Raw genomic sequence first — 72089 nt, 5'->3', positions numbered from 1 at the left:
CTACAACTATCTATTTTGCAATAGTATGTACCTACAAAAAGATTAAAACATTGGCATGATTGTCTAGGGAATGAGAGAAGAATGGGAGTGAGATATGGAGATAAATGAATTTTTAAATGTCCAGCCATTTAAAAATTTAAAGAGTAATTTGAAAAAAATGAAAGGAAAAGGGAGCTACAGCTCCTGATAACCTGTTTGGTGCTTTTTCTTCCATACCCCATTGATTCTTGTATTAGTCATACTCCCAGAATAATGATAATGCCTTATATAATAAATTGCTTCATATGTATTAACTACAATATTTCCTCTGATCACCAGAAAAACCCTGTAAAATAAGGAGGACAGATGTCATAATTCTCATTTAACACATTTTTAAACAGGGCTGGGGTGTCCACTGGTTTTGCTGGTAAGTGATTAGTAGTGGCTTACCTTGACAGAGAATGTAATATGTGACAGGTCCTATTCTGAGTATTTTATAGGTTTAACGCATTGAAATTTCTCAGTCCCAAGGGTATGTCCTATTATTGTCATCTTCTCCATTTTACAGCAGAGGAAACTGAGGCACGATGGAGTGACTTGCCATGAAAATAGTATGTAGTGGGTCTAGGATTTGAGTCTAGACATTCTGACTCTAGAGTTAGGGTGACCACATATTTTAAAGCCCCAATTGGGACAGTTTTAAGAATAAAAAAGGGTGCTAATAAGAATTAGTCTGGGGCTACACCCATAAACTAAGATGTCCTGGGAAAAACAGGACATGTGGCACGAGGTCAAATCCAAGCTTCCAGACACTCTGTTGTGCTGCCTCTCAGAAGGAAACCCAGGCCCCTGAGTCCATAAGTCAGTGTCCGTTTCATCACAGCAGGACTTAAACAGTCCCAACTTAAAATTAGATCTTGCCAGTTCCCTGCAAAAATAACACAGGAATTGGCTCCATGAGTATTTAGAAAACGGAAATGGGAAAAGTGAGCTGGTTTCAGAGCTGAAAAGCAGTTGAGTTGGGCCCTCGGGGCCTTGGGTGGGGGCTTTCATTAGCAGGAGGATAAAGCCCCAGTCAAGTTTTGGCTCCACATCAAAGAGAAAAGGATAAAGAATCTGGAGATGTGAGCTCTCACTCCTGATCTGGGGCTAAATTGGCTGGTCGACAGAAATCACGTTCCTCTAACACAGGGCACTCCACCCCTGTAAAATGGAGATGCTTCTGCTCCTTTCCCACCCAACCACCTCAGGAAGAATGAATGATTACACTGTAATAGCTATGCTAAACTGGTGCTTACAAAGTGGCAGCATTCACTCACTGCCTTATATCCATGATCTCATTTATCACAATAACCCTGGAAGCAAGTATTATTATTTTGTTGCTGTTATTATGATATCCATTTTGCAGATGAGGAAACTGAGGCTAAAAGATGTTCAGTTGCTTGCTGAAAGTTACACGTTTTGTAACAAATCCAGGTCTATCTGCCTTAGAGCCCATGCTCTAGGACATATATTTGCTCCCTATGAGAATTTAGTTTAGCAATTCTCCCCTATTGCTTGGAATAATGTCTGGTAGACAAAATGGGGACAACGTTCTTCACTCTAACTCATCCATGGATAGAGATTAGTGGTGGTTCCAAAGATTAGCTTCATTTCCCCCTCAGTTTTAGGAGAATCTATATACTCCAGACTTGAAAAGAAATGTGTGTTGATTTGGAATGGAAACAAATATCAAGAGAACCTCTTGGACTAATTTTTTAACACAGAAAGAATTGGGGATGAATAAGGCTTACAGAAAAGGAAAGTCTCCTCTTAGAAGGGAAGAAAAGAAGGTACCATGATGTAGAGAAATTGAGTCACCATAACTGGCATAACATCAATGCTCCATGCTGGTGTGAAAACTTCCCCTGCACAACACTTGAAGCTATTGACTCCAGCATCTCAGAGCCCCTTGGGCATGCTCATCTAATCATCCAAATTAAGAACAGCTTCTCATTGGCAGGTCCAAGGACTCCCACACAACTCCAGCTGACCTCTGAAGCTCAATAGTCTTTATTAACCTGCTTTAGCTTTCGAAGAAGGATAAAAATTAAAGGACTTGGTGTTGGTGGTTAAAGCACCTCAGGGCAAATTATCCTAAAATTTATGTGGAACTACAAAAGACTCTGAATTGCCAAAGCAATCTTGAGAAAAAAGAGCAAAGCTGGAAGTATAACCCTCCCAGACTTCAGACTATACTACAAAGCTATAGTCATCAAAAGAGCATGGTACTGGCACAAAAACAGACACATAGATCAATAGAACATAATAGAGAGCCCAGAAATAAGCCCACACACCTATGGTCAATTAATCTATGACAAAGAAGGCAAGAATATAAAATGGAGAAAAGACAGTGTCTTCAATAAGTGGTGCTGGGACAACTGGACACCTATGTGTAAAAAAAATGGGGTTAGGAATTTTCCTCACACCATGTATAATAATAAACTCAAAATGGATTAAAGACCTAAATGTAAGATCTGAATCCTTAAAACTCCTAGAAGAGAACATAGGCAGAAGGCTCTCTGACATAAATCGTAGTAATATTTTTTGGATCAGTCTCCAAAGGCAAATGAAATTAAAGCAAAAATAAACAATAGGACCTAATTAAAAGCTTTTGCATAGCAGAGGAAATCACTGACAATATGAAAAGACAACCTACAGAATGGGAGAAAATATTTGCAAATGATGTGACAGATAAGGGGTTAATATCCAAAATATACAAACAGCTCATACAACTCAATAACAAAAAAACACACAACCCAATCAAAAAATGGGCAGAAGACCTGATTAGACATTTTTCTAAAGAAGATATACAGATGGCCAACAGGCACATGAAAAGATGCTTCGCATTGCTAATTATTAGAGAAATGCAAATCAAAACAATGAGATATCACCTCACACCTGTCAGACAGGCTATCATCAAAATGTTTAAAAACCAGACAAAGATGTCACAAAATAAACTACAGGCCAATATCACTGATGACCATAGATGCAAAAATCCTCAACAAAATACTAGCAAACAGAATCCAACAGCATATTAAAAGGATCATACACCATGATCAAGTGGGGTTTATCCCAGGAATGCAACAATTCTTCAATATATGCAAATCAATCAATGTGATACACCATATTAACAAACCAAAGGATAAAAACCATATGATAATCTCAATAGATGCAGAAAAAGCTGTCAACAAAATTCAACACCTATTTATTATAAAAACTCTCCAGAAGGTAGGCATAGAGGGAACCTACCTCAACATTATAAAGGCTATATATGACAAACCGACAGCCAACATCATTCTCAATGGTGAAAAACTGAAACCATTTTCTCTGAGATCAGGAACAAGACAAGGTTGCCCACTCTCACTACTATTATTCAACATAGTTTTGGAAGTTTCAGCCACAGCAATCAGAGAAGAAAAAGAAATAAAAGTTATCCAAATAGGAAAAGAAGTAAAGTTGTCACTGTTTGCAGATGACATAATATTATACATAGAGAATCCTAAAGATGTTACCAGAAAACTACAAGAGCTAATCAATGAATCTGGTAGAGTAGAAGGACACAAAATTAATGCACAGAAATCTCTTGCATTCCTATACACTAATGATGAAAAGTCTGAAAGAGAAATTAAGGAAACACTCCCATTTACCATTGCAACAAAAGAATAAAATGTCTAGGAATAAACCTACCTAAGGAGACAAAAGACCTGTATGCAGAAAACTATAAGACACTGATGAAAGAAATTAAAGATGATACAAACAGATGGAGATGGATTGGAAGAATCAACATTGTGGAAATGACAAAAATAAACAAATGGGACCTAATGAAACTTAAAAGCTTTTGTACAGCAAAGGAAACCATAAACAAGACGAAAATACAACACTCAGAATGGGAGAAAATATTTGCAAATGAAGCAACTGACCAAGGAATAATCTCCAAACTATACAAGCAGCTCATGCAGCTCAATATCAAAAAAACAAAGAACCCAGCCCAAAAATGGGCAGAAGACCTAAACAGACATTTTCTCAAAAGAAGATATACAGATTGCCAATAAACACATGAAAGGATGCTCAACATCATTAATCATTAGAGAAATGCAAATCAAAACTACAATGAGGTATCACCTCACACCAGTCAGAATGGCCATCGTCAACAAATCTACAAACAATAAATGCTGGAGAGGGTGTGGAGAAAAGGGAGCCCACTTGCACTGTTGGTGGGAACGTAAATTGATACAGCCACTATGGAGAACAGTATGGAGGGTCCTTAAAAAACTAAAAATAGAACTACCATATGACCCAGCAATCCCATTACTGGGCAAATACCCTGTGGAAATAATAATTCAAAAAGAGACAGGGCTTCCTTGGTGGCGCAGTGGTTGAGAGTCCACCTGCCGATGCAGGGGACATGGGTTCGTGCCCCAGTCCGGGAAGATCCCACATGCCGCGGAGCGGCTGGGCCCGTGAGCCATGGCTGCTGAGCCTGCGCGTCCGGAGCCTGTGCTCCGCAATGGCAAAGGCCACAACAGTGAGAGGCCCGTGTACCGCAAAAAAAAAAAAAAAGAGACATGTACCACTATGTTCACTGCAGCACTATTTACAATAGCCAGGACATCGAAGCAACTTAAGTGCCCATCAACAGATGAATGGATAAAGAAGATGTGGCACATATATACAATGGAATATTACTCAGCCACAAAAAGAAATGAAATTGAACTATTTGCAGTGAGGTGGATGGATCTAGAGAGAGAGTGAAGTAAGTCAGAGAGAGAAAAACAAATACCGTATGCTAACACATATATATGGAATCTAAAAAGAAAAATGTGGTTCTGATGAACCAGGGGCAGGACAGGAATAAAGACACAGCGGTAGAGAATGGACTTGAGGACATGGGGAGGGGGAAGGGTAAGCTGGGACTAAGTGAGAGAGTGGCATGGACATATATACACGGCCAAATGTAAAACAGATAGCTAGTGGGAAGCAGCCGCATAGCACCGGGAGATAGCTTGGTGCTTTGTGACCACCTAGAGGGGTGGGATAGGGAGGGTGGGAGGGAGACGCAAGAGGGAGGGGATATGGGGATATATGTATACATATAGCTGATTCACTTTGTTATACAGCAGAAACTAACACAACATTGTAAAGCCATTATACTCCAATAAAGATGTTTAAAAAAAAAAAGTCTACCAATAACAAATGTTGGAGAGGATGTGGAGAAACATGTACCCTCGTGCACTCTTGGTGGGATGTAAATTGGTTCAGCCATTATGAAAAACAGTATGGAGGTTCCTTAAAAAACTAATAATAGAATTACCGTATGATCCAGAAATTCCACTCTTGGGTATATATCTGGAAAAAACAAAAACACTAATTCAAAAAGGTACATTAACCCTGCTGTTCAGAGCAGCACTATTTATAATAGCCAAGTAGACAAGACATGGAAGCAACCCACATGCTCATCAACAGACAATATGATTAAGATGTACATATATATGTACATATCTTCTTAATCGTGAAGATATATGATATATATGAAGATATATATGTCATAGAATATTACTCAGCTATAAAAATGAATGAAATTCTTCCACTTGCAGCAATATGGATGAACCTAGAAAGTATCATGCTTAGTGAAATCAGTTAGAGAAAGACAAATATCTATATCATTTTTATGTGGAATCTAAAAAAAAAAATTAAAAATAAAAATACACCACCAAATGAATGTATACACAAAGCAGAAACAAACTCACGGATATGGAAAACAAACTTGTGATTAACAAATGGAAGAGGTAAGGGCGAGAGGAACAAATTAGCCGTATGGGATTAACAGATACATACTCCTATGTATGAAATAGATAAGCAACAAGGATATACTGTAAAGCACAGGGAATTATAGCCGTTATCTTGTAATAACCTATAATGGAGTATAATTTGCACAAATACTGAATCACTATGTTGTATACCTGAAACTAGTATAAATTGTAAATCAACTCTACTTCAATTAAAAAAATATTTTTAAATTTAAAAGCACCTTAGGGTTAATTTTTCCAGTGTCAGGCAGTGATGGTCTCCTTCATTCATCCAGGCTGCATCTAGGGTAATGCAAAGGGACCCTGTGCTCCCTTGCCTGTATATGACATATGGCAGCATCAGAAAATATTTACTCCTGTATGCTTTGCAACTGAGATAGACCTTCCAATCTCAACTCTTCATTTACCTCATTATTTTTTTTTAACTTAAATTCAGGTCTTAAAGTCTGAGACATGGAGAGAGCTACAGTGGATTCAGTTCTGTCCCCCTCATCAACTATAACTGAGTGATGTAACCTCTTTGGAATTTGTTTCCTTGTCTTGCTTCATAGGAGAAGGAAAAAAGAGATTTTTTTTTAATTAAAAAAAATTCAGAGAAAATCACTTTGAGAATACTTTAGCTGCTTTGGGGTAAAAAAGATTAGCTTCCTAATAGCAATTTTTGGCACAGTTCCTCAGCCAACTTAACTAAACTGAATAAATAGCTCAATGATGTGGTAACGTAGGGATAAAGTCATGGTGGCTAGGAAAACTATTCGGCAGCTGCCAAGAAAAACACACAAATTTCTAAAGGCAGTACTGACCCTAAACCTTATAGGTAGAGCAAAATTATTATTCCTTTTCATGCAGTTTAACTTCCATAACACTCTTCAATGTTGGGAGATTAGGTTGGCAAATGTCCAAGAGAACAGAAGAACAGAGCTAGCTTTTAAGACATTAATATCCCCAAAAGGCAGAGCAAACAAAGGATTAGATCCCAGGGGCAGAAATACCCCAGCAGAAATACTGCATCACTGATGCATTTACACCAAGACAAGAGAGTTTCTTCTCTCTGAATCACCTACTTAATGCCATCCTTCTGAAGAAACCGCTCAAAAGCAATTGGGATTCAATTGGCTAGGGCTTTACTGACTGGAAGAACTTCCCTCAAGGCACAAGCATCCTATCTTCTATTTTCTTCTCCATTTGAATATTAATAAATCCAAAGCACGAGGAGTAAGAGGACTCTAAAAATCAAGTCTCAAATTCTATGGATGTAGCAAGATGATATTTTAAAATATACTGTGATATCTTATTTCTACTTGCTCAAGCAAAATTCATCCACTGTCTGAAGAGGATTGGGCAAAAATGGCAGAAACAGCAACAACTTATATTTACTGAGTCTTTCTTAAGGGCCTGGCATTATTCTGACCACTTTATACCTACTATCTCATTTAATCTCCCTAGTAACCTTATGAGAAGAGCACTATTATCTCCATTTTACTGATGAGGGAACTGAGGTACATAAAGTTTTAATAAGTTATCCAAGATCAAAGAGCTAGGAAATTCAACGTTCAGCTTTTGCCTTCCAAACTAGGATTTTTATAGAGAGAACATGCTTATGAGAACAAAAACTTTTGATTTGCAAGTGCTTGGCTTAAGAAAAACAAAAAAACGTTTGTTGCATTATAACATTCATATATACTAAAAAGTGTGCAAATCAATGAAGTTTCACAAAGTGAACAGTTTCGTTGTAATCAGTACCCAGATCAAGAAACAACATTGCCAGCACTCACAAAATCCTCCTTAAGCTTTCTTTCTATTTCTACCATGACTTCAAGAGTATTTTGACTTTTAAAAACAATTGATTTATTTTTGCACGTTTTTGAACTTCTTATATTTGGAATCATAACCTATGTACTTCTTGTGTGTGTTGGCTTCTTTCATTCAAATTTTAATTGTGAGATTCACTCATATTGTTGTGTTGTCTCAAAGATGTGTGCTAATCTATATGCATATGCCAAAATGTGTTTATCCATTTTACTCTTGATTGACACTTGGATTGTTTCCAGTTTGGGTCTATGATGCCTAGAGTGTCACTATGATTATTCTTGGATATATCTTTTGTTGAACATAAACACACATTTTGGGGGGTACACATCTAGGAATGGAAGTGCTGGGTTATACGTTATACCTGTGTTCACTTTTTTAAATTTTTTAAAAAAAATTTTAACATCTTTATTGGAGTATAATGGCTTTACAATGGTGTGTTAGTTTCTGCTTTATAACAAAGTGAATCAGTTATACATATACATGTGTTCCCATATCTCTTTCCTCTTGCGTCTCCCTCCCTCCCACCCTCCCTATCCCACCCCTCCAGGCGGTCACAAAGCACCGAGCTGATATCCCTGTGCTATGCGGCTGCTTCCCACTAGCTATCTATTCTACGTTTGGTAGCGTATATATGTCCATGCCACTCCCTCATTTTGTCACAGCTTACCCTTCCCCCTCCTCATATCCTCAAGTCCATTCTCTAGTAGGTCTGTGTCTTTATTCCCGTCTTATCCCTAGGTTCTTCATGACCTCTTTTTTTTTTCTCTTAGATTCCATATATATGTGTTAGCATACGGTATTTGTTTTTCTCTTTCTGACTTACTTCACTCTGTATGACAGACACTAGGTCCATCCACCTCACTACAAAGTATAACTCAATTTCGTTTCTTTTTATGGCTGAGTAATATTCCATTGTATATATGTGCCACACCTTCTTTATCCATTCATCTGTTGATGGACACTTAGGTTGCTTCCATGTCCTGGCTATTGTAAATAGAGCTGCAATGAACATTGTGGTACGTGTCTCTTTCTGAATTATGGTTTTCTCAGGGTATATGCCCAGTAGTGGGATTGCTGGGTCATATGGTAGTTCTATTTGTAGTTTTTTAAGGAACCTCCATACTGTTCTCCATAGTGGCTGTATCAATTTACGTTCCCACCAACAGTGCAAGAGGGTTCCCTTTTCTCCACACCCTCTCCAGCATTTATTGTTTCTAGATTTTTTGATGATGGCCATTCTGACCGGTGTGAGATGATATCTCATTGTAGTTTTGAGTTGCATTTCTCTAATGATTAATGATGTTGAGCATTCTTTCATGTGTTTGTTGGCAGTCTGTATATCTTCTTTGGAGAAATGTCTATTTATGTCTTCTGCCCATTTTTGGATTGGGTTGTTTGTTTTATTGTTATTGAGCTGCATGAGCTGCTTATAAATTTTGGTGATTAATCCTTTGTCAGTTGCTTCATTTGCAAATATTTTTTCCCATTCTGAGGGTTGTCTTTTGGTCTTGTTTATGGTTTCCTTTGCTGTGCAAAAGCTTTAAAGTTTCATTAGGTCTCATTTGTTTATTTTTGTTTTTATTTCCATTTCTCTAGGAGGTGGGTAAAAAAGGATCTTGCTGTGATTTATGTCTGCGTTCACTTTTTTTTTTTTTTTTTTTTGGCGGTACGCGGGCCTTTCACTGATGTGGCCCCTCCCGTTGCAGAGCACAGGCTCCGGACGCGCAGGCCCAGCAGCCATGGCTCACGGGCCCAGCCTCTCTGCGGCATGTGGGATCTTCCCGGACGGGGGCACGAACCCGTGTCCCCTGCATCGGCAGGCGGACTCTCAACCACTGTGCCACCAGGGAAGCCCTGCGGTCACTTTTATAGATATTGCTCAACTGTTTTCCAAAGTCGTTGAAGCACTTTATACACCTATTAGGAGTATATGAGCTTTCTAGTTACTCTACATTCTCCCCAACATTTTCTGTTGTCTGTCTTCATTTTAGCCATTAGAGAGGGCAAGACTGGCTATATAATTTGTAGAAACCAGTGAGAAATGGAAACGTGGAGCTCCTTATTTAAAATTATTAAGAATTTCAAGACAGTGACAGCAAAGCTTTAGGCCAAGTGCAAGATCCTTTCAAGAGTGAGCCCTGTGTGACTGCACAGTCCACATGCTCATGAAGACATCCCCAGAGGTGAGGATGTAGTCTTGTCACATTGTGATTTTAGTTACGTTTCTTTAATAAAATTGAATATATTTTTGTGTTTATTAGCCATCTTGATATCTTCTTTTAAAAAATAACCTATTGGGGCTTCCCTGGTGGCGCAGTGGTTGAGAGTCCGCCTGCCGATGCAGGGGACACGGGTTCGTGCCCCGGTCCGGGAAGATCCCACATGCCACGGAGCGGCTGGGCCTGTGAGCCATGGCCGCTGGGCCTGCGCGTCCGAAGCCTGTGCTCCGCAACGGGAGAGGCCACAACGGTGAGGGGCCTGTGTACCGCAAAAAAAAACCCAAAAACCTATTCACTTACCTATTTGATTTTTTTTAAATTTGCCTTTTGAAAATTAATTTGTAGAAATCTATCTTATTTCTGGATATCAGGTCTTCATTAGACCCAGGTATAAGGACTTGGCTATTTCCCAGATATGAGGTCTTGCTGTATACATAAACATATGTATTTGTGTATGTGTGTGTATTAAATCCCTTCTCCCACTCTGCGGCTCCCAGTCTCTCCGTGGTGTCTTTTTTTGAACAAGTTATTAGTTTTAAGATATTTTAACTTGTGAAATTTTTATGATTAGCGGTTTTGTATCTTACTTGAGAAATCTTCGCTTACCCCAAAACCACGAAAATATTATCTTCTGTTCTCTTCTGAAAGCTTTATTATTTTACCTTTACACACTTTGATCTAAAAATTCATCTGGAACTGATTCTTGTGTATGGTTGAGGAAGGAGGATCAAGATTTATTTTTATCCATATACCTGGCGTCTAATTGACCCAGGACAATATTTTTTTAAAAGACCATCTTTTCCCTCTCTGCAGAGAAGTATCACCTCTGTCGTATTTGGGCACTGAGTGGGCAATAAGTGGGTCTATTTCTAGAGTCTCTACTCTCTTGCCTTGGTCTCTTTGCTATCCTACTAATGCTAATCTATCTTAACAACAGTTCTTAATATTTGGTAGGGTAAATCTTCCATCTTTATTCTGCTTTAAGACTGCCTTGTCTATTCTTGGCTCATTGTATTTCTACATAAATTTCAGAAGCAGTTTGGTGTTTGATTTGGAATTATATTCAATCTATAGATCAATTTGAGGAGAACTGACATCTCTATAATATTGCCTTTTCAGTTCATGAATAAGTTGTATTCCTTCATTTATTTATGTTTTCTGTGATTTCTCTCAATAATGTTTTATAAGTTTTAGTGTAGAAGTCTTAGTACATCTGCCATTTGATTTACTTGAAGGTACTTAATTTTTTATGCTATTTAAGTGGTAATTTTATTTTTTTCTTCCAGTGTTATTAAGATATAATTGACATACAGCTCTGTATGAATTTAAGGTGTTCAGGGAACTCCCTGGTGGTCCAGTGGCTAGGACTTGGTGCTTTCACTGCTGGGGCCCAGTTTGATTCCTGGTGGGGGAACTAAGATCCCACAGGCCTCCTGGCACTGCCAAAAAAATAAAATAAAAGTTTAAGGTGTACAGCAAAATTATTTAACTTACATACATCATGAAACAATCACCAACATAAGTTTAGTGAACACCTGTCATTTCATATAGATACAAAATAAAAGAAAATTTTTTCTTGTGATGACAACCCTTAGGATTTACTCACAACAATTTTCATATATAACATAAAGCAGTGTTAATTATATTCATCACGTCGTACCTTGCAGCCCTTGTACTTATTTATCTTATAATTGGCAGTTTGTACCTTTTGTCCATCTTCATCCAATTCCCCCGTCCCCTCTACCCCTACCTTATATAGGAGATGTCCTATGTTGCTCAGAAGTCCAATCGCTCCAGGCCACCAGAACCAGGTGTTCAAGGAGTGTCCCCTGTGTGAGCTGCGTGAGCCCATTTTGTAGAGGGTCCACTGGCTACAGCTGTCCTGCTCTGGTGCGCGGGGCTAGCCCCCAGGCTGCTTCTCAGTGGCTGCTGCATAATGCTGGTGGGCAGCCTTGTCGCTTAGCAGGCTGAGGCTCAGTGGAGGTGCTGGAGTGCGCCGGGCTTTCAGCAGGGCATGCGCACTGGTGCTAACCTGTAGAGAATTCCAAAATGGCGCCCGCTATCCCCTGTCTTATGAAGGTAGCCTGAGTCTGCAAAAATGGCTCCTGCCATTTGGAATTGACACTGACTGTGTCAGTCCGCCCAGCGTCCCAGCTGGTCCCTGTCTCTCTGGCAGATGCTTCGAGATTAGTAAATGGATCCTCTTCACCTATGGTCCAGGCACTTTTTTCAATCTGCTGTTTTGAGCCAGATTTTGTGGCAAGTGAGTCTGCGCACAAGCACTGTAAGAGTGGGTTTTCCACTCCCTGCAGTTATATAATTTTCCTTGGGTGTATTCCTTGTTCGTTTTCAAAGGCAGGTGTATGGGGGACTTGTCTCTCCTGTACAGGATCTAGGGGTTGAAGTGCCTGACAGGGAGCTTAAATTCCTCACTTCTTAGGGAATAGATCCGTACCTTTGTGATAACTCCTGGTTGTGGATCACTGCAGCTGGGTGTGTTCTTTTTCTTTGGTGAAATTATATCTTTGCCTCTCCTACCCATCTCGATGCTGTCCTTTTACCCTTTGTTGTGGAGGTTCTATTTATCCAGTTTTCAGGTCCCTTTCCAAAGGAATTATTCCATATGTAGGTGTAGATTTGTTGTATCCATGGGAGGGGGTGAGTTCAGGATCTTCCGAAGTTGTAATCTTGAACCAAGTCTAAGAAAAAAATATTTTAAAATATCATATCCACAACAATACTATGAGGGAGTTACTATTAGTATCCCTATTTAATAGAGGAGGAAATATGACTCAGAGTTTAAGTGGTCTGCCCAAGTTCGCACAGGTGGTAAGTGAAGGAACTGGGTTTGTGGTCTGGGTTCAAACCCCGCTCCACCACTTACTAAGGGTCTTTGGGTTCTCCCAGAAGCAGACACTGAGACATGAATTTGAATGCAAGTAGTTCATTTAGGAAATGCAGGGAACATGGGTAGAGAGAGGGGGTGGTGATAAAGGGAAGGGTCAGTAGCCAACACAGGGCTATTCAGGTGATATGCAAACATATTCTATTCCTTTTGGATTTTCCCACAATGATTAACATGCTGCTTTGCACTCATATGGAGTCCAGGAAATGGGCAGACACATTAGTGCAAGGGAAGTTTCTGACACCGCAAGAATGTCAGTTGATCTATTGATAACAAACAAATGAGTTCCCTATGGCTCTCTACTTTCTAACATCCATTCTGTTGGCTTGTTTGTTTTTTCTAACTTCTCTTAGATGTTCTTTTCTCTGTAATTTTCCTCCTTGTGGGTGAGGATTATCATGGCTCCTATCTGTTGAAATATTTGCTCTACCTAGGAAAATAGCCAGTTAAATAGCAGTGATCAGCAGTAATAAGAAAGACAGAAGAGGGCTTCCCTGGTGGCGCAGTGGTTAAGAATCCGCCTGCAAATGCAGGAGACACGGGTTCGAGCCCTGGTCTGGGAAGATTCCCGCATGCCGTGGAGCAACTAAGCCCGTGTGCCACAACTTCTTACTTTCTTGATATTTAAAATTCCACTGATAGAGTTAGAAATAAGTCTTAAAATACAATTATCTTTAAGGGAAAGGGGAGCCTTCGATATTACACCTTCCAAAGCTGACTTGGCTTGGGCAGGGCAGTGAGGTGGTTTTGGAGGGGTGGGTAGCTGAGAGGCTTGGGGAAGGCATCTGGAAGAACTTGGAAAACAACAGCCTAGGTTTAAGCTGGACAGAATGGTAGAAGCAAAGTCATGACTGGGTCACAGATTCAGGGGCTGAGACTCCCCATAATCCTTGGAAGGCCTGGTCCATTTGTTCTTTGTTCACACACGGAGGGTCTGAGTATTAGCATCCAGCTCAATTCTGTCAATAAGAAATTCCATTACTGGGGAATCGGGCAATGAAAAAAAAAAGGGAAAGGACTTCCCTGGTGGTGCAGTGGTTAAGAATCTGCCTGCCAGTGCAGGGGACATAGGTTCAAGCCCTGGTCCAGGAAGATCCCACATGCCACGGAGCAACTAAGCCCGTGCACCACAACTACTGAGCCTGCGCTCTAGAGCCCATGAGCCGCAACTACTGAGCCTGTGTGCCACAGCTACCGAAGCCCTCTCACCTAGAGCCCATGCTCCGCAACAAGAGAAGACACCACAATGAGAAGCCTGCGCACTGCAATGAAAAGTAGCCCCTGCTTGCCGCAACTAGAAAAAGCTTGCCCGCAACAACGAAGACCCAATGCAGCCAAATAAATAAATACATTTATTGAAAAAAAAAAAAGGAAAAGCATATTATGATCCATCTGGGGAAGAATGGTCTAGAGAAGACCCCTCCAGATGCCCATGATACCAACGTGCCCTCAGAAGCACACCTCTAGTTCCTCCAAGTAACATGGAAAATCAACAGCACTTAGATCCACCACAAAATGAGACCAGGGACTATGTGGGTGACTTCATGCTTGGCTCGCTTGGTACCTGACCTTGGCTCAGTCATTTACAAAATGTAGAGTTTCATACAGATTTACTGGGGGCTTAGAGTGTTGGTCCAAGGTTTAGTAAACAAACAAACAAACAAAAACACCCAAAAGCAACACTGTTAAATGTGAGATTATTAAATCTGAGATTGCCTTCCAGTCTTTGGCCAAATGACAGCTTCTCAGTGAGGCATCCACTAAATGCCTGATTGAAAATTGCAGTACCCCATACCCAACTCTCTCTACCCCTCTGCCTAGCTTTATTTTTTTCAGTAGCAGTGATTTCTGCCTTGTATCATACTATATAATCTGCATATTTATTTGCATATTGATTTCCCCAGGGAGTGTAAGGTCCATGAAGGCATGAATTTTTGAAGGCTTTGCTTGTTGCTATATGCCCAGAACCTAGAACAGTGCCCGGCCCCTAATCCATGGTCAAGAAGTATTTAATGAGTGAATGAAATTAATTTATTCATATAACGGATTTAGAAAAATATCCAGCACACAGCACTCAAGAATGTTAGCTTTTACTATTTTCTTTATAATGTTTAAATTTCAACAAAGTAGAAATAGTTGTTATAAGTCCCTAATATTAAAATAACAGAAAATGGGGGCTTCCCTGGTGGCGCAGTGGTTGAGAATCCGCCTGCCGATGCAGGGGACACGGGTTCGTGCCCCGGTCCGGGAGGATCCCACATGCCGCGGAGTGGTTGGGCCCGTGAGCCATGGCCGCTGAGCCTGCGCGTCCGGAGCCTGTGCTCCGCAACGGGAGAGGCCACAACAGTGAGAGGCCCGCGTACCACAAAAAACAAAAAAACAGAAAATGGGGAGTCTTTTTCATGATTTAAAAAAAATAAGGTCAATGCTCTGTCCCTCATGCTCTCTGATGCATATAGCTTTAGTTCTTCTGGGTCCAGATCACTTTAATCTTACATTGCCTTGATCTGTGCTGTATATTGTCATCAGGGAAGGCACGTTTCTATGTACATAACTGAACAAAGAAACTCCATAAAGGCAATAATTGCGTTTTTTGGTTATGAGGATTAAGAACGTCAATCAATGAAGCAATAATAGATTTCAATAAGGGGAATGGCTTCAGATTTTGTTTGAAGCAAGCCCTGAGATGCTTGCTAACCTTAGGCATATTAGGAACCAGTTGTTAAAATGGAGCCATGAACTCTATGCTAAATGAACTTGACCCCTTCCTGCTTCTAAGCTTTCTCTTCACTCAGTGTCTTCCTGGTTGCTTAGCGGTTCTCAGGCTCTATGTGAATCCTGCTTCATATACCAAGGGGCTCTTTAGAGGCTTAAAGTGATGCTTTCTTTCACTGTGAACTCCTCCCTCAAAAGCAAACACAGTGAGAAATCAGGTTGTCAAAGCTTCGCCCTCACCCACCCCTTTTAAGAGTTAGCAAACTGATTCACAGATGTGGTCTTTGCCAGGTCGCTCAGAAGTAGGTGGGGACAGGAGGTGAGGTACTTAGGGAGGAGTCCAAAGGCTTTTAACATTGATCGAAAGAAGTTGCCTAACAGGCAATGGGACTATCTGGGAGAGGTTCCTAGTGTGGAGGAAGTGCCCAAGACTCAGGAATGGGGTGGAGAGTGTTTTGGCAGGTGACAGCCATTAAGAAGAAAGAACTACTTCTCTGAAGCAGAACTGGGGAAGATGGTCCAGAATTGAGCTGATGAACAGCATCATGGGTCTCCTTGGGACAGGAACCTCGCTGCCTCCCCACATGATCATTTCATATCAGGCTAATAGGAGTCTCAAGGGTGGAAATGAGGTCAGCCTCTATTTGTCTTGCACTTATTTGTCCTGTTTGGACCCCTGTCAATTTCCTGTAGGCATAGAAGACCTCCTCTGTGGAAACTAAGGCTTCGTCCAGGAATAAGAAGAGACTGTTTTCATCCTAGTGAGGATTACTTTGTAGAGCCAGTGTCCCATTGTGGAGGTAAGGAAGGTGAGAGAAGATGACTCAATTACTCATTCATCTATTTGCATATATTTGCAGGGCACTGGGCTAAGTGCTGGAGATAACAACAACAACAAAATAATGAGTATATGTGCTAGGACTATATAAAGTGCCTTCCTTGATTCGTTATTTAATTGTCACAACAATCCTACAAGGTAGGTACATTGTTCATATTACACAATAGAGAAAATTGAGGCTAGGAGAGGTAAAGTAACTAGCCCAAAGACACGTGTCTAGTGAAGGTAGAAAGAGGATTGAAATCCAAGTCTGTCTGACTTCAGATGCTCTGCTTTAACTACCATAAGGACTTGGGTGGATCTCAACACTCATGTGGTTCACAGCCTAGGGAGAAAGACAGACAAATACACATGTGAGAGATGTGGTAACTGCTAAAGTGTTGATCAATTTCAGCCACAGTGCAGTAATTCCCATAGCACAGAAATTACTATCTGAAGCTTTGCATTATAACTAAATACCCTTTATGCCCTCTATAACAGAGCTTCTAAACCTCAGCACTACTGACATTTTGGGCCAGATAATTCTTTGTTGTAGGGGAGTGTCCTGTACACTGTAAGGTGTTTAGCAGAATCCCTGGCTTCTACCCACTAGACGCCAGTAGCACATGCCCCCAGTTGTGACAACCAAAAATGTCTCCAAACATTGCCAAATGTCCCTTGGGGACAAAATTGCCCAAAGCTGAGAATGACTGCTCAGTCAGATCTAAACTTTTAGAGGGCAATATTATGTCTTATTCATCCTTTTATTCCACCCCAACATATAGACATTTATAAAACACTCCACCCAATAGCAGTGGAATACACATTCTTTTTAAGCACCCATGGGACATTCTGTAGGATAGACCATATTCTAAACTATTAAAAGAAGTCTCAGTAAATGTAAAAAATTTGAAATAACCACATGTATGTTTTCTGACCACAATGGAACTAAATTAAAAATCAACAACAGAAAGAAATATTGGAAATTTTCAACTATCTGAAAATTAACACATTCATAAATATCCCATGGTACAAGAAGAAATCACAAAGGAAATTAGGAAATTTCTTGAACTGAAAGAAAATGTAAACAACATATCAAAATTTGTAGTATGCAGCTAAAGCAGTGCTGAAAGGAAAGTTTGTAAACTTAAATGCTTATATTCTAAAGAAAAAAAAATTAAAAATCAATAACCTGACCTTCTATCCCAAGAAACAAAGGAAGGAGAGTAAATAAAATTTACAATAAATAGAAGGAAGAAAAAACAGAGATCAGATTGGAAATCAAAACAAAAAACAAAAGAATTTAATCACACCAAAAGTTAATAATTTGTAAAGATCAACAAAATTAATAAACCTTAAGCTAGGTTAATCAAGAAAAAAGGGACAACAGAAAGGAATAAAATCACGAATAAAATCACTATACTACAATCACTATTAAACCTACAGAAATTAAAATATTATAAGGAAGATTATGAAGAACTTTATGCCAATAAATTGAATAACTTAGAAGAAGTGGACAAATTCTTAGACATATATTATCAAAACTGCCTCAAGAAGCAATACTAAAGTGAAATACTAGCAATGAACAATCCAGAAATGAGATTAAGAAAATAATTCAATACATATAGCTTCAAAAGGGGTAAAATACTTAGGAATAATTTAACATAAGCAGTGAAAGATACTCAAGCCAAAAAATATTTCTGAGAGAAATTAGAGATCTAAATAAACGAAAAGCCATACACTTTTCATAGATTGGAGGATTCAGTATTGTTAGAATAGTAATTCTTCTCAAATTAATTTATTGATTCAAAACAAATCCTACAAAAATCCCAGCAGGCTTGTATGTATAAATTGAGAAACACATCCAAAATTAATATGAAAATGCAAAGAACATAGCATAGCCAAAAGAATTTTGAAAAAAAAGGACTACGTTAGGGGATTTATATTACTTGACTTGAAGACTTACTATAAACCTACAACAATCAAGACATTGCAGTATTGGCATAAGAGCAGACATATAAAACAGTGGAACAGAAATAAATTCATATATTTTTGTTCCATTGATTTTCAACAAAGATTCCAAAGTAATTCAATGGGGGAAAATATAGTCTTTTCAAAAAAAATGAAGCTGAAATAATTGGATATCCATATGAAAAAAATGAACTTAGATTCTGCCTCACTTTACACATAAAATATTAATTAAAAATAGATCGTAGACCTAAACTTTAGAGCTAAAAGCATAAAATTTCTAGAAGAAAACATAGGAAAAGATCTTTCTGACCTTGGGTTAGGCAAATAGTTCTTAGATGTGACATCAAAACCACAATCTATAAAAAGTAAAAACATTTACTAACTGAACTACATCAAAATAAAAAACTTTTGCATTTCAGAAAGCACCATTAAGAAAATAAAAAGACAATCCACAGACTGGAATAAAATTTTGCAAATGATGTATCTTATAATGCAGATATGATCAAAATATATAAAGAACTTTTACACTCAATAATAAGATGACAAACAACCCAATTAAAAATGGCCGATGTACTTGAAAGAGACACTTCATCGAAGAAGATATATGGACTACAATAAGCACAGGAAAAGGTGCTGAACATCATATATCATTAGGGAAAAACAATACCACAAGAAGATATTATTACTTATAGACTGGAATGATAAAAAATTTAAAAGACCAACAATACCAAGACCTGATGAGGAAATGGATCAACTGAAACTCTCATACGTCACTGGTGACAATGCAAAATGGTGTAGTCACTTTGGAAAGCAGTTTAACAATTTCTTAAAAAATTAAACATACTGGGGAGGGTGGGAGGGAGGGAGACGCAAGAGGGAAGAGATATGGGAATGTATGTATATGTATAACTGATTCACTTTGTTATAAAGCAGAAACTAACACACCATTGTAAAGCAATTGTACCCCAATAAAGTTGTTAAAAAAAAAGAAAAATTAAACATACGACCCAGCAATTACACTCCTAGGAATTGACCCAAGAGAAATGAAAAAAGAATGTTCACACAATGACTTGCACACAGATGTTTATAGCAGTATTTTTCTTTTCTTAACAAAAATTGTATACATTTAAGGTGTACAACATGATGATTTGATAGACGTGCATAGTGAAATGTTTACTACAGTCAAGCTAATTAATGTATCATCTCCTCAGAGTTAATCTTTTTGCACAGTTAATCCTCATGTGTGTGTGATGAGAGAGCTTGAAATCTACTCTCTTATAAAATTTCCAGTATTTAAACAGTATTCTTAACTGTAGTCATCATGTACGTTAGACCTCTAGAGTTATTCATTCAACACAACTGCAATTTTGCACCCTTTGACCACATCTCCCCGTTTCCCCCACCTCTCCACTCCTGGTAACCACTGCTCTACTCTCTGCTTCTATGTTTTTGGCTTTTTTAGATTCCACATATAAGTGAGATCAAGCAGCATTTTATTGTAAGAGCAAAAAACTGGAAACATTTCAGTGCTCATCAACTGGTGCATTGATAAACAAATTGTGTTGTCTTCATACAGTGGAATCCTACTCAGCAATAAAAAAAAGCGTGATACATGCAACAACATGGATATATCTCAAAAATATTATGCTAAGTGAAAGAAGCCAGATACAAAGACTACATATTATGAGTCCACTAATAGGAAATTTCTAGAAAAGGAAAAGTTATAGAGACAGAAAGTCAGTGGTTGCCTGGAGCTGGGGTTGGGAGCAGGGATTAAATGCAAGTAAGTACAAGAGAACTTTTGGTCAATTGAAATATTTTAAACTGGATGTTGGTAGACAATTCTATAAATTTACTAAAATTCATTGGAACATCCACTTACAAAAAATACATTTTACAGTATGTAAATTCTATCTCAGTAAAGGTGTAAAAATGATTCAAATAAGTTCTAAATTAAACAAATTATAATATTTGAGTTTGGGGTTATTATTTTCTCTTTGCCCCCCTTCTGAAAATAAATGTTTTCCCTATTACACTAATTCTATGAGAGAACAGATAGGTCAGAGAACAAGTCTTTGACATGTGTGTTCATGATTTCTGTCTCACCTTTTTACTGCTTATCATTAAGTGGCAAAAACTAAGGGACGTTTCCTTGAAGTTCAATAGCTTGTGTTCTGAGTTTACTTTTAAATCATAAACATGGAAAAACTAATTAAATAATGATATGCTAACCAAATTATACATAATATAGGTGATGTTCCAAGACTACCGAAGTGGCTTTGGACCTGTAAAAACGTGTTTAAAATGTAACCTCTAATGCAAACAGACTCTGGTGCGAGGTTGCAGGGACCTGCCACTGAGTAGGTATGAGGCTTGAACAAAGGCCTTCATCTCTAGGTTGGTCTATTTCTAGGTGTATTTCAAAGTGTGATCCCTGGACCACCTGCATCAGAGTCACCTAAAGACCAACTCCAGTCTTTAAATCTGTCAATACAAGACAGATTCCAGAGCTTCATGCCGGAAGTCATGAGTCAGCTATTAACTGATTTGTCATCTCCGTTAGGGGTTTAGGAGTAATATCCAGCATCTGCATTTGTAACAAGCTCCTTGGGTATTTTTAATGAACATTAAATTTTAACAACTCTTGACCTAGGTCTTACTTTCATCATTTGTGAAATGAGGGAATTAAACTAGAATTATTTCTGAAATTGTCTTTAACTCTATGAATTTGCATCTTTTCCTTTTACCCATATCTTTTACCTGTTTTTTTTTTCTTAAGCTCCTAATTTTCCTCTAATCAGATTTTTTAAGTTTCATACATTTACTTGTAAAGGACTATAAGTTCCACACAATGCATTCATCCTTTATTCTGAGAAGCCCATTTTCTAATCATTGTCAATGCATCAGTCAATCAGTATGTGCTTTCAACCTTTCTAGATGTCTCTCCTCTTATCCACCATTTGGGCGGAAGGATGAGCTTTGTACTTAGCAATCGGTACTTCACCATCCAGCTCCCTCAGCCACCACTTGACGGCAATTCAAGGGGGCCCAGTGTAGGGGTAAAGACTGTGTTTGCTAGGGTGCCGAGCCCGGGTTCAAATCCTGGCTCCCCAAGTACTGGCTCAGACAAGCTCCTTGACTTTTCTATTGATGTTCCTCATCTCAGAAATGGAGATAAGAGTATCCTTACCTCATAGGATTGGATTAATACTTGTAAAACACTTAGAATTGTACCTGGCATACAGGAAGGACTATGTAATTGTTTGTTAAATAAACATGCTAGTTTGAATTGGTTTCAGACATAAATTTCCCATGGGACAGTTCTGAGGTGTCAGGTACAGGTATTTGCTTTTGGGTTTCAGTATTTGGGGGTCTTAACCCAGCCAAATAGGAGTCTCAAAGATACGTTCCAAGGAGATCCAGAATTCCATAGTGTGTGTACACGTGTGTGTGCATGTGTGTGTTTGGACGGGGAGGACAGATAGTAAACATGTAAGGTGCAATGAACAACACCTCTCAGACAGTGGTGTCAAGAAGCAAACAAAATGGAGTAATATGATGACCAGGACAATTCTGGTCTTGCTGAGTTGTTCCCTTGTGACTGCCGCTGTCCCATCCTTCCCTGGTCCTACCTTAGGACTAAGGTCCTACCTTAGTTGTTCCTAAGGTCCTACCTTAGTTGTTCCCTTGTGACTGCCGCTGTCCCATCCTTCCCTGGTCCTACCAGCCTCCTACCCCACCCATCCCAAGTTTGGACAGCCAGGGCCAAACAACTGACACGTGGAGTCCACATCAGCACACTGGATTTAGTCTACTCCTAAGGGTCAAATGGGTCAATTTCCCACATCCTGTGCTTCTCTTTATTTAAAAGCCCAAAATGACTATACCAGTGACAACCTTGTGAAAAATTTTCCGTGAGCTTTGGGCTAAAACCTTCCTTTATTTAATTTCACCTTAATTGCATCAGTTAGGCTGCTTTCATGTTTGCTCAACAAACTCTTTTGTTTATTTCACTCAGCTCTGAGCAACAGCTGCCAGATGGAGCCTTTGTTCTGAGGCCCTTTTCTAATAGTTTTCACACCAATCCTATTTGTTTTCCTCAGTGGCAGCTCCTACCCAACCTGAAAAATGTGTGGCCATTAAGCCTCTAAGGGCAAGCTCAGTTGCCAGCTGCCATTTACGCCCCATTCAGTTCCTGGAATGGAAAACTATGTCTTTCTTCTCTCATTTTGAAGGGAGCTATTTTTAGTTGTGTGGGGAAGGATGTCAGAAGCCCTCAGATAAGTTGAATTTTCGTCATAGTCTCACTGTATGACACCCATGCCCAAACACCCAGCCTTTAGCCCTCCCACCCCCAAATCACTTTTGCTCTTTTTTTTTTTTTTTTTTTGCGGTACGCGGGCCTCTCCCTGTTGTGGCCTCTCCCGTTGCGGAGCACAGGCTCCGGACGCGCAGGCTCAGCGGCCATGGCTCACGGGCCCAGCCGCTCCGCGGCATGTGGGATCCTCCCAGACCGGGGCACGAACCCGTGTCCCCTGCATCGGCAGGCGGACTCTGAACCACTGCGCCACCAGGGAAGCCCGAAGATGCCATCCTGGAGGTGGACCGTCAGCCCCAGATGCCCCAGCTGATGCCAAATGAACAAAGAGATGAACCATCCAGCCAAGCCCTTCCACATCCCTTACTGACAAAATTACAGCGGAAACAAAATGATTGGCTTATGCCACTAAGTTTGGGGGTAATTTGTTATATAGCAATGGACAACCAGAAAATTACTTCTTCAGACATCTCATTCAGACCTTTGTGAAGTCCATGCAAGGCTTTGATTCATATTCCTATTCACTGTCCTTGAACCTGCCATTTTCTCTGTCTCAAATACCCTTCCCTCTCCTCTCTGCATGGCTCACTCTTGCTTTTTCCTTGAAAACCTAAGTAGCACTTTATTTGACTAGACTTTTTTTAAACCTTCCTAGTCTGTGTAAAATCATGTCCCTCTAAGACCATTCAACAAATGTTTATTAAGCTCCTCCTATGTGCCAGACACTGAGGATTCAACAGTGAAGCAGGATGTCAGGATGCTCTGTGCTTCCCTCTTATGTCAAGAACTCCGCGTTCTGTTTGAGATGGCTTGTACCTTTGTCTGACAGTGAGCTCCCTCCAGGCAGAGGCACGATGTTTCTCTCTCCACATTCTGAGGATCTAGCACAGAGCCGGCATATAGCAGGTGCTCAATAGATCCCAACCAAACGAGCAAATGAATTGTGATCTTTAGTTGGCATTTGTATGAGCTATTGACTTTAGGTTCGGCTGAGTCAGTTCAAGCTGATTTTTGCCAAGTCCAGCTTCCTCGAGTGGAAACATTATCAAAACGCTGAAATGACAGTGTGGGAATAAAGCCTAGTAGCAAATTTCCTGATATGGGTATCCTTCAAATGCAAGCCACAAATGCAACAACATTAAGAACCCAATGATAGAAACTCTATAGAATGAGCATTGAGAAATACTTGCCCAGAAAAGCACAAGGAAATCTATCCTGAAGGTGAGAGAGGGAAGATTCGGAAGACTAGTACCATTCCTGTCACTCTGCTTGGGAGGTATATCACCGAACCTCTGAACCCAGCCCCTCTGTCTCCTCTGCCCTAGGGTAACAAACAAATAGGAGGATGGGAAGAGCCTAAACTCTGAAAGGTTTTCTGTTTTGTTTGCTCTTGAATACCCCAAGCAGCTGAGCAGAACTAGCTCTGAAAGTCAAAGTCACGTGCTGTTGCCTGAGGGTGGATTCAAAGGAAGTATTTATCAGGATTGAAAAACAAGATCTGCTGTTCTGTGGTTCTGTCTTTTTGTGCTGGTCACTGTTGTGTGCTGAAGAGCCTCCCAGATAGGGTGGCAGCTGTTTGTCAACACGGTGCAGAGGAACCACAAGCAGTTTGCCCTTATCTCAACCAGGGATGATTTTACCTTCTTCACCCCAGGACATTTGGCAAGGACTGGAGACATTTTTGGTTGTCCCATTGGATGAGGATGGGGGCTACTGGAATCTAGTGGTTGGAGGCCAGGGATGCTACTAAACATCCTATCATGTACAGCCCCCTCTATAAAATCATCGAGCCCTAATTGTCAGCAGTGCTGAGGCTGAGAAATGCTAGCACTAGTTTCACACTTTAGGGTACACCAGAATCACCCAGAAAGCTTGTTAAAATACAGGTTGCTGATTTGGTAGCTCTGAAGTAGGGCCTGAGAATTTCCATTTCTAACGAATTCCTAGGGGAGACTGCTGCTGCTTCGGGGACCACACTTTAAGAATCATTGGCCCAAAACTTCTCTTCCCTGTGTGGCAGGAGCTCAGAGGGGGTGCACAATGGGAAAATCCAAGAAGGAAGCCTCCATGCGGGGGACCTCTCTGACCTCACCTTGGGTCAGTGAACTCCCTACTAGCTCAGTCCAAACACCTACTTTGGGTTGGAACTGAACAAACAATATGTAACACAGCAAAAATAAACAAACAACAACAACAACATTCCTGAAAGAAAAAGAGCTACCTGAACAGAGGAGGGAAATCAGCCACAACTCGGGTCAAGTTTTTGGCACATTCTGTGGAAGGACTCGAGGAGCAGATAACAATAGCTCCAGTTCTCTGGAAGGGCAGCCAGACCAAAAAACGTTCAATTAGTAAGTCTTGGCAAATAAAGACAACAAACAGTTTGGCAATAATAAATTAAGGCCATGCTTGGCGGACACCCAGGCTCAATACTGTATGCCTGCCAGGCTTTGTGAAAGGGTGGCTTTGAAGGCTTCTGAAAAGGGTCCATTTCTCAAACAATTCCAGCTTTTGTTTGTGGCCACCCTGTTCTTCTCTTCGCTCCTTTCTTCACTTATCGTGAAGGGCACAAACATGAGAGGTAGGCTTCTGCCCTCCCAAGAGTTTGCCAGTTCACTTCCTTTCTTCCCAAGATGGTACCAGGATTCCACTGCTCACCACTGCTGTCACCATGGAAGACACCCACGGATGGGACCTCAGGGATAGGAGACTCAAAGAAATGAGCTTTCTAGTTTAAAAACACCATTTCCAAGAAAACAGAAAATGAAGGCTGCTCTCACTTAGAAACACTGTTTCCGTTTTGAATCTGTGTTTAAAGGTGAGGAAATGAAATCATTTAGTGAACTTGGTAAACACCTTAAAGCCTTGAAGAATGTAGTGTGGGGTCCACATCCCTTAAGGTTATCTGCATCCTGTAAGATGCTGTTAATGACATTAATGATGATAATGACATTATCTAATATTTATTGAGCTTTTGTTGTGTGCCAGACATAATTCTAAGTGTTCTATATCTGTTTCATTTATTTTTTGAAAAACCTTCAAGATAGACATTTTATTATTCCCATTTTACAGATGAGCAAATAGAGACAAAGAAAAATTAAGCCATAGAGCTAGAAAGTGATTAGTGTCTCCGAGATGGGGATAAAGATTTTATTTCCCTTGTGGAAAACTGAAGTCTGACTCTTGCCAGTTTTGTAACTACGTGTGCTGGGTGGATATTCCATGCTCCTTGGAGGGCCCCGTAGCAACAGTGCACTCTCAAGCAGATATCTCTGCTCCAGGCAAATATGTTGCTGGACACCAACTCCTAGCACCATCAGGTGATGTCTTGCTGGCAGGACCTAGGTGTTCCAACTGTGCTCTGGCTGCTGGCATTGATTGTTTAGGGCAAGGAGTAAATTGATCGTTTAGGGCAAGGAGTTGGGTTGTACTTAGGGTGCACTGAATGCACAGGGAAGAGAACACAAAAGGGCAAAAGGGCCTGCCAACCAAAAAGAAACAGCAGACCTAGTTTACTAGTTAAAATCAAACCTAGTGACTTTAGGTTTGATTTTAGTGATCAACAAGGTCACCCCTCACCCCTCATCCCAGTGTCTCCAAAGGGGCAACAGAGGCTCAGGTGATGAACCTACCCAAGAATACACAGTGAATGGTAGAAGGAAGACTAGAACTTGGGACAACTGACTCTGATTCCTGAGTTCCTTCCATTATACCACTCAGCCCCCTACCATTGGTAGATCAGTGAGATGAACCATGTGGAATTTCTGGACCCAGTGGGTTTGGTAAAATTCACAGAATCACAGAATCTTAGCATCCAGAGAAATTTCACCTGGTTTAATCTCTTACCTTCTATGAAGCTAGAGAGAAAGCAGTAGTGACATCGTAGGCATGTTCTTGGGTCTGTGGTTAGAGGTATGAGTGCCACACAAGGCAGCATTGACTAACCCATCCAGCAAGTGTGTTCCCGTCCACTGAGAGCCAGGATTGCCGTAGGTTAAGTAAGATGGTGCTGTCTAGGCAACCATCCTACAGGAGCCTAATATCAAGGCGACTAGGTTGTCAGCCTCCAGAGAGCATCAGGAAGACACAGGAAATAACTATTGGGAAAGAAAGTTGAGACTGAGTTGTGGGGAGTCTTGAATGCCTGGCGAGGCAGGTTTGACTTCACTCTGAAAACAATGGGGACCACTGGAGCTTCCTGGGTAGATTTTTGACATGGACAGAGCTCTGCTTTAGGAAAAGGCATATATGGCTTAATGTCTGAATTTGAGAGCTGACAGCAGGTGGCAGGCATGGAAGCAAGGAGACGTTTGCAGCCATCCAGACAAAATCTAATGTAGAGACTCAGGAATTTTATACCTAGGATGTATCAGATAGAAATGAAAACACAGGTCCATTAAAAAACTGTACAGAAACATTCATAGTAATTTTATTCACAATGGCCCAAAATAGAAATAACCCAAATAAATGTCCACGATAGTAGAATGGATAAACAAACTTATTCATCCAATGGGCATCAATATTTAAACATGAAAAAAAAATGAACAAAACAACATGCAGGAATCTCACAGACGTTATCTTCAGTGGAAAAAAGCCGGACACAAATGAGGATAGAGTGTATGATTCCATTTTTAAGAATTTCTAGAACAGCCAAACTAATCTAAGATCAGAAAATCGGAACCGTGGTTGCTTTGGGGGAGGGGAGAGATTGGGCAGGGACACAGAGAAACTGGGGGGTAGAAAATGTTCTGCATCATAATGGAAGCCTGGGTTAAGTGGATGTCTCCACTTGACAAATTTGTACAGTGAAGATTTGTGCTGTGCAAATTTTGCTTTAGAAAAAAAATTTTGCTTAAAACTAATTGTAGCATAATAATAATAATTGATTAGGGGATGGAAGATGGCATAATATTGGTAATTGTAGGAGCTGAGTGACAGTTACATAGATATTCATTACATTATCCTGTTTATTTGGTAGGTGTTTGAGATTTTCCATAATAAAGTGTTAAAAGTAAATAATGGGCAAAGATCAAGGCAGTAGAAAGAGAGAAGCCAGGAGGATGAGAGACATTGTAGGGGTGGACTCAAAGCATCTTGGAAACTACTTGGATGCAGGGGGCAGTTTTCAAAGGCGAATGCTGAAAATGATATTTCAGTGGCAGTACCTTTAATGAAGTGAGGAACAGGTTCAGAGGAGAGTGGTAGGTAGGTTCAGTGTGAGATGTAGTGATTCTGAAATGCTGGTGGGATGAGCAGATGAAGATGTAAAACGGCAAGGAAGGAAGGTGGTGTCCTGCCTTGAGTGTCCTGGTTATTATGTAAAAAGAGTGGTAATTTACTATACACTTTAAAAAAAATAATGCGAAGGAGGGAAAAATAACTTACAACTAGGAGATTATAGAACAGTCCATTCAATTTTACAGATAAGGAAAACAAGTTTCAGAGAACTTGTGTCACCCGTTCAAGATTGCACAGCTCTTCAACAATTTCAATCGATTTCTTAGAATTCTGAGCTATTTGATCCCAACTCAGGTGTCATGAGCTATGCTTCTTTATCTCTAGTCCAGTGCTATTTCTGTGGCAGTTCTCCAACTCTTCCATATTTACTGTGGATGGAAACACTTGCTTGTCCCCTGTGCCTGCTTATCCACCCACATCCATGTAATGAACTCTGGCTACAAGGTACTCAGAGTGGACAGAGGCCACGGCTCCCCTGAATGTGAGCCCAATGCAGTACACTATGAAATTCAACCTTGGAAAAATGGCACAAGTGACTTGCTCTTATTGGAAGCCAATCTTGACATTAATTAGGCCCTTTACATTATCTCTGATTCGTGATTACACACATTTTAAAAACACAATTAGTTACGGGCCAGAGCTATGGAAGCCTTTGATTCATAATTGGCCGATTGTTTCCAGAAAATTAAACAAGGGAACAATAATACTGAGTTGGCTCTACAGGCCCCATCGAAAACACACACCCTAATTCCTGCAGCTGCCCAGGGTTAAAGGGCTTTTTTGTTGAGCGGCCCCCTACTCACCTCTCCAACCCTCAGTTTTTCAGTATGTATATGGAGTTATGTCACTCCCTGGCTCAAAACCTCTCAGAAGTTCCCCCACTGTACTTGGGACAACGTCCCAACTCCTTGACATGACCATGAAGCTCTTCATGCTCTGGCCTCTGTCTCCAGCCTCACTGTTCCCTGGCAACCCTGGCCTTTCAGATTATTCTTATTCATTCATCTATTCTTTTGCTCATTCATTAATTCATTCTGTGAATATTTCACATGACTTTATTAGGTGTCAGCCCCAGTGCTAGGTACTGGGGATTAAACGATGAACCGGGAAGTCAAGGAGCTTTCATTCTCAGAGGAAGACGTTAATCAAATCATCACACATCACATGATGACAAATTGTGGACACACAAAGAGCCAGAAAGGGACATTCCAGGCAAAGGGAACAGCAGCGGCAAAGGTGCTGGGGAGGAGAAGAGCTTGGCAGGAAATGACAATGGCATCACAGTGAAGGAGGAGGAGGTTGGAGAAATAGCAAAGGGCCAGGTCATGCAGCGCCTTGTAATCCAAGGTAAGGAGTTTGAATTTTCTTCAGAAGGTAGGATTTTAAGTAGAAAGGATGACACAGTAACACATGATGTCAAGGGCTTTCTGTGGGCTACTGGGTGGAGAGAGAATTAAAGACAAGCACACAGGGGAAGTGGGAGACCTGTTAGGAGACTACTAGAGAAGACCAGGTCAGTTGAGAAGTCAAACATCCTGGTTTGCCTGCAACTGAGGGATTCCCTGGGGGTGGAACTTGCAGCACTAAAACCTGAAAAGTCTCAGACAAACCAGGAAAATTTAAGTCACCCTCCAGGTAAGACATGACGATGTCTTGAATTACAGGATGACACTAAGTGGAAGGATGTGAATGGTCTAGAGGTAGAGGACTTTTATTGATGAACAGGACAAAAGGGATAGAAAAAAGAAGGACTCACGTTCTGGCTTTTGCAACCAGTTGGTAGAGCCTCCTATTGAGAAAGAAAAGACTATTTCCCATTTCTCTGTCTACCTCAGGGCTTTTTGAGCAGAAAGCAAGTTTACCTAGAAGAATAGCATGAAAGAAGCCACCTCCTCATTGTGTAGTAATTTCCAAAACTTCAGGCAAATAAATGATGTCTTGCATTAGGGTCAAAGCCATGGTCAGCTAGGAGTTTACTTTGTGTCTTGTTTTCAAAGAGGTCAAAGCAGTTTACAAACTTTTATGACAATCTTCATAAAATCCCATGCGGCACCAACTGAAATATAGGCAAGGAGACAGAGGGAGATCAAACTATCATCATTATCGCTGGTAAAGCCAGTGTCTCGCTATGCTCACTGGATAACTGAAAGCAGTTGAAAATGCATCTTCTTGCAGAGGGCTGCTTCCTCCCTGAAGAGGGCTGTGTGGTGCAATGAGCACAACATTTGGGCCCCAATCCTCCCTCAGTCACTTACCAGCTGTGTGACCTTGGGCAAGTTACCTAACCCCGTGAGCCTCTATTTTCTTGCCTATAAAAGGAGAATAATTACCTACCTTGCAGGGTTATGATGAAAATTAGAGATAAGGTACGTACCTGCTGTGTAATAGGCTTTCCATAATGGCACCTTTCATTACCTCTGTGCCTCACTCCCCTCGTCTGTAAAAGAAGGATGATCTCTCTTATATCTACTTTATAGGATTTTTATGAGCATTAAATGAGATTATCCATGTTGAGTGCTTAACATGGCTCCTGGTACACAGAGAGAACTAAATATTATCAATGACTTGCTATTATTAATAGTGGGAAGAATTGCTACTGGTCTCCTCACTCTCCATTCACTTCTACTCATGACCAATATCATGCTGTGTGGAGCAAGGGCACCCTCACCTTGCACAGAAGTCAGGTTCCAAAGGTAGTATGTAAGGTGAAACTCACAGGTATTCAAAATTCCCCTTGAAAATACTTTCAGGTCTCCCCAAAGTACCGTGTACTTTGTTTTGTGCTTACAACTCTATATCTTAATATGTATGTATAAATGTATAATGCATTCAGCAACTTACAGTACATAATAAAAATTCTGTATGCAAAATTTGCTTTTACAATGTCACACAGTATTTTAATATTTTTGCCAAGCATCAGTAGTTGAATTCCTATGGGTTAAATCATGTGTGATGTGATTCCACTGTGATCAGCAAGAATAAGAGTTTTTGCAAAGCTAGTGCTTTTCTCTCCAAAACTAGAGACAGTAGCTGTAGTATTTCCTAATGCTACCATAGTCACAATTAAAAATGTAAATAAGCACGTAATTCATTCAGCTAACTAAGTATGATAAAAAGCTATACCCATCAGTGTTTATTCAGCAACATTTATTGATATATAATAAATCAGCACGTAATACGTGCCAGACACGGTGCTAAATCCTTTACCTGTATTTGTGAGAAGCAGCATAGCCTTCTGATTGATGCTCTTGAATTAATTACTTGGGTTCCAATCCTGGCTCCACTATTTACTAGCTGCGTGTGAGCAGGTGCTTATCCGATCTGAACCTCCATTTTCTAATCTGCAGTATGGAGATAATAAGGTACCTGATTCATCAGGTTGTTTATAATGGATTAATAATGAATGCAAAATGCCTTGAATAATGTTTAGTCTATAGGAAGCACTCAAATATTAGCTTCTGTTATCAGTACTTCATCTGTACCTTAAAACTATGAGGTGGGAACTATTCCTTTCACTATTTTATATGCAAGGCTGCTAAGACAGAAAGTTTATATAATAATGTTTAGTTAGTATTTACTACAAACCCAAGACATTCTTAGTGGTTTATATAGGTTCCCTCACTTACAGCAACCCCAGGATGTAGGTGCTGTATCAATCTCACTTTTCAGATGAAGATACCAAGGCTCAGAGGGATCATCAGTGAAATCTAAGGAATGATTTGGAGAAATGCCCACTTGAATTTCTAAACGAGGAGCTAGAACCAGGGCTTATTCCATAAGTAGCCATTTTCAGTATATCTTCATTCTGGATCAAAAGAGATCATCTTCCTTTAAAATCGCTCTGTCCCCTCACCTCTTTTGTTCTTTGCCTGACTGTTATATATGTATACTGTGGTGAAATCAGTGGTTTATTCACTCCTTCAACAAGTTTATTGCAAGCCTGCTATGCCAGCTGCTAGGGACACTGCCACCAAAGATCTGCTCCCTGTCTACACTTGCACCAGCCCATTAGGAGACTGAGAGAGAACAATAATTTCCCACAAAGCATTTATCCACACATAATCTCTTGAGATGCCTGCTGGGAGAGGTTTCCGTGGTATTCATTACCCAGCCCCTAAGACGCTGACCACATGAGCTCCTCCTAACAGCTAACTGCTCAACGGGCTCTGATTAGCTCTCCAGCCAAGACAGACCTGTCTTAGATGATAGAACATTTCAACAAGGGAAAACACAGATAAGCATGATGTGTTAGAACTTGTGGTGAAGGCTTAATCATTTGATTTTTCTCTACTTCTGCAGAATGATTTTTTAATGTCTTCAGGTTAAACTGGTTCACCTGACATGCCCTGATCTGCATCTATGCTTCCAGTTTATTGACTAACAAACAAGTCAGGGCAGCAGTACAGGGTTCTGGTCAACCTGGAAGTGTCAGAAAAATATGAGTTTTTCCATAAATGGTATTAGTATTTTCCCCAAAATTATACGTTGTGGTTACTAGAGCACCAAACCAGAAGTGTGGAGAGTTCAGCTGAAGTCTTGGTTTGCCTTAAAAAGTCACGTGACCTTAAGTGGGCCATTGACCTCCAGCAGCCCCAGTTTGGTTTCTTCCCATTAGAGTTAATCAGCTGCTGGGTCCCTCTCAAGACTAATATTCTATGATTCTTGGATTTGATTTCTAAGAATGTCCTAGTCCCCTGGAAACCCCCACTATGGGGTTTAACTTCATATATTACTGACAGAATTAGACTTCTGTGCTCCAGTAGCTAGGAAGGGAAATATGGAAAGTACTCTAAAGCTACGAAAACTACACATAAACTTCTCATCCGTTGGTAAGGAAGGAGATTTTGTTTTTTTCCTATACTGGTTACAATGGTGACTATTTTTACTTTCCTCATCATAAGATGTTCTGGGAATACCCTTGAGTCCAAACAACGAGAAAGGTGAAGGCATTTTTTAACATTGGCAACCCAACATACCACTGGGTGCCAGAGAACATGGGCACTTTCTCTGACCGAGAGGTGTGAGACTAGCCAGGTAGCCAAGGCTACTCCCGCCAGGTTCTTCTTCCTCCCCTGCTTCACTTTTCCAAACGTAATCAGTGACCACAAGAACATGGCAAAGGTGTTAAGTAGGTATTTTGGAGCCCAGGATTCTAAGAACTGTACCAAGCTTCTACCAGGACTGTTTTCAGAGCCAAACCAACAGGAAATGACTCTTTCTGTTCCCACTCCACCAAAAAAAAAGAAAAGAAAAATGGCCAAACCTGGTTTGGCATGTGACCACAGTAATGCCAAAGAAAAGAGGTGTGGCTGAAAGGAGAAGGCAATGAAACTGAAGCCACTACCCCTACCCCTACCCCTACAATACACACACACACACATACACACACACACACACACACACACACACACACACACACACACACACACTCTGCTGCTCCATTTCTTTCCCCAGTTTGCCCAATGGACAGTTATATCAGTATTAAGCTCAGCAAAGTAAAACTTTGAGAACTCAGAATTTCCCTCAGATGAGGCCCTAAAGCTTAGGAAATAATTCCATGCATTGCCATTGAACTCTGGAAAAGGACTCTCTTAATTTCCGCCAAAGAAAACAACAAATCTCTTCTCTGCAACTCTCTTAATCTGCCAAATAAAACAGTCACTCTTTTTCCCAAACTCTAAACTCCAGTGTCAAACGTGTTTGTGAAGATGAGGTTAACAGTTTGTAAATTTGAATTTCAAGTGGGCTATTCATGAATCAATAGAAAACAAAACTTGATAAATTGATTGTTCTGCTCTTAGATGACATTGAGTACCTTGGTCCTTGGGGGGTCTTATGATCTAAACAATACAGGGAATATTCATTAAGTGAAATTCAGATTATAACCATTTATTTTCCATTGTGTTTTTTCCCCCACAGATTATATATTTTTTAAATTAAAACAGCAATTATTGGCTCTAAATAAATGTCAACAGAAAAATCATTAAAAATTATCCTTGTGATGCCAACCTTTTTATAAGAAATATTAACTTGAAGATAGGAAGCTAAATGGCTAAAAGACCAGAATATTCAAAATCTCAGTACAGAGCCAGCTCTGCCAAAATAAGTTGTGTAACTTCAGTTAAAATATAACTTGTTTGGGCTTTCTTTGACCTTTATTCATCTGTAAATAAAATTTTGGGGCTGGATAGTTTCTAAGTTTATTTTAAAAATCTAAGTTTCAATGACTATTTTAATTATAATTGGTGTTTTTCTTGCTGCCTTTTACCATCAGTAACTGTCACTTAGGCTCATCCTGACCTTATACCAGACATTGATTAAAATTCTTTTTGCTAACACATCTTTTGGTATGTAATAACAATGAGATAAAGCTTTGGGACTTAGGCCAACTTAGTATCAAAAGCCCTTCTCAATGATATCCCCTCAAGATCTGACAGTTTCTAACAGCTTCTGGGTAGGGTACTTTTATTTAAGCAATCAGCCCTGTATCTGCTCTCCCACATGGGCTGTTACTGAAATGTGTGCAGAGGTGTTTCAGGTCCTTCTTGGCTCCTCCTTACCTCCAACTGCAGGGCTGCAAGAGAGACAGAGAGAGAGAGAGAGAAACAGGGACAGAGACAGAAAGAGAGACAGAGACAGAGACTGAGACTGTCAACCGTACACGGGTACAGAGAAAGCAATAGACACATAGGAGGGATTGTTCTGCACTGCAAAACTCTGTGACAACATTTTCCAATCATAAGTGGTAACTTGCTACTCCTTTTTAATAAATAATTACTGTCAGCTTTACAATATGCCTTAAACTAGGAGCTGTTGGTCAGGTATTAAATGAAACAAATATATTAGGTGTCTCTTATACACCCAGTATATTTAATCTACCAGTTTTAAAACTTTATGAGTAAGAGACTATTTCTCAGAAGCTACTCCTAGAAGGAAATTGCCCTTTCTGTGACAATACATTTAAATATAGTAAACAATTTTTTTTCTAATGTTAAAAGTAATTCGTGCTCATTATAGAAAATTCAAAAAATACAGAAAAGTCTGAATAAGGAAAACTAAAGCTACATGTACCCAGTATGGGATTAATAGATACCCACCACTATATATACAATAGATAAACAATAAGGATTTACTGTATAGAACAGGGAACTATATTCAATATATTATAATGGCCTATAATGGAAAAGAATCTGAAAAAGAATATATTCTTTATATATATATATATATATATATGAATTACATGTGGCAGAATTCTGGGGTTTTTTTCCTTAACAATTTGGTGTGAATGCATGCAAATACCTGTATAGGTTATGTATGTTATATATTTACCTGTATTTTCATAGTTGAGATCATGCTGGGGCTATAGTTCTCAGTGATTCAATGATGACACATCCATCCATTTCCTTCAGAATGTCATATAATGCAAGGCTTGCTGCTGACACACTAAGGCTGAGAGAGTGAGGGGCATTGTCCAGAGTTGGTTGTCCCTGGAGAATTTCCTTGTACCAGATGCTTTGGTAATCTCACAGATTCCATTGATTATAGTTACCACATATCACAATTTTCCATGCTTCCAGGACAGGTATGATGTTACCCAGACCCCTTCAAAGAAACGTTCCTAAACAAAGACTACATTTATATCTGTTTAATACGACACGACTTTGCAAACGCTTTCAAATCTTCTCTGAAATAAATTCTTGACACTTTGCAGGTACAATAGTATTAGAACACCTCATGTTTAGCCAGCCAAAAAGATCTTTCCAATCCTTTTACTCAATGTACATTCAAAATTATATAGGAATCTATATCACATGAAATAGTGATTAATTCCAACTTTGATGCAGCAGGTGGGGGAAGGTCTGTGTCTTCATTGAATTGAATTCCGTGTTTCCTTTCTGTGTCTTCATTGAATTGAATTCCATGTTTCCTTATCACGAACTGTTACAGGGCATGCACAGAGCCTGCCTGGTGATGGCATTCTCCTTAGCACCCAGCTCTATTCCTCAGAAAGGATAGTTGAATTGATTTTAATATGCTCACCAAGGAGAGAACTGTTAATGCTATCACCAAATATCCTACAGCCACTGTTTGATTCCGCCTTGGGAAACAGCCTCAAGGCAGGTGGAAGTACCAACACAGCATGAGATGGGTGAAGAAACCTGGAGAAGAAAGGACTTGCCTTAGAATCACAGCAGGAAGCTTAGAGTTAGAATGCAGAATTTGGAGTCAGTACTTGATCTCATCTAGTCACCATGTCCCTTGCTCCATTGAACTTTTTGGAACCATCCTGAAGAGTTCTGTTCGTTTTTCCATTTTGTTTATGAAACTTTTGAACTTGGTTATTTCATTAATTTCAGCAACATTTATTGAGGACCTAATATGTGCACAGTATATGAAAAGTAGTTCATACAGTCTGTAGCTTGACATATACACAATATAAGTTGGGCAGAACTGAATTCAAACCTCAGCTCTACTTTTTACTAATTTAGGCAAAAGAATTGGTCTCTCTGTGCCTCAGTTTCCTCATATGTAAAATGAGAATAGTAGCAGTCTATCTTCCTCAGCATTGTTACAAGAGTCTGTTGTTATTATCATTATTTTTTGTATCATAGCTTGTGCTAGACATCATGAATGGTACCAAAATATTCAGCCATCAATCCCAGAAGAGTAGACCCCTTATGAACTGAGAGAAATTAAAAACCAAATGGGGTGGTGTGTGCTATATGAATTCAGAGAAGGGAGCGTAAGTAAGGGCTCAGGTAATCAAAATAACGTTTCATGGAGAAGAAGAAACTTCAGTTGTATTATAGAAAAGAAAGTATGTGATTTGGTTGAGAAAGTGAGCTTGGATGATGTAAGAGTGGCTATAGCAAGGAATAAGTTTGAAGCCAGAATGGGGAACGATTGACTACCCAACTAATGATTTTAGTTTTCCATTCATTCATTCACTTATTTGTTGCCTTGGTGATACAATTGTAAGCAAGGCATGGTCCATTTCTCTTTATAGTCTTATGGAAATAAACAAAGATCAAATGAAAAAAGTAAAGGCTATTTATCCTGAGCTTGCTAGAGCAAGGGAGTAGCTGCATTTTGGCAGAAACTCAAAGGCTGGTAGGGAAGTGGGAAAGCTTTAGAGTGGAAAGAAAGGAAGACTTCATGTATGGCCTGATTGGAGGCTGTTAGCATGGGGAAGCTATAGGCACACAAACTAGAAGCAGGGCATCCTATATAATTGGTTAGGGGTGCATATTTGGCTTCCTTTGATTAGTCCTATGTTAGAAGGGACTTAAAAATTAGATAAGCTGGGACTTCCCTGGTGGCACAGTGGTTAAGAATCTGCCTGCCAATGCAGGAGACACAGGTTCAAGCCCTGGTCCTGGAAGATCCCACATGTCGCAGAGCAACTAAGGCTGTGCACCACACTAATGAGCCTGCACTCTAGAGCCTGCGAGCCACAGCTACTGAGCCCGCGTGCTGCAGCTACTGAAGCCCATGCTCCTAGCGCCTGTGCTCCGCAACAAGAGAAGCCACCACAATAAGAAGCCCGCACTCTGCAACGAAGAGTAGCCCCTGCTCGCCGCAACTAGAGAAAGCCTGCGTGCAACAACGAAGACCCAATACAGCCAAAAAAAAAAAAAAAAAATTAGAGAAGCTGTCAGTTATTAATCAATCAGCATTTGGGGCCCATTGTCACAGAAATATTGTTTAGCTCCCTGGATTGTCATTGGAAGTAGCAATCTGGCTTCCCGCAAGTCTGACTTAAAGCAGGCTGGTTTCCTGGATTGTTTATTGTAGATAAGGGGGCTGGTTTACTGGGCAGGTTGCTGCAGCTTGTGAGTCAAAGTTCTATTTTTATGATGGTGTGGCTATTGTCCATTTGTATATTCAGTCTAGTGGAGAAATAAACTAAAAAAATTGTAGGAACAGGAGCAAAACACAAGAGATTAGACTATTATAAACACAATGAGAATTGGGTTAGGGAATGCCCTTTAAATAAAGTAGCCAGGGAAGACGTTTCTGTGGAGGTGGCAACTATGCAGGGATCTTAAAAGATGAGAAAGAGCCAGCCATTTAAGGAGCAGATGGAGGAGCATTCCACACAAAGGGCCAGAGAAAATACCTGGAGCCAGAAAGAGCAGAAAGTGTGTGTGACGTTCAAAGAAATGAAAGGAGATCAGTGCAGCCAGACAAGAGTAAGCAAGGGGAGAGTGTATGACATGAGGTTTGAGAAATAGGCAAGATTCAGGTCAGATAGAATTTTGTATGCTATGATGAATAATTGATTCCACGCACGCAGGGAGCTTAAGCAGAGAGATAATTACGGAAGCCATTGCAGTAATCCAAGTAAAAGATGGTGGTCATGGTCTTGATTAAGGTAATGGGAAATAGAGATGAAAAGGAGTCAGTCCCCTGAGATGTCTTGAAGAAAGGACAAAGAGGACTTCCTGATAACCTGAAGATGGAAGCAACAGGGGGTGGAGGTAAAGGGAGGAAACAAAGAAAATTCCAATGATCGTGGCACTTACTGAGGTGGGGATACTGGATAAAGAGAAAAAACAGGTTTTTAGGGGAGAGGGAAAGGCATTAGTGTGATAAATGCCGTCTAGAGAGACAGGATGCAGGATAGGTAGGTTCAAAAGCCATGGGCTGAACTCCTGTTGATAATCCATGCCTCATTTTTTTTTTTTTTTTTGTGGTACGCGGGCCTCTCACTGTTGTGGCCTCTCCCGTTGCGGAGCACAGGCTCCGGACGCGCAGGCCCAGCGGCCATGGCTCCAACTGTGTGCACAAATTCAGGGACACTGTTCCATTAATTCCTTTCCCTCATTATTGGACTATTCTCATCAATGAACAAACTCACTGCTCTTGCTTCCATCATCCAAAAATAGTTGCAAGGGGCTTCCCTGGTGGCGCAGTGGTTGAGAGTCCGCCTGCCGATGCAGGAGACATGGGTTCGTGCCCCGGTCCAGGAGGATCCCACGTGCCGCGGAGCAGCTAGGCCCGTGAGCCATGGCCGCTGAGCCTGCGCGTCCGGAGCCTGTGCTCCACAATGGGAGAGGCCACAACAGTGAGAGGCCCGCGTACCGCAAAAAAAAAAAAAAAAAAAGTTGTAAGATAAAATTTAAAAGCTTCACTTCACTGTGATTTTACTTCACCTGCCAGCAAATGTCCCATTTCATGCTCTCATTTTCAGCAAAACTCCTTGAGAGACTTGTCTCTTTTTGTGATGTCTACAGTTCCTCTCTTACCATTCTCTTTATTTTTCCTTTGCTCAGGTATATTGAAATATAATTTACATACTGTAAAATTCACCCTTTAAAGTACACATTTCCATGAGTTTTGACAAACGTAAATAGTCACATAGCCACCATCACAATCTAAAATATATAACATATCCATTACTTCAAAAGGTCTTTTGTGTCCCTTCACATTCAACCCCTTTTCCCCATCCTCACCCTTAGTGACCACTGTTCTGATATTTGTCCCTATATTTTTGCCTTTTCCAGAACGTCATATAAATGGATTCCTGCAGTCCTACAACCTTATGTGTACAGTGTTTCTCTTTGCACAATGCTTTTGAGATTTATCTGTTTTGCTGCATGTATCATTAGCTTATTCCTTTACATTGCTGAGTAGGGTTTAAGTGTGTGGATGTACCAAAATTTGTTTATCCATTAACCAGTAAATGGACATTTGGATTGTTTCCTGTTTGGGGCAATTATGAAGAAAGCCTACACAAACATTTACATTTGCAGTTCTTTGCAAATATTCCTTCCAGTCGATGGCTTGCATTTTTACTAGCATTCTCTTTCAAAGAGAAAAACTTTTAATTTTTTCTTTTTATAAATTTATTTATTTTATTTATTTATTTTTGGCTGCGTTGGGTCTTTGTTGCTGTACGCGGGCTTTCTCTAGTTGCGGTGAGCAGGGATTACTCTTCGTTGTGGTGCATGGGCTTCTCATTTCAGTGGCTTCCCTTGTTCTGGAGTACAGGCTCTAGATGCATGGGCTCAGTAGCTGTGGCTCGGGGTTCTAGAGTTCAGGCTCAGTAGTTGTGGCACATAGGCTTTGTTGCTCTGTGGCATGTGGGATCTACCCGGACCAGGGCTCAAACCCATGTCCCTTGCATTGGCAGGTGGATTCTTAACCACTGCACCACCAGGTAAGCCCGAAGCTTTTAATTTTGATTATAAAAAATTTATCAATTTTTTAATAATTTTTGTTTTTTGTGTCATATCTAAGAAATCTTTGTGTAACTCAGCATCACAAAAATCTCTTACATTTTCTTCTAAAATTTTTATTATTATAACTGATATTTATGTCTCTGATCCACGCAAAATTAATTTTTTTGTAAATGATAAAATAAGAGTAGAAATTCAATGATTTTGCATATGGAGGTCCAATAATTTCTGCACCATTGACTGAAAAGGCTATTCTTTCCTTACAAATTACTTCGGCATCTTTGTCAAAAATTAATTTTCCATAGATATATGTCTATTTCTGTTCTTTTTTTTCATATGTTTATCTTTATGCCCAGAAGAAATTATTTTAATTACTATAGCTTAATAGTAAGTCTTGAAATTAGGTAATGTGAGTCCTCCAATTTGGTTATTTATTCTAAAATTGTTTCAGTAATTCTAGATCCTTTACTACTTATACAATTTAGAATCAGATTGTCATTTTGTATAAAAAATAGCCTCCTGGGATTCTGATTGGGATTACATTGAATCTATAGGTCAAATTAAAAGGAACTGATATTGTAATAATAATAAATCTTCTGATCCATGAACATGGTACAACTCTGCCTTTATTTGAGATTGTGTTTAATTTTTCTCAGAAATGTTTTGTAATTTGCAGCATACAAATTTTGCATGTATTTTGTTTGATATATTTCTAAATATTTCATGCTTTTTGATGTTACCATAAATTGTATCATTCTTTAATTTCATTTTTCATTTGTTTTTGCTAGTACATAAAAATAAAATTGATTTTTATATGTTGACCTTGCATCTTATGACCTTGTTAAACTCAGTTGTTAGTCTTACTGGCTTTTTTGTAGATTCTTTGGGATTTTTTACACACATAATTATGTTGTCTGCAAATAAAGATAGCTTTCTTTCTTTCCAATCTGCATATCATTTATATCTTTTTCACTGTTTTGGACCTCCAGTAAAATGTTAGCTAGAAGAAGTGAGAGTAAATATTTTTGCCATATTCCTATATCTATTAAATTTTTTGAAATAATTATTAAAAATCTTTCTTCTACACACACAAAAACCCTCCATGCTTACTTGGTTTTGCTGTTGAAATTTACCTAACATTTAAGGAAGAAATGAAACCAATTTTACAGAAACTCTTAGTCATACAAAATTAAGTTGTCTGAGAGTATTTAGTAGATACCTTTCATCAAGCTGAGGAAATTTCCTTCTGTTAGTTTGCTGAGCTTTTTAAAAATAATTTTATTTATTTAAAAATATGGGAGAGGCCACAAAAGTGAGAGGCCCACATACCACAAAAAAAAAAAAGATTAAAAAGATGCACCATGCAAACAGTAAACAAAAGAGAGCTGGAGTGGCTATACTAATATCAGACAAAATGGACATTAAGACAAGAACTGCTACTAGAGGGGAGAAAAAGGACATCTTATAATGATAAAATTGTCAATAATAATAAAATTGTCAGTCTATCAAAAAGATAGATTGTGTTACGTAAGAATCTATTGTAATCATGTGTGTACCTAACAACAGAGTCCCAAAATACAGGAAGCAAAACCAGACAAAACTGAAAGGGGAAATAAACAATTCAACAATAACAGTTGGAAAAAATCTAATGCCCCACTTCAGTAACAGAACAAGTAGACAGAAGATCAACGAAGAAATAGAAGAGTTGAAAAACAATAAAACCAACTAGTTCTAACAGACATATATAGAATACTTCATCCAATGACAGCAGAAAACACATACTCCTCAAGTGTACATGAAGCATTCTCCAGGATAGACCATGTCTGAGACGATAAAACAAGTCTCAATAACTTCAAAAGAATTAAAATCATACAATGTATGTTCTCCATCCACACTGCAATGACTTTAGAAATAAACAACCAGAGGGAATTTGGGAAATTCACAAATATGTGGCCGTAAAGCAGCATTCTCTTAAATAAACAATAGATCAAAGAAAACTTACAAAGAAAATTAGAACGTACTTTGAGAGGAATGGAAATGAAACACATCATAAAACTCATGGGATTCAACTAAAGAAACACTTAGAGGGAAATGTATAGTTGCAAATGTCAATATTAAAAAGAAAAAGAAAAATCTCAAACCAATAAACTCTACCTGAAAGAAACTAGGAAGAGAAAACTAAATTTAAACAAACAGAAGAAAAGAAACAATAAAGATTAAAGTGTAAGCAAATAAAATGGAGAATAGAAAAGCGATAGAGAAATCAACAAAACCAAAAGTTGTTTCTTTGAAAAGATCAACAAAATTGATAAACCTCTAACTTCACTGACCAGGAAAAATAATGAGATAAGACTCAAATTATTAAAATCAGGAATGAAAGAGGAGACACTACTACTGAACTTATAGGGGAAAAAGGATTATAAGAGGTTACCGTAAGCAACCATATGTCAACCAATTAGATCACTTAGGTAAAATGGAAAAAAAATCCTAGAAAGACATAAGCTAATGAAACTGAGTGGAGAAGAAATAGAAAATTTGAATAAGCCTATTCACTTTGCTTCATAAGTGAATTCTACCAAACATTTAAACTCTTTCAAAAAATAGAAGAGGAGGGAACACTTTCCAACATTCCATGAGGACAGTATCACCCTGATAACAAAACCAGACAAAACTTCAAAAGGAAAAAAACCAAAAAACTTGGCACAAAAATCCCCAGGTTAATATTAGAACCGAACCCAGCAACATATAAAACCACGCTCAAATGGCATTTATCTCAGGACCACAGGTTTGTTTAACATCCAAATGTCAATGTATTAATAGAATAAAGGACAAAAATACCTACCATTTCAATAAATTCAGAAAAAGCATTTGACAAGATCCAACACTGCTTCATGATTAAAAACACTCAACAAACTAGGAATTTTCCTCAACTAGACAAAGAATACCTATGAAAAACCCACAGCTAACATCATACTTAATAGAAAATGACTGATGCTTTCTCCCTAAGATCAAGAACAAGACAAGGATATCTGCTCTTGTGACTTCTATTCAACATTGTACTGGAGGTTCTAGCCAAGGCAGTTAGTCAAGAAAAAGAAATTAAAGGTACCCGTATTGGAAAGGAAGAAGTAAAAATATTTCTATTTGCAGATTACACGATCCAGTACATAGAAAATCCTCAAGAATCCACTAAAAACTATTAGAATTAATAAACAGATTTAACAATGTGTCAGGATATACAAGCTCAATATACAAAATTCATTTGCATTATTATACACTAGCAATGAAAAATCCAAAAATGAAATTAATAATCCCATTTACAACTGCAACTCTGAATCATCAGGCCTTTGACAGTCTATGCACATGTATTTCATTTAAAAAAAGTAGAAGGAAAAGAAATTCCATTTACAATAGCATCAAAAAGAAGAAAATACCTAGAAATAAATTTAACAAAAGAAGTTCAAGACTTTATTCTGAAAACTATAAAACATTGTGGAAAGAAATTTTTTAAAATGAAAAGACATTCTGTATTGATGAACTTTAAAATTTAATATGTTAAGATGGCAATACTACTCACATTGATCTACAGATTCAATGCAATCCCTATCAAAATTTCAGCTGTCTTCTTTGCAGAAATAGACAAGCTGGTCTTAGAATCTGTATGGAAGCACAAGAGATCCAGGATAGCTAGGACAATCTTCAAAAAGAAGAACAAATTTGGGACTTCCCTGGTGGTCCAGTGGTTAAGACTCTGCACTTCCATTGCAGGGGGCATGGGTTCGATCCCTCATCAGGGAAGTAAGATCCCACTTGCCACACAGTGTGGCAAAACAAAACAAAACAAACAAACAAAAAAACAAAAACAAAGCCAAAAAAGAACAAAGTTGAAGAACTCACACTGTCCAATTTCCAAACTTACTACAAAGCTACAGTAGTCAAGATAGTGTGGTACTGGCATAAAGATAGACATAGAAATCAATGGAATACAACTTAGAGTCGAGAGAGAGACTCACATTTATGGTCAATTGATTTTCAACAAGGGCAAAAAAATCAATGAAGAAAGAATAGGTTTTTCAACAAATAGTCCTAGAACAACTGGATATCCACCTGCAAAAGATAGAAAATTGAATGGTCCAAATGGATTCCTGCTTTCCACCATACACAAAAATCAACTCAAAATGGATGATAGACCTAAATATAAGAGGTGTAAACTATACACCTTTAAAACTATAAAACTAGATAAAATATAAGAGTAAATCTTCATGACCTTGGGTTAGATGATAGTTTCGTAGAAATACCACCAAAAGTACAAGCAACAAAAGAAAAAAACAGATAAATTGGACTTCATCAGAATAAAAACTGTTGGGAGCCAAGAAGTTTTCGCCATTAGAAGATGGCCGACACCCTGCTTCTCTTCCTGATTTATGAGATAGAAGTTCGCGCCTAAAATGAAAGCCCGCGCACGCAGCACCAATGATGATTAGCCAAGTACTTCCCTCATTCTGAATCCCGCCCCCCTTTCTCTGCAGTGTATAAATACAGCTACCGCAGCAATAAAAGTTTGAGGCTTGATCAGGATTTTGTCTTGCCTCCATTCTTTCGCGTCTCCTGCCCTTCCCCCTTTTTTCAACCCCCACAGGTTCCTCCTCGGACTCACAAGGATTTGTCCTGCTGGTCGGGACTCCCGGGGACGCCCGGGGCCGTACACAATTGGCGCCCAACGTGGGGCTCGAGGAACGGATCCTGACGGAGGTAGCACGCTTACGAACGCCTGGCCAGGCACCCACTGAGCCGCCGCGAGACTTACTCGAAAGTGCAGCTTGATTAGGTCCCCGGAGGACTGGCCGCCCTTCGGCAGTCGTGACCTGAGGATAAGGTAAGCGGAGCTATAAATATGGGACAGGAATTGAGTTCCCATGAACTCTTTCTTCAGGGGATCGAGGATTCCCTCAAGATGCGGAAGATTAAGGCTAGAAAAAAAGATTTGCGTGAATTTTTTATGTTCTTGTCTGATGTTTGCCCATGGTTCCCACAGGAAGGGACAATAGATAAAAAATGCTGGAATCGTGTAGGAAATTGTTTAAATGATTATTATCAAACCTTTGGGCCTTCTAAAGTGCCTGTGACTGCATTTTCGTATTGGAATTTAATTAGGGAGATTCTCATGGGTCATTTTTTTGACCCCGATGTCCAAAAGGTTGTAGAGACCGGGGAAACAATTCTTAAAGCAGCCTCTCGTCTCCATTCAGCTTGTCCATCCGTTACCATTGATATGGGTTCAAATGAAGAGTTCCCAAAAATTCCAGAAACCGGTCATCATTATCCCACAGATGATAAAGTTATCCCAAAGATTTATCCTTCCCTTACTGCTATTAAGGGTGATCCCAATGATGACCAGCTTTCCCCCCAAGATCAGGAAACTCTCGATGAGCAGGCTGCTCGTTATCATCGCAATGATGATCCCTGGGGATTCCCCCTTTTGAAGCCTCCACCATCTTATAATACTCCTCATCAGATGCCTGCCTTTAGCGCCCCTGCTCCCATTGCCCCCCTGATTGATCCCCTTCGACAGGCTAAGATGGCCTTAACCCAGGAAATTTCCTCTTTGAGAGATGTTTTACAACAAAAACGGGAACGCTTGGATCTCCTAAAGGAGCTTAAGGCCCTTGAGGTGGAGCTTACTTCTTTTAATGTCTCGAACGGTCCCAATAAACCCCCGCTTCGACAAAAACCAGGATCCATTAAGTTAGCCTTCCCTGTTACTCGCAGTCAAAATTTACCCACTCAAGGCGAAATTCAAGCTGAAGATAGTGAGGAAGGGGAAGAGGAAGAGGGAGAAGAATCTCCTGAACCTGATGAGGGACCAGATATTCATAATTCTTCTGGGGGTGGCCCTTTTGAACATAAATATCGCCGCCTCAATTTAAAACATATAAAAGATTTAAAATCTGCTGTCAATAATTATGGGCCCACAGCCCCTTATACATTGGCAATCTTGGAGGGATTAAGCGATCGCTGGCTGACCCCAAATGATTGGCTTACCCTGGCTCGGGCCACCCTTTCTGGGGGAGATTTTGTTTTATGGCGCACTGAATTTGCAGAAAATTGTAGAGAAACTGCCCAAAGAAATGCTGAAAACAGAACTTCCCGATCATGGACCCGAGATAAATTACTTGGCCGTCCCCCCTATGAATCCAATGAGTCTCAGGCTGCTTTTCCCCCTGGTTTGTTGGCTCAAATACAACATGCTGGCCTTAAGGCCTGGCGCCGTCTTCCGCCTAAGGGTTCGCCCACAACTTCCTTGGCAAAAATTCGCCAGGGACCAGAAGAGCCTTATTGTGAGTTTATTAGCCGCCTCACGGACGCCGCCGAGCGTGTAGTGGGTGATAGTGAAACTGATAATGCCTTTGTTAAACATTTAGCTTATGAAAATGCCAATCCGGCCTGCCAAGCTGCCCTTCGGGCTCATCGTGGTGGTAGCCTGGCTGATTACATTAAGTTGTGCTCCGGAATTGGTCCCTCCCATTCTGTTGGTCTTGCGATTGGAGCTGCTCTAAAAGATTTTATTAAAGATACATCCGTCCTAGATAAACAACAAAAAACTTGCTATAATTGCAAACAACCTGGACATTTTGCCCGGGATTGTTCATTACGTAGACAAGGACAGTCATTAAAGGCTAACCCACAACAACCCCAATATCAATCCCGGGCTCCTCCCACCACCGTTTGCCCTCGTTGTAAAAGAGGCAAACATTGGTCTTCAGAATGTTTTTCAAAAACGGATATAAATGGCCAATTGCTCCCCAAAAAACAGGGAAACTTTTCACGGGGCCAGCCCCTGGCCCCTTCCTTGGAACCAAACCAAGGGGCAATTCGGTTTGTTCCTCAAAAATCTGGACAAGTTCCCTGCACCCAGATGTTGGCTCCCTCTGTCGAGCCACACCCGGAAGCGCAGGATTGGACCTCTGTGCCTCCACCGACTCAATATTAGTCCCAGAACAAGGAGTACAACCAATTCCCACAGAAGTTTATGGCCCCCTGCCCCCAAATACTTTTGGTTTAATTTTAGGAAGAGGTAGTTCCGCTTTGGCTGGCCTCCAAATTATACCTGGTGTTATTGATAATGATTATTCAGGTCAAATTACCCTTTTGGCATCTGCTTTACAAGGCCCTATATCAATCCCTAAAGGTCAAAGGATAGCACAGTTAGTATTGTTGCCCCTAAATTCTTTAAATAAGAGCCATACTAATTGTCCTAGAGCAGATGCTGCTTTTGGCTCCTCAGATGTTTATTGGGTCCAACAAATTACTCCTGAAAGGCCACTCCTAACCCTGTGGTTAGATGGAAAGAAATTTGAGGGTTTAGTCGATACAGGAGCCGATGCAACAGTTATTTCGGAAAAATATTGGCCCTCCTCTTGGCCTTGTACAGTGTCTATAACTCATTTACAAGGCATAGGACATTCTACCAATCCTAAACGGAGTTCTAAAGTTCTTACATGGATAGATACTGAAGGTAATACTGGACAGGTACAACCTTATATTTTGCCACATATCCCGTTGAATCTTTGGGGACGTGACATCCTGTCACAATTAAAGTTAATCATGGCCAGCCCCAATGAGGTGGTGACCCAACAAATGCTAAACCAAGGGTTTCTACCAGGCTTAGGCTTAGGAAAAAATAATCAGGGTATTACACGACCTATTTCCCTGGCATCTAACATAAATCGCCAGGGCCTAGGCAGTTCGCCTTTTTCTTAGCGGCCATTGACCTTCCTGTGCCCCATGCGGACAAAATACGATGGAAAACTAATGATCCCGTTTGGGTGGACCAATGGCCTCTAACAGAAGAAAAACTTACAGCTGCCACAAAGTTAGTGCAGGAACAATTGGCCGCTGGACATTTAGAAGCCACTACTTCGCCATGGAATACCCCTATATTTGTGATAAAAAAGAGATCTGGCTCATGGCGACTTCTCCAAGATCTTAGGGAAATTAATAAAACAATGTTTACTATGGGAGCTTTACAGCCTGGCTTGCCTTCTCCTATTGCCATTCCAGCTGGCTATTTTAAAATCATTAGTGATCTTAAAGATTGCTTTTTTACTATCCCTCTCCATCCTCAGGATAGAGAGCGCTTTGCATTTAGTCTCCCAGTAATTAATTTTAAAGGCCCAATGCCACGTTTTCAATGGAAGGTCCTCCCGCAGGGTATGGCCAATGGCCCCACCTTATGTCAAAAATTTGTTGCACAAGCTGTAGACCCTCTTAGGGCTCGTTGGCCTGGTATCTATATCATTCATTATATGGATGATATTCTTTTGGCTGGAAAATCAACTGATGAACTCCTTAAGTGTTATCAAGATTTAAAAGATAATCTTGCTTCCTCTGGCCTTCAAATTGCTTCAAATAAGGTACAATTAAAAGATCCATACTATTATCTTGGTTTCGAATTAAACAAAAAAATAATTACCACTCAAAAGATACACATACAAGTATCACATTTGCAAACCCTCAATGATTTTCAAAAATTTTTGGGAGATATTAATTGGCTACGACCGTATCTTAAACTTACTACGGGAGAGTTAAAACCCTTATTCGAAATTTTACAAGGGCCATCAGATCCCTTGTCACCCCGTAGGCTGACTAAGGAGGCTAAAAATTCTCTTCAATTAGTAGAAAAGGCCATTAGATGTCAACAGATTACCTTTTTAGATTACGGTCGTCCCTTTAGTTTGATTATTTGTGCCACTGCACATACACCCACTGGAGTCCTATGGCAAGATCATCCCCTCTTGTGGATACATTTGTCCGTATCTCCTAATAAAGTGCTTAAGACCTACCCTTCCTTAGTAGCACAGGTTCTTACTTTGGGCAGAGAAAAAAGCCGTCAATTTTTTGGCAGAGATCCTGGTCATTTGATTCTCCCCTATACCAAAGAAGAGCTTGGTTGGTTATTACAAACTGATGATAAATGGCTTGTTTCCTTATCCTCCTTTCAGGGTAATATTGATAATCATTATCCACCTGATAAGCTCCTTCAGTTTGCTAGAAAACATCTGTTTATATTTCCCAAAATCACTTCTGCTGTTCCTCTGGGAGATGCTGCCCTAGTATTCACTGATGGATCATCATCCGGTGTTGCTGTATTTGTTATAAATAATCAGCCCTATAGGGTACAGTCCCCCTTTTTATCAGCACAACTTGTTGAGCTTTTTGCCATTCTTCAGGTTTTTGAGATGTTACAGAATATCCCCTTTAATTTATATACGGACAGCTCATATATAGCTTTGTCCGTCCCCCTTTTAGAAACTTCCATATATTAAACCCTCTTCCAATGCTGTTCCCCTTTTTCAACAACTTCAAAGTCTTATACTTCGAAGACAAGCGCCTTTTTTTATTGATCATCTTAGGGCTCATACAGATCTTCCTGGACCCCTCTCTCAGGGCAATGATTTAGCTGATAAAAATGCCCGCCTGATGTGCACCGTAACCTCTGATTCTGTTTCTCAAGCTACTCAATTTCATCAGCTACATCATGTTAATGCACATACTCTTCGCTTAATGTTTAAGCTTACTCGAGAACAATCAAGACAAATTGTAAAAAATTGTCCAGGGTGCGTTACATTTTTACCTCTTCCACATCTTGGGGTAAACCCAAGAGGTCTATTACCTAATGAAATCTGGCAGATGGATGTTACCCATCTTGCTAAATTTGGAAAATTAAAATTTATTCATGTGTCCATTGATACCTTTAGCGGCTTTATATATGCCTCCCTTCAGGGAGGAGAAGCCACAAAAAACATTATTTCACATGTGCTCCAATGTTTTACAGTTTTAGGCAAGCCTCAAATAATTAAAACAGATAATGGGCCTGGGTATACCTCCCAGGCTTTCCAAGATTTTTGCACCCGGCTTCAAATAAAACATCTTACGGGAATTCCATATAACCCCCAGGGTCAAGGCATAGTAGAAAGAGCCCATCAAACCCTTAAAAATACCATTTCCAAGCTTAAAAATAATGATTTAACCGCTACAAAAAATTCCCCAAAAAATATTCTTAGTCATGCCCTCTTTGTAATTAATTTTTTACAATTAGATAATAATGGTAGATCTGCCGCCGATCGCCTTTGGCATCAAGAAACTAAAAATCAATATGCACAAGTTATGTGGAAAGACCCTTTGACCTTTAAATGGCATGGACCCGATCCACTCCTCATCTGGGGGAGGGGATCCGCATGTGTATATAATACCAAAGAAGGTGGAGCACGCTGGTTGCCTGAGCGCCTTATTAAACCTATAAGTTCTATAAAGTAATAAATTTTATCCAGGGCCCTTTTCCCTGAGATTGTATTTCTTTTTCTTTTTCAGAAAAAGATGGAGACCCTCCTAATATTGAAAGAGCGGCAGAGACGACATGAGCTGTCCGTTGTGACCCTGATCCTGTCATCTTTGCTGGTTGTTGGACAGGCTGAAAGCACTCCCCACTTGCCTCAAAATTTAACCTGATACATTACCATCGCCTCGCCATTACAGAAGCAGAACCAAAGGATGATTCTGGCTGCCCCTCCACTGGAGCGGCATGAAACAGAGACATGCCTACCCCCCTCTTTGATGGAGGGTATGGGTACCGAGTTGAGTGTGGCAGCAAAGCATGCACAAGGGAAAACGTGTATATATGTATATACAAGGTAATCTCTGTTATTCCCTGTGAGTATACCTGAATTATGATAGAGGTTGGTATCTAAACATTGTTTTTGGCTTTTAGTAGCTAAGATTATCTTTGGCTCTGCCTCTCCTCCCCAAAAGATACCAAGAGCCGATGAGTGTGGACACACATACCTTGTCCACGGGAGGATTCAGGTCACTACTCCCTCACTCGGTTAATGCCCACCTCCTTAAAAGAAATATAAAGGGAGGAAATGTTGGGAGCCAAGAAGTTTTCGCCATTAGAAGATGGCCGACACCCTGCTTCTCTTCCTGATTTATGAGATAGAAGTTCGCGCCTAAAATGAAAGCCCGCGCACGCAGCACCAATGATGATTAGCCAAGTACTTCCCTCATTCTGAATCCCGCCCCCCTTTCTCTGCAGTGTATAAATACAGCTACCGCAGCAATAAAAGTTTGAGGCTGGATCAGGATTTTGTCTTGCCTCCATTCTTTCGCGTCTCCTGCCCTTCCCCCTTTTTTCAACCCCCACAGGTTCCTCCTCGGACTCACAAGGATTTGTCCTGCTGGTCGGGACTCCCGGGGACGCCCGGGGCCGTACACAAAAAACGTTTGTACTTCAAAGGACACTGCCAAGAAAGTGAAAAGACAACCTATAGGGCTTCCCTGGTGGCTCAGTGGTTGAGAGTCCGCCTGCTGATGCAGGGGACATGGGTTCGTGTCCCGGTCTGGGGGGATCCCACATGCCACGGAGCGGCTGGGCCCGTGAGCCATGGCCGCTGGGCCTGAGCATCCGGAGCCTGTGCTACGCAACGGGAGAGGACACAACAGTGAAAGGCCCGCGTACCGCAAAAAAAAAGAAAAGACAACCTGTAGATGGAGAGAAAATATTTACAAAACATAAAGCTACCAAGGGACATGCATCTGAATATATAAATAACTCTTACAACTCAACAATAAAAAGACAACCCAATTAAGAAATGAACAGAGGGCTTCCCTGGTGGCGCAGTGGTTGAGAGTCCGCCTGCCGATGCAGGGGACACGGGTTCGTGCCCCGTTCCGGGAGGATCCCACATGCCGCGGAGCGGCTGGTCTCGTGAGCCATGGCCGCTGAGCTTGCGCGTCCGGAGCCTGTGCTCCGCAATGGGGGAGGCCACAACAGTGAGAGGCCCGCGTACCGCAAAAAAAAAAAAAAAAAAAGAAAAAAAAAAAGAAATGAACAGAGTGTGAATAGACATTTTTCCAAAGAAGACACACAAACGCCAATAAGCACACGAAAAGATTTTCAACATGATTAGTCATTAGGGAAATTCAAATAAAAACTGCAATGAGATGTGGCTCACATCCACAGGATAGCTATAATTGTAACAAGTGTTGGTGAGGATGTAGAGAAATTGGAACCTTCATACATTGCTGGTGGGAATGTAAAGTGTTGCAACCACTTTGGAAAACCGCCCAGTGGTTCCTCAATAGGTTAAACATAGAGTTTCCATATGAGGCTACCATATGAAACTCCTAGATGTATACCCAGGAGAATCAAAAACATATGTTCGTACAAAAACTTGTGCACAAATGCTCATATCAGCATTTTTCATAGCCATAAATGAAAACAACCTGAAAGTCAATCAACTGATGAATGGATATGCAATATATGGCATATCCATACAATAAAATATGATTTGACAATAAAAAGGAATGAAGTACTGATACATGTTACAATTTGGGTGACCCTGGAAAACATTATGCTAAGTGAAAGAAGCCATTCACAAAAACCACATTTTGTATGATTCCGTTCATATGAAACATCTAGAATAGGCAAACAATAGAGGCATTAAAAAACAAACAAAAAAAAAAACATTGGTTGCCAGGATCTGGAAGGATGAGGGTTCGGCAGGAACAGGGGATGATACTAATGCGTTCAGGGTTTCTCTTTGATGGAAATGTTCTAAAATTAGATTGTGGTGATGGTTGCACAGCTCTTGAAATATGCTAACAAGCACTGAACTTTACACTACAGATGGGTAAATTATTTAGCGTAGTATGTAAATTATATCTTACTAAAGCAGTTAAAAAAGTATTTTGAGTCATTCTTGATTCCTCTCTTTCTTTCACACTCCATTATAAGGAGTCCCATTATAAGGAAATCCCGTTGGCTACTGTACCTTCAAAATATAGCCTGAATCCAACTACCTCTTGACTCTCACCTCTCTCATGATGGTTTAAACCACATCATGTCTCATGAACTTCTGCAGTAGCTTCCAAGAGTTCTCGTTGCTTTTATCCTTGTCCTCCTACAATCTCAAAAAATAGGCAGTGTGATCCTTACAAAATTTAAGTCAGATCATGTCACTTCTCTGCTCAAAGTCACGTAATGATTAATAAAATCCAGCACAAGAAAAACTGTAGGTCAAACTGACCAAGTACGTCAACAGACAAACTATAAGGGAAATAAAGGGATGGAGGAGACTTGCGGGTTAACAGAGACTTAAAGGAAGTATTAAGATTAAACTATTAGTGACTAGAGATAAGATGCAAACTTGGGTGATAAAACACAGAGAAACCAAATGAGTGATTAATAGAAAAGTCAGGAGGTGGTTACATTTGGACAGAGGCAGGGGACTCTGATTGGGACAGAGCCCATGAAAGGGCTTCTGAGGAGACTGACATATTTCCTTGTTGACTTGGAAGGTGGTTAAAAGTGTACAGGTCTCATAATAATTTGTAATAATAAGGTGTACATTTATTTTCTGTATCTTTTATTTTACAACAGATAGGTTAAAAACACAAACTCTGCAATGGTTCCCCATATCCCTTGATGAAAAGCCAAGTCTTAAAACAGGATTTTTGATTAACACCCTTGACCCTTCCAAGTCTTTGCTCACATCTAATGTTCTCAATTAGGGGTACCTTGTTGACGATTCAATATGGCTATCTCCCTCCCTACCTTAAAATGCTGATCCCTTTAACCTTTTACTTTTTTCTGCTTTCCATAATCTACATCATCTTCTATTGTATAATATAGAGTTCACTTAATTATTGTGCCTGTTCACTTAATTCGTGGTCTGTCACCCCAATAGAATGTAAACTTCATGAGAGCAGGAACTTTATCTGTCTTATTCACAACTTTATCTGTCTTATTACAAGATAAGGCAAGGCTAAGGCCAAAACCTGAGTGACCTGACTGGTAAAGCTACAATGAGCCTCTTTTCGATTTAGACAGTGCATACATGCTGCAAAGAAGAATAGTGCAAAGGTGCCAGCTCCCCGTGATCCTTGTCCCACACTCCAAAATGGATAACCCTGAAAATAAAGGGGCTTGATGGATACAGTGTGAGTTGTGGGGTACCCTGTCCCTGAGAAACTGATTCTAGACTGTAGCCAAGCAGTTTTATATTCTGCAGCTCTAGTCTGAGGAGGGCATGGCAGAAAGCCCCGTACCTCATCAGAAGTGATGAGAAATGGTCTCACGATAGCCTCCCATGGGAGATAGAAAGGTGAAGGGAGATGGCCTCGGAGCAGCTCTTCCCAACCTTCATATGCTCTTGTGGTCCGGGAGCAGCTGATAAGCTTGGGCATACAGGTGTTATATAAGTGAATGTTATGAATCTTATATTCATATTTTATATTTGAATATAAGATTTTACATTTGCAAAGATTCCTTGGTACATTTGCCTTCTTTCCATCCCCACCTCCTACCCCAATGCTCATGATGGTTTCTCATATCCCTTGATGAAAATGCTTGGTTTTGCATTGCACTGGAGACTTGACTGTTATTTTGCTTGGTAAGTTATAGAGATAATAGAACCACCTCATGGAGAATGGAGAAAAGAAAAGGAAAATCACGCTTACCTAACAAGCTCAGCATAGTTGCTGTGAGCATTTTAATATAATTCCTTCCAGTCTTCCCTCCACCTCTCTATATATACAATAAATAATATATATATATAAATAATATTCCTTGATGGCCTAATACATGACATATATTAACTCATTAATCCTTACGATAACCCTTTCAGATAAGTACTATCATTACCTCCTTTTAAAAAATGAGGAAACAGAAGTACAGAGAGGTTTAGTAGTTTGACCAAGATCACATACAAAGTCAGAGCTGGAATTTGAACCTATGTAGTCAGCTCCCAGTACGTGTTGTGCATTTAACCACTTCTATACCAAATGAACAATTTTACATTCTAGCTTGAAGGCTGTCTTAGTTCGGGCTGTTATAACAAAATGTCACAGACTGGAAGGCTTATAATCAGCAGAAATTTATTGCTCACAGTTCTGGTGGCTGCATGTCCAAGATCAAGGTGCCAGCATGGTTGGGTTCTGGTGAGGACCCTCTTCTGGTTGTAGACTGCCAACTTCTCATTGTATCCTCACATGGCAGAAGAAGACGAGTTAGGTTTCTGGAGTCTCTTTTATAAGGGCACTAATTCCATTCCTGAGGATTCCACCCTCATGACCTAAGCACCTCCCCAAGTCCCCACCTCCTAATACCATCACCATGGGGGTAAGGATTGTTACATACAAACTTGGAGAGGGGACACTCTTGAAGGAGGTCATCTAGAGGACGTGACTGCTAGTTGACCTGGGCAATAAGAAGCTCCTCATCTCTTCCCTGTCCTTGGAATGCACATTTTGCCCACTGTTCCTACACTAAGAGCTGTTTTCAAGGACACAGCCTTGAGAGAGCAATGTGGTGCTGAGACCTTCTGGAGGGTATGGTGACAGAACCCCATTAAGGCCTCCATATAAACTTTTAAGATTCTGACAGGTGGGTATGAAGATTCACTGTCTTGCAGCCACCCAAGCCAAGCTGTGTACGTAAGTCCCCTTGCTTATTAAACCTGCCACCTACCCATCTGAAGTGGTCTGCCTCTTTCTTCCATCTCTTCTTGCCCTTCATTTATGGAGGCCAGTTTCAAATTTCACTCAAGAAACTCCTGAGGTTGTGAACCAACAATCACAAATAGACTGTAGCAAAGTCAAAACACTTTTCATGTAGAAACATATTCATAAGTATTCATTTTAATGTCCATCAAGTGACCATATCATAGTTTCCTTAATCAATTTTCCTATTTGGAAGATTTATGTTGTTTTTAAATTTGCACATTTATAAGCAAGGTGAGATAAATATCTTTGTACACAAAGTCTTTCTGCAGTTAGGATTATTTCCCAGAAGTGTAGATAAAGGTCAAAGGTAATAAGAACATGTACTTGGTTTTGGATCCCATTACTCAGTGGTTTTCCAAACTGGTCCACTTTATGTCAGTAGCCAGCAACTTCCTGACTCAGCCCTGGATGTTCTAATCCACTGTGAGCTGGATGGTTCCCAGGAATCTCTATTTTTACCAACCCTCCTGGTGATTCTGATGTTGTTCAATTTTGGAAATGTTTGACTTACCCAAGAGTCTTCCTTTTCCATGCAAACCTTCTAGGATTTTGGATGAGTTAACTCTTTGCCACCACCTTCAGGAACAAATCTGTGATAGTACCTCCAATTAAATAGAAGTGGTTGCAAACATTAATTCATTCAACAAATTCAACAAACATATATGGATGTTGATTGAGGTGCCCAGACATATAGTAATATACAAGACAAAGTTCTCACTTTCCTGGGGATTACGTTAGCATATGATTTGGCAGACGGTATATAAGAAAACAAATAAGTTTAAAAAAAAATAAAAGATGATTTCAGAGAGTGATTTATGTTGTGAAAGTACCAAAATGGAATCCTGTGATAGGGAGTGCTGTAGAGGTGCAGGAGGGGTCACTTTACACAGGATGGTCAGAGGTGACACTGTGAAAAGAAGGATGAGTAAGTAGATCTGCCAGAAAGTATTCCAAGCAGAAGAAACTGCAAACTTGGAATGTTTGAGCAGCAGAAGAAAGAAGCCAGCAGGGGTGGAATGTGGCTGGTGAGAGGAAGAGTGGAGAGGAGAGGAGAGGGAGGCAAGGACCAGATGACGCAGGGCTGGGAGGCCTTGGTAAGGAATGACTGTGGTTACATTTGGGACATCACTGGGAGGGTTGAAGCAGGGGAATGACATGCTGTGATGCACATGCTTAAAAAAAATCACTCCAGTTCCTGTGTGTAGAGGGAGTGGAGAGCGCCAGGGGAGCAGCTGAGAGACTTGTTAGGAAGCTCCTGCAATTCCCGGCAAGAGATGATGGCAGGTTGGCCTAGAGTAATGGTAATAGAGATGCAGAGAAGTGAACAGATGACAGCTGTATTTGGAGGTGGAGGGATGGGAACACCCCACAAAAGAGCTTAGTTAAGAGCAAACAGTAAAGGTAACCCCTCACGGAACGAACTGAAGTAGAGGGTCTTGGATTCTATTCTAGCGCTCTCATCAGCCCACTTGTGACCTTGAACTAGTCACTTTATCACTCCTAGCCTCCCTTTCCAGGGTCGAAATAAACATGTAAGATCATTTCTACTCCCAACATATTCTTATCGATTTTTTGATGTAATATCCTCTACCTACTTTACCCAACAAATATTTAGTAAATGCTTACTAAGTGCCAACCCTATACAGGCATACCTTGTTTTATCGGGCTTCACTTATTGCACTTCACAGATATTGTGCTTTTTTACCAACTGAAGGTTTGCGGCAACTCTGTCAAGCAAGTCTATCAGCACCATTTTTCTAACAGCATTTGCTCACTTTGTGTCCCTGTGTCCCATTTTGGTAATTCTCACGGTATTTCAAACTTTTTAGTTATTATCGTATTTGTTATGGTGATCTGTGATCAGTGATTTTTAATGTTATTACTACAACGTGCTGGAGGCTCAGATGATGGTTCGCATTTTTTGGCAATGAAGTAGTTTTAAATTAAGGTATGTACATCGCTTTTCTTAGACATAACGTTATATTGCACACTTAACAGACCGCAGTATAGTATAAACAGAACTTTTACATGCACTGGGAAACCAAAAATTTCACGTGGCTCACTTTGTTGTGATACTCGCTTTATTGTGGTGGTCTGGACCTCAACCTGCAATATCCCTGAGTATTTCTATACTGCGTATTGATGGATCCATCAGACACTCATCTCCTCCGTGGAGCTGACAGCTTCGGAGAAGTGATTGATATTAAATATATAATTGTACAAGGGATTATTTAAATAGCTACTGTGATAAGAGCTACTATGGAGAATCACAGGGGATATAGGCCTGACTGGAGGTTATGGAAAAGCTTCCTTGAAGAAGGGGTGTTTCGGTTGTGGTGCCTGGTGAGGACATGGTCTGTTTAAGACAAATCAAAACCCTCATAGGCTGTGTTTTGTGAACGTTGACCCTGCAAGCCCAGCCACCTTTAGAGTCAGCTACTTGTGAGACCGAAGTGACTCCAGCCCAGGCCTGCTGCAAGGGGACCACGTGGTCCTGGGCACATTCTCTCCTGAGGTCAGCCAGTTCTAGTCTGATAAAGCCAAACATTTTTCCTAGAATTGAATGTCATCGGGAGGCATATTCTGTGACCTGATGTCATGATACCCCTGAGTGAAGGAGGCATTTGTCAACACACCAGGTACCTCGGTCTCTTTCTCTGCCTCTATAGAGGGCTCTGGGACAGAACGCCAATTGCTGAGCCTCTTGGGGCCAGATTTGGCCTGTCCATTTGGAAAACAGGCACACTCCACATTTTCAATTTTGAGGATCATATCAAGAATGAGTTTCTCCAGTACAAGATAGAGAAAAGTGTTTCATGTTGCCCTGGTCTTTCTGAGAGTGACTGATTACTCTAGTGCCCCATCCAAGCCCTTCTCCCCACCCAACCATCACACGAAGACACTGAAACAGAACACCCTGGGCAAGAGTTTCCAGGATCTTGGGACTGATCCTTCAGCAGCAGGAGTCAGAGAATGATTACATTGTTTTCTTCCTCTTTGGAGAATTCTAGACAAACTCTCACTCTATGTGAGATCACCCACTGGCCGGCTCCAAGGTATTAGCAAGCCTGGCGACACTGCAGATGGAGAAGAAACCCTTTTTCAGAGGCTGGAGAGCCTAAGAGGAGGACATCTGTGGCTCTGTCTCCAGGGCCCTGTCCCAGTGTACCAAGAATAGCCCACAGCCCATAAAGAGGGTGCCCTGTTCACCAACTGGTTTTCTAATCAGGAATGCTGAGAGCACTTTAAAAATCCACCTTTATGGAATATTTCCATAACTCTCACTAAGAGCCCATAGCAAGGCAATGCGGTACAATGACCAGGTGAACAGATTCTGCGGCCAGGTTGCTTGGGTTCAAATTTTAAACCTTGTGACTTCAGACAAATCATCCTCTAAGCTTTACTTTCCATATGTTTATATGGAACTTGTAAAAGTACACCTATCATAGGTTGTTGGTTTTTTAATTGAGATAAAATTGACTTCTTATATTAGTTTCAAGTATACCTCTCACAGGTTTTTAATTTGAAGAAATAAATGAACCGATGTAGGTAATGTCTATGCACAGGGTCTGAGTTCCATCACTAATGTCATGTTTCCTGTCATTGCTGTCGGCCGCTGGGGGATGGTCTAGTTGCTAGCTACTGAGCACAGGTGGCCTCATAGTCATCGGAAAGGTTTACAGATGGGAAGCAGGAGATCTGTCACCAATGCTCCCGCTGACCTTGGCCAAGACACCACATCTGAAGAGGAAAAGAATGAAAGGAAAAGGACTCAAAGATTCTAATTAGCACTTTATCATTCTTTAAGAGGGCTCACATCGGTCAATCAGAAGAAGATAAAAGTACCAAATTAGTGGCGCGATTTTTTTAGGGCTTCCTTTTCCCTTTCAGCATCTTTATCCCACAGGACATTCCCACTTCCCCATGCTTCCCCAGGTGCTCCTGGTAGGAGGAGCCCACCTGCCCGTGGCAGAATGTTCTCTGCTGAACGTTAGTGCTACGGGTGGCTCTGGAGACCATCTGTCCTGGCTTTCTCTTCGCAGGTGAGGAAACCGAGGTCCAAAGCCATGAAGGGATGGACCCACCATCATACAACTACGGGGCCCAGAGCCCGGACTGGAACCCGCTCTACATTTGCCACTTCCCCTGCTTCTCATCTTCCACCCAAGTGCGTAACAGGGCCACGGGGAAGGAGTGACGCCTGGCCCCTTGCTGGGAATGCAAAAACCTCCCAAGAGGCCAAAGCACAAGCATCGGGAGGGCTGTCTTGCCTTGAACTGGATGGGCCAAGCTGGATGTGTATTTTGAGTCAACTACCTAATTCTTCTGCGTCTTTTTGCTCATGTCAACTCCAGTTGCTCGTCAAGCATGGCTTTCCCCTACCTAACCAATCATTGTACGAAAAGGCCCTAAGGGGATCGAACGTGTTTCAGATATGAAGTTGCTCAAAGGGCTTATTCAGCCCCTGACCCCTGAGGGAATCCATTTGAAGCTTTAAGCCCCGTTCCCAGGATATCGTGCTCAGTGTTTCTTACCAGCTGAATGACTGAAGTTGATGGCTCTCAGGCCCCAACCAGCTTTGGAGCTTTCTCTTCCAGTGAGTGAACAAAGCCCATTCAGAAACCCAAACCTACCCCCTGCCAGCCCTTGGGGTCCAGGCCCAGCTCCTGGATTTGTGCAGCCGGGAGGGGAAAACGCCTGCCGCCGGCTTGAATGGGCCCATTATGCACAGCTAATTCCACAGCAGAACACTGTGTCTCTGAGGGCCTGGCAGCAACTGGTCCTACCTGTTTAGAGTCAGTACATTCTGTTTGCTGGAGGGATGAAGGGAGCACAGCACATACCACCTCTCACCATCATAAATGCCATTTCGGGTTAAAGATTACCACGTACAGTAGTACTGTAGTCAGACTGCACACAGTGAGCGCCCTTCCCAGGGAGGCCAGCGGGCAGTGTATAAAGGGGGTCATTGTGTGCGCCGGGCGAGGGAGGGCGAGGCATCTACCCGTGCCAAGTATGGTCTCATAGCTCATACACTCGGGAGGGGGAGGTTGGAACACTGTGAGTGTATGTTCTCATTTTATAAGACAATCTATTTACATCCACTATTGACACTGGGGTGCTCTTACTGAAGTTGGAAGTTGTGTCATTCAATAAAATACCCTATCAGACTAACCTGACAGTACCTCAACGAGATGTCACACACACACACAAAGTTCCCATCTTTGGCCAGAACTGGGTTTTTTGTAGCCAGAGCCATCCTCTGCCTGCTGTAGCCAGAGCCATCCTCCGCCGTGTGGACCTGCCTGTAGACTGACAGCTGGGGGGTGTTTCTTACCAACTGAATGACTGAAGTTGATGGCTCTCAGGCCCCAACCAGCCTCTGCTGTCTGCCAGAGAGAAAGCAAGAATGTTCCCCTCCTGAGGTCTCAATTTACAGGCTTTTCACTCTGACAATTAGGCAAGGTTTGCCACCTGCACTCCTAGTTCAAGGTCCCTCCCAAGAGAGTCCTGACATCACCTTGAGTCAGCCCAGCTGTGACTCCACCTGTTTCCACTGCCGCCTCCAGAAAGAGGGGATTGCTCTGGGGCTGGAAGGCTATAACCTTGGCCAACTTTGTAGGTCAGCAAAACCAGATGGATGATTTGACAAGACCAAGGAGATGCTCCTCTCCTAGGAAAAAAAACAATTCCCCAGTGCCTAAAATTCCATCTTCAGTGCACAATTACTTTGTGTCGAACATTGTTCTCTGTTGCAATTCTCACTTCAAATCCAAGGCCCTCTGGGAGAATAGGAATAGAAATGTTTAGCATTGAAGTACATTTGTCAGACTGGGAAAGGTAGTGTGAAAATCTTGGGTGTTGGAGGAGGTGGGAGCTGTACTGAAAACACAGGAAGGGAATCCAAGGAGCTTTGAAACAGGTCGAGTGCTAAGGAGGAACTGAGGCATATAAGGCACAATGAGAATATTTCCTGAGTGGTCAGAGTTATAGATTCTTGTTTCTCCTTCCCCCTTAAAAACCTGAAACAAAAACAAAAACATAAGCTTTCATGCATATGAATTTATAGTGACTGTAGTGGACACTGTTGTTTGCCCATTCAACAAAAAACATTCCCCTTTCTTTTGGGAACATTTCCTTCTGTACTTTAAGTCCATGTGGTTCAGGTGAAGCTGATTTCACCACCAGGCTATAAGCATCATCTAGGCCTGGTCCATCAGATCACTGCATCCCACAGGCCCACTGGCCACAGTCACTGTTACATGGATAGGTAGGCATGTAGCCTGAGCTAAGCCAGTGAAGCTCAAATATAGGGCTTTGGATGAAACTATTGGAAAAGGGGACCTGCCTTTTTGCTGGTGGGGCTAAGCTGATCTAATGTGGGCCTAGACCAGCTAGTGGTCTTCTGATCATGGCATGTAAAGAGCCTGCCTGGGAGCGAAACCAATTCAGAGGAGTACAGAATTAAAACTTTCAGAGAGCCATATTCTTTAAGATAGCATTCAAATCCTTAGATCCAACTACACTTGCAGCCAGCATAACCTCAGAATTTTTACTTACATGAGCCAAAAAATGTTCCCCTCTTCCTTAAGCCAGTTTGAGTCTCTGATACAACAGAACAAGTTCTCAGTATTATACTGACTCTATAATACAGTTCACAATGGCACATGTCACCAGCAGCTGACAGCCTTCTTCTCTACCTGATTCTGCCACATTCCAGGGAACTTGGCTCAAACTGGGCCTCAGTGTACCCATCAGCTAACTGGGGATAATGATGGGGCAGATAGAAAGGAGGAAAATAGAATTACTGATATGGAAGAACTTTGCTCTCCTTGGAAGTAATATACTATAGAAATCCAAAGTCTTAAGTTGACAAAGGTAGACCTCACATTTTGGCCGTAGAAGTCTGGAGCTTTGCCACTCAAAGTGAGGTCCCTGGACCAGCAGCGGGCGTCACCTGGAACTTGTTAGAACTGCAGAACCTCATCTTTATTCCAGACCTACAAATCAGCATCTGCATTTTTATAAGGGCCTCAAGTGATTTGCGTACACGTGAAAGATAGAGAAACACTGTTCACAAGACCCCAGGAGGATAGGGCCCCAAGAACACTTCTATTTTATATGCTGGGGTACCATGCACGATCTCAGTTAAAAGTAGGTTCCCTTGGGCTTCCCTGGTGGCGCAGTGGTTGAGAGTCCCCCTACTGATGCAGGGGACATGGGTTCGTGCCCCGGTCTGGGAAGATCCCACATGCCGCAGAGCGGCTGGGCCCGTGAGCCATGGCCGCTGAGCCTGCGCGTCCGGAGCCTGTGCTCCACAATGGGAGAGGCCACAACAGTGAGAGGCCCGCGTACCGCAAAAAAAAAAAAAAAGTAGGTTCCCTTGCTGTCAAGTAGCTTGAAAATACTTATCACTTCAATCTCCACATTTCACAGGGGGGTAAACTAAGGCTGAGAAAGGATGAATGACCTATCTAGAATGAGAATTCGCTGCTCAGTCAGGATGAAAAGTAGGTATTCTGAACTTTGTGACCTTAGGTAAAGGTTTCTTAGATATGATACCAAAAGCATGATCCATTAAAATGTTTTAATAAATTGGACTATGTCCAAATTTAAAACTTCTGCTCTTCAAAAGATACTGTTAAAAAAATAAAAAGACAAGCCATGGTCTGGTAGAAAATGTTTGCAAAACACATATTTGATAAAGGACTTTTATCCTCTCAAACTCAAAAATAAAAAAACAAACAACCCAATTATAAACGGGGAAAATATTTGCAGATGGTTCACAAAAAAATTATACAGATGGCAAATGACCACACAAAAAGATGTTCAACACCTTTAGTTATTAGGAAAATGTAAATAAAACCACAATGAGATACCTGTACATAGTTACTATTGGCAAAAACAAAAAACAGACCAAGTGCAGTGAGCAGGATGTGAAACATCTAAAATGTTCATATATTTCTGGCAAGAACACAAAAATGGAACAGTCACTTTGGAAACAATTTGGTGGTTTCATACAAATGTAAACATCTACTTACCGTGTGACCCAGGAACACCACCCTTCGGTATTTACCCAAGAGAAACGCAAAAAGTGTTATATGTGACTATTTGTGGAGGCTTTAGTCACAATACCTAAAACCTGGAGATAACCTAAATATCCTTCCACTGGTGAATGGATAAATAAAATTGTGGTACATCCATAAAACGAATCCTCCTCGGCCATAAGAAAAGGAATATGGATGAATCGCAAAAGCACTGCACTGAATGAAGCTCGACTCAAAAGGGTACATACTGTACGATCTCACATAACATTCTGAAAAAAAGCAAAACTATAGGCACAAAAATCGGATCAGTACCTGCCAGGGGCTGAGGTAGGAGGAGGTAGTAGACCATAAAGGGGCTGTATTAGTTTGCTAGGGCTGCTCTAATAAAGGGCCACAAACTGGGTGGCTTAAACGATAGAAATTTATTATCTTACGGTTCTCAGATTCTGAAATCAAAGTGTTGGCAGTGTTGGTTCCTGCTGAGGGCTGTGAGGGAAGGATCTGCTCCAGGCCCCTCTCCTTGACTTGTAGATGGTCACCTTCATGTTCACATTCTGTCGTGTGTGTGTGTGTGTGTGTGTGTGTGTGTGTGTGTGTGTGTGTGTGTCCAAATTTCCCCTTTTTACAAGGACACCAGTAATATTGGATTAGGGCCCACTCTAATGGACCTCATTTTGATTTGATTTCCTCTGTAAAGACTCTATCTCCAAATAAGGCCATATTCTGAGGTACTGAGGGTTAGGAGTTCACCACAGGAATTTTGGAGGCACACAATTCAACCCAAAAAAGGGGGCACAAGGAAACTTCTTGGGGCTACAGAACTGTTCTACACCTTAACTGTGGTGGTAGGCCCATGTATGTATGCATTTGCCAAAACTCAAAAAACTATACACTAAGAAGGGTGCATTTTACCGCATGTAACATCATTTTTAAACACTAAAAAATATAGAACGTCTCCTAAATTTTTCATCAAAAGATCATTAATCTTCCCAATCTACTGTGCTGTCCTGACTATACCATGTGTTCCAGCCATCTGTGAAGGTAAAGGATTGTTTCTCAGAACCCCAAGTAGCTCAGAATTTCACAGAAAAAGCTATTTTTCCACTGTGTGAATTAATCTAAAGTAACATTCCACCAAAGCATGAAGATTCCATCTCATCAAATGGCACGTTTAATGAATTGCCCTTCTTGAGGGGGATGAAGTAATGCAAACGGAGTGCCAGCTGGGACAATCTGGTCTGGGACCTGCCGAGGTTAGCTGGAGCTGGGCTCCACTCCCAACAGGTAGATGTTCCACATTTTGCCCACAAGTCTCTGGTGTCTCACCTGAGGCCACTCAGAGGCCACTCAGAGGGAGACAGGAGATCAAAGAGCCTGCCAGCTACACTCAGATGCACAGGAAAGAACTCAGGAGGTGACCTCATCTTCACAGGAGGGGAATGGGTGCGTGGACCTGCTCACACACTTCATTTGAGCTGGGGCGGGCAGGCGGGTTAGATATGTACAGACGTTGCTTCACAACAGAGGAAAAATGTTCAAAGGGGCCAGAGATAGCAAACCTTGGAGCCCTCCCCCCCGCTCAGTCCCTGGCAACTTCTGTCCCTCTGCTTTCTTATCTGTCTTATTCTGCCACCATCTGACTTTGAGCCATCCTGCAGGTCACTGACTGTACCTGCTCAGGCCAAATGGAATTGCTTGACCAGTAGTGGAAGCAGGAAGTCTTTGTTCCTTCCTCTTTTTCCCTGTGTGTGTGTGTGTGTGTGTGTGCGTATAACCTAAGTCAAGGTATACAGGGGTGACTGGAGAAGAGGAACCATGTTTCTGGAAGGATCCAGAATGTGCTACAGCATATGCTGATTCCCCAGCCCCCAGCTTTCAGGAAAGGTGCTTTCTTTGTAGACAGTACCTTCTGAACATTCCCACTTCATCCGTCTGCAGGGGAGGGTGTGGCAGAGGCCGACTGCAGCCAACAAGGAGCCAAAGGGAAAAAAGGGAGCTCAGAGCAAATCTCCTCCAGGGGCTTGATGGGAGTATCCCCCAGACACGGCTCAGTACAGGTAAGGAGCGTGGAGCCTCACGCAGTGCATGGGGAGGTGGGGGGCACGGGGGACTGCTGTTGGCATGTTGGCAGCTGCCGGGCCAGCCTCTGAGGAGTATGACAACACGGCTTGTTCTTTCCAGTTACCTGTCAGAAGTGAGCTCACTGTTTTGTTAACCTTCTCAGCCTTCACATTTTTGTGGACGCTCTGTCTAGCTTCTATCTAGTCTGGCCCTGCTGTTTCATCTCTTTGTGTTTTTATTTCAGGTACTTTTTTTCAATCTCCTAAATTTTATTTTTCCTAATTTTATTTCCTAAACTGAAACCAAAAAGCCTTCCATTTCCATGGCCTTAGTTTTCCTGTCTGTAAAATGGGGCTAGAGGAAGGGTCCTTCTGAAGGGTCAGTTCTGTGTCCAAAGAGCAGGAGATTTGGGCTCAGTAGGTCTGGATTTCCAAGGTTTTATCTCCCACACATTTATAAAGACTACAAGAAACTAACACAACATTGTAAAGCAATTATACTCCAATAAAGATGTTAAAAAAAACAGGAAAGAGGGCTTCCCTGGTGGCGCAGTGGTTGAGAGTCCGCCTGCCGATGCAGGGGACATGGGTTCGTGCCCTGGTCCGGGAAGATCCCACATGCCGCGGAGCGGCTGGGCCCGTGAGCCATGGCCGCTGAGCCTGCGTGTCCGGAGCCTGTGCTCCGCAACGGGAGAGGCCACAACAGTGAGAGGCCCGCGTACCACACACAAAAAAAAGAACAGGAAAGAAAGAAAGCTGAAAAAACGTCTCTTTGGCAAAGGATTACCTTGAGCTGGTTAGTTTTAAGAAATTGCAGACACAGGAGAAGCTCTGAAAACCAAATAGAAGTTACCCTTTTGTAAAAGACATTTCCAAGTGAACTCTCCATTTGTAAGGGTGCATCCATCCCTCTCTGCACCAGGAAGAGGAGGATGACTCTAAATCCCTAGAAACTCTTATCATTGGAGAAGGCAACAACTTTAAGAACTCTGAATAACAACCTTACTCTTGTTTACTTTGCTTTTCCTGGTCACCTCCCGTAATTGACTCTGCCGCCCCAAACACCTTCTTTTGTCTTTAGCTGAAGATGGTATTTAAGGTGATGGCTTTGGCCATTCGGGAGAGTTACTCAGTTTTCCTGGGTACCGCTTACGTATACAGAAGGTATACACGTTATTGTACTTGTGCTTGTTTTTCTCCTTTAATCTTTTTATTACAGGGATGTCTCAGCCATGAACCTAGAAGGGTAAAGAGAAAATTATTTTTTTCCCCTACATTTTGCTTCCCCCATCTTTTCTTTAATCTCACAACCACCCTGGGAGGCAGGTGCTACAATTATCCCCATTTCACAGGTGAAGCTGAGGCACAAATAGGTTGAGTAACTTGCCCAATTTCCCATGACCAGTTAGTGGTGGAGCCAGTACTCAGAAGAGGTCTGTCTGGTCCATCCTATTTCCCAACTATGCTGTAGCACCAAAAAAAGCACTAGGGTGAGGACAGGGGGAAATCGTGTGGCTGATATTAGAGGCATCTTGTAAACTTTACCCACAGCAAAAGCAAGAAACTAAGGTAGGGGAACATTCTCAATTTTTTTTTTTTTTTCTTGCGTTACGCGGACCTCTCACTGTTGCGGCCTCTCCCATTGCGGAGCACAGGCTCCGGACGCGCAGGCTCAGTGGCCATGGCTCACGGGCCCAGCCGCTCCACGGCATGTGGGATCTTCCCGGACCGGGGCACGAACCCGTGTCCCCTGCATCGGCAGGCAGACTCTCAACCACTGCCCCACCAGGGAAGCCCAATTTTTTTTTTTTAAATAATCAACTTTCTCTTCTTTTTTCTGAGTATTTATGCTATTAGTCAATAAGTGCAATTCTCTAAATATGCAGATACAAGACAAGTAACTCTTACGTGAACTTTTGTATACGCACACCCAAGTATGTAAAAATATGGAGAATAAAATAAGCTAGTTGATCGCTCATAACCGGTGGTCTATTTTTGAGTAAAAAATAAGTTTGAAAATACTGCCCCTGCTGTGTTTAGCTCTTCACTTTCAAACCCTGATTTAGCACTTTACATTGCCCCGGGTAAAGAGAAACTCCTTAATAAATTGGTGGCAGAGTTTCTTCCAGCCTCTTTCCCAACCACCACCAAGGACCTGAGTTACCCACATTCTGGAAAGGAATGAGGCAGAGCCAGCAGAGAGGCCCAAGTTAGCAACGTGCTGGGCTCTGCTGGGCTCACAGATCCATGACGCCAGGGAGCCCTGGGGTGGTGGGTGGGAGATCTGTTACATAACTGAGCAGTAAGAATCAGGGCCTATCACAGGCAGGGCCCAGCCCAAGATACAAGATGGATAAATCTAGCATCACAGCCTGGCCAGCCTTTCCTTGGAGGTGCCTGTCCATCTCCCTACCAGGCACGCTTCTCACCTCCAGGCACTTTTACTAACTAGCCCGTAAGGCCATCCTCCCTATCAACTAATTTCTGCTAAGGTGTTTATCTGTGAATTGGTTCAATTGAACTAGCTCCCTGACAGTATTTGAATTTTAATAGAGGATTTCTGCAGACCCCAAAGAATTAATCACTGAATTACAGTCTCTAAGAGGGGAAGGGATTGAGCCATCAGCTAATCCAGGGTTACAGATTCTCATGCCTCCAGGGGCAGGCAGTAAATGCAGATGTCGGAAGCAGGCACAGAACAGTAGGGAGTGGTGGAAGATTGTGGCAGAATGGAGAACCATGTCCTATCTAAGGGCTTTCAAATTCCAGCTCTTAAAAACATTCTCCAGGCAAAATACAGAAATACAAACAAAGCAAAACAAAAACAGCTATACACTAAATGCAACGTGGTATTCTTGCTTAGATCCTGGGACAGCTAGTGGAAAAACCAGTTACATGCAAATAAAGTCTGTAGTTTAGATAATAATGTATCAATGTTAATTTCTTAAATGTACCATGATTGTGTAAGATGTTAATGTTAGAGGGAGTTGTATACACGGGAATTCTCTGTATTGTCTTTGCAACATTTTTATAAACCTAAAATTATTCCAAAGTGATGTTTATTAAAAACAAACAGCTACATCCATTGGGTGAGATTTTTGATAACAGAAGGTATAAGGGTTACTATGTCTATGAGCTTTATATATACTAATCCACTTAATCCTCATGACCATTCTCTCAGGTAAATAGAAGTACTTGCCTCCTTTTCTCAATGGGGAAACTAAGGCACAGACAAGTTAAGTATCTTGCCCAAGGTCACACAGTTAGAAACCAGGCTTCTAATCCAAATGCACAGTATTTATTCCTACACCAGCCCACTTGTGGGATGTAACACATATTTATCAGGAAGTCAACCTGTAACTAGGAGGCAGGGTGGGGACTGCAGTGAGATGAGTGAGACACCTCCTTGGGCACAAAATTTAAGAGGCACTACCACCTCACAACACCTCACATCATTAGGATGGGTGCTTTCAAGAGAAAAGGAAGGGAAAGGAAGGCAAGGGAAGGGAAGGGAAGGGAAAAATCGTTGGCAAGGATGAGAAGTTGGAACCCTTGTGCACTGTTGATGGGAAGGGAAAATGGTGCAGCTGCTAAAAGGTGGAAGCAACCCAAGTGTCCATGAATGGATGAATGGATAAGCAAAATGTGGTACATACATGCAATGGAATATTGCTCAGTCTTAAAAAGGATGGAAATTCTTATACATGCTACAATATGGATGAAGCTTGAGGACATTATGTTAAGTGAAATAATCCAGTCACAAAAAGGCAAGTGATTCCACTTATATGAAGCACCTAGAGTTGCAAATGTACAGAGATGGAAAGTAGAATGGTGGTTGCCAGGGCCTGGGGGAGGAGGGAAGGGGGAGTTACTGTTTAATGGCTATAGTGTTTCAGTTTGGGAAGATGAATGGTGGTGATAGTTTCACAACAATGTGAATGTACTTAATACCACTGCACTGCACACTTAAAAATAGTTAGGATGGTAAATTTTATGTTAGGTGTGTTTCACCACAATTAAATATAAAATAAATTAAAATAAAATAAAAATTTAAGGGGCCCTAAAATTTTCAGTCATCAAGATAAATAATATTCTAATGCAATATTTTTTAAAAATCCAAATTAATGGGAAAAAAATCCACAAGGAAAAAAATACCAAAATTTTAAATAAAGACAGGATCAGGGACAGTGTCGTATCAAATTATATTGGAGTCCGAGGCAAGAGGAAAAATGGCAACACTGATCCTTAAGGACACACCCCCTTGAGAGCATATGGGAATTTTAGGGCTGATGGGGCATGGGGTATATATTGAAAAAGCTCCCCACATGATTCTGATATTCAGTATTCCCTGCCGCCCTCCTCCACCCCCCACCCCCTGCCGCCACAGGAAAAAAGAAAGAAAAATTTCAGCATGGACTGGAAGAAACAGAGATCCAAAGTGGTTAACTTTCACTTACTGGTTAGCAAATGAACTCATGGTGGAATGTCTGGGAGCTCAGTAGCCCGAGAAGGAGGCATCTGGGGGCTGGATGCCCTGGTGCCCCATTCCAGCACAGCTCTGCCTTGGGAACCCTGTGACCCAGGCTTTGAGGTGCTCGTTAGGACACCAAACCTACACATGTGTGGCCAGATCTTTTGGACATGTCATTATCCGCCAGCTCCAGGCTGATTTTAAAATGTGTTTCAGACCTCACCACCCAGCACCCTGCTACCCTTTGCCAACTCCCTTGGGAGTTACAGATGGGGAGGCAGCAGCAGGACAAGTTTCTGCAGCAACACCTGAGGTTTAGGTACCGCCATTAGCAATGCAAATGCAGGGGAGTGTCAGTTGATTTATTAAATGGAGCCCTTGGCGCGTCCTCTTGCCCCACTTGGGTTCATCTGTCATCCCCTCATCAGCCCCGGGACCGGGTGCATGCGCTGCATGTGCTAACCCAGCTCAATTAATATTGTCTCAGTGCTCCGGATTTCTGGAGGCTTATTTCTTTTCTTTTTTTAAAATTTATTTATTTATTTTTGCCTGTGTTGGGTCTTTGTTGCTGCGTGTGGGCTTTCTCCAGTTGCGGCGAGCGGGGGCTACTCTTCGTTGTGGTGCTCGGGCTTCTCATTGCGGTGGCTTCTCTTGTTGCGGAGCACGGGCTCTGGGTCCACGGGCTTCAGTAATTGTGGTGTGTGGGCTCAGTGGTTGTGGCACACGGGCTTAGTTGCTCCGCGGCATGTGGGATCTTCCCGGACCAGGGCTTGAACCTGAGTCCCCTGCATTGGCAGGCGGATTCCTAACCACTGAGCCACCAGGGAAGCCCCAGGCTTATTTGGATACCGGTGATTAGTCATGAGATCCTGTCAGTAGCCTTGTAGGACCGCACCCTCTCTCTCTCTGTGTGATTTTCTGTTTTCTTTACCAGGGAGCAGACAACTCATTTCTTTCTTTCTCAGCCTGCAGGGCCTGGCCCTGTCGGCCAGCACCTCCAGCCACACTGCTTTCTCACCCTGGGGTCCCTGCAGATGTGACTCCTCCCATACCTTTCCCCTTCCTGCCCTTCTCCCTTCCGCGAACACCTCAACTATTCCTGTTGTTCAGCGGTTCTCAACTGGGAGCCATCTTGCCTTCCCAGGGACATCTGGCAACGTCCAGAGACACTGCGACTGTCATAGATGGGGCGTTGGGGGCGGTGCTACTAACGTCTGGTGAGTAGAGGTCTAGGCTGCTGCTAAAGGTTGTACAGTTCCCAGGACACCCCCGCCCCCCAGCAAGAATTATCTGGCCCCCAATGTCAATAGTCCCGAGGTCAAGAAACACTGGCCCAACTAACCAGATCCGTCAATCGCAGCTCAAGCATCATCTCCTCTGACAGGGAAGCCATGTCTGAGCAGACTTCCCTGCCATCCTCAACCCACCCCCGCCCCAAATGCACAGCAGACTCGGCCATTTTCAGGACATGCCCCTACTTCCCTTTAGAGTACTTACCATAATTTGCCGATATATTTTTGTGCTTTTGTTTGATTAATGTCTACTCCCAGGCCCAGGCTGCACAAGCTCAGGGCCCTTGTCTATGTTCACACACCTCTGCATCCCCAGAGCAGAGCAGGTTGCTTAATACATGGTAGGTTCTATGGGCTTTACTGGATGAACCAATGGATACATACTCCTGTATTCCCTGTGAAGGACCCTCCAGGTTCAAGGCAGTCCTTAGGACCCGCTGGACTGAAATAGCTGGGAAAGGGCTCAGCCTCTGTGTAACACTGGTTGCTGACAATGAGGGGTGAACAGATACTGATTAAGCGTCTCCCCCTTCCTGACCCTTCCATCCTCTCCTTCTCCCTCCTTCTCCCTCTTCTTCCTCTCCCACTTTCCCTCCCAATAGGCAAATATTTATTGAGCATCTACTGAATATCAGGAACTATTAGGTATTAA

The 72089-nt window shown here is 41.3% G+C and overlaps 1 long non-coding RNA gene across 3 annotated transcripts; it reads right to left on the bottom strand.

Moving 5' to 3' along the window:
• Nucleotides 1–16318: 16318 nt before the first annotated feature.
• On the bottom strand, nt 16319–54996 carry LOC113624839 (uncharacterized). Of its 3 annotated transcripts, none has more exons than XR_003434482.1 (5): nt 54951–54996; nt 35153–35982; nt 31031–31164; nt 30198–30260; nt 16319–16642 (listed from the first exon to the last, which is right to left on the bottom strand). It is a non-coding gene; the product is annotated as an uncharacterized LOC113624839 (long non-coding RNA). The 3 variants fall into 3 exon arrangements; XR_003434483.1 differs by lacking the exon at nt 54951–54996 and adding an exon at nt 24807–25280 and having other exon boundaries at nt 35153–37178; XR_003434481.1 differs by lacking the exon at nt 54951–54996 and having other exon boundaries at nt 35153–37178.
• Nucleotides 54997–72089: the final 17093 nt, after the last annotated feature.

This window comes from Aethalodelphis obliquidens, unplaced genomic scaffold (genome assembly GCF_003676395.1).
Source record: "Aethalodelphis obliquidens isolate GAN/ISIS:26980383/991018 unplaced genomic scaffold, ASM367639v1 scaffold14, whole genome shotgun sequence".
Classification (NCBI taxonomy): Eukaryota; Metazoa; Chordata; class Mammalia; order Artiodactyla; family Delphinidae; genus Aethalodelphis; species Aethalodelphis obliquidens.
Note: the sequence above shows the minus strand (reverse complement) of the source record. Positions and strands in the feature narration are given on the sequence as shown.